Genomic DNA, 72,089 nt, shown 5'->3' on the forward strand with positions numbered 1-72,089 from the left:
ATAGGCTACTTGAAGTAAAAAATGAAGAAATTGTACGAATCATCATTCATATTTAATTCATCATCATTCATCAGTATTCATTAATAAATAAAAGTTCTCTTTCTCTCATAATGTGCCTTCAGTTGGCCATTGAAATGTAACGACCATCTGGACTTGGAAAATTGTTTCGGATTCGCCAAACAATGCATGACTGCAGCACAATCTGAATGTTGCTTCCGAGAGTATCACCTTGTTGTATCCAGTATCCACTCCAATACATGCCTGTAAGCGACTAATTATTACTGATATTGCCTGCAAGGAAATAAAATCACATCTTTTAGTGTGCATTCTTTAGTGTTTAGGGTATTTTTAGCCTAATGTAACATCCTTATTCTTTTGATGGGTCTCCGTTTTCTCCTTTCGGTTTATTGCTTTTTTTCCAGTTTTTCCTGCTCCTCATAAAAAAAAAGTACTTAGAACTGCAGGATGTAAGTGTGCCTCAAAATCGGTCAAATTGGTAACACAGCTAGATGCGTCTTTCTTCAAAAGTTCTTTAGTCTGTGGCACTTCATGGCAACATACACATGCATTGGACTCGCACTTGTGGCAAACGCACTACCTAGAGTTCCCAGCATGCCACTCATTGCTGGGAAGATCCAAATCGGGTTAGTCGTGTTAACAAAATCATCTCCAGTGAAGTGAAGAGAACATATATATACGACTAGTTTTGTATGGCCCATCCCACTTTCGTACACTTGAAGAAAACTTTGACTATTTTCTTCTCATCACCTTGTTTTGTTTGAAAGCGCGAAAAGATAGCACACGTCTTTGTCATGACACTGTCACATAAACAGCAATTTGCAGGCATTACCTCAACCATAAATTAAGGGTACTGTTTGTGAGATACTTCTGTTACACCGGAAATGGCTATAGCCAGAGTAGGACAAATAAAAAATTATCAAAATCGTAGCCTTACAAGAGTTTAGAAAAACTGCAATTTCAGTTGAATTGAGATGTTGTTTGATAAAAATAAACTCAACCTATTTGATCTAAACCTGATGGTAATAATAAGTTTACATTTTCATTTTAGTAATTCTCATTTTGCACATTCTTTAGACCAACACAGCCCCACATATTGATGTTTTGCAGTAGTTGTACCATACCTTACCAACTCACCACAGAGAAAGAAAGTATCCTTCCCACCCATGGTGACGTCACAGCGGTGTTGCCGTTTTTATTCTCGCAATTGAATAAGTGCCGGATTCGCCGAAAGTTTACAAGCGTGTAACTTAATAGCCTGTGGATATTTTTTACGATTTGCTGGTCAGGGAAGTTTGTTAGCGTCATCTCTTTGAAATCTTAGGTAAATTTAGCGAATTTATTTTCCTGTCAGAAACACTTTAAGGTTATGATTTCTACAAATTCTCTAAATATACAGATGCGGTTGCTAGATTTAAGAAATCACCGAATCGGTTTTCTCTGAAAAAGGTTGTTTCCGAATTGGGATTTTGAAAAAGCTTTGTGGCTAAAGCCATGTTAGTTTTTTTGTGCATACCAGGTGTGCCTTTGGAGCTTGATGTAAAACTTATGCTTGCTTTGTAGTTTGCTTGTTTTTTCTTATAAATCATTCAAAATGATTTTTGTTTTCTTGAAGCGTCAAACACATTGATTCAGGGAATCGCACACAACCAAACTACATATGGAGATAAAGCCATATTCATGTTTTTGATTCAATGTTTTTGTTAAACAACCTCATCAATAAATTTGAATAGCAAAAATATTCTCAATAATTATTTGATTAGATGCTGGTCAACTGTATTTTTCTGTTTCTACAGGTGTTGTAGCATTACATATATATACATACACATAGAATTTAATTAAAGATTGTTTGTTGAACAAGGTGTCAATATGCTTCAACTATGAAATTAAAAGTGTTGAAATTTTGAATTTATACGTCTTTTCATAAAATGATGGTTAAACATGTCTGATGAAAAATGGTTTCTTGGGAATGTAAGTCGAAAAAATGCCGAAGAGTTAGTAAACATTTCAGGCATTGATGGAAGTTTTGTCATCAGATCTAGTGAAAGTATTGCAGGAGCATACGCTTTGAGTGTCCTGTAAGTACATTATTGTGCCATCATCGTGTAGATACAAAAGTTATGTAAGATTTCAACAAGTTTAGAATAGCTACATTTTGATGTTTTATATTTTTGGCGTAGTCTTTATAACTTTTATTAGCTTTTTGGTAAAAGGTGATAATTTTAAATGAACTAATCTTTGCTGCACTGGTCATCAACTATCATATGATGTTGAGTTTTATTCATGTTTTCTACATCTAAATCTGTTTTATAAAATGTATATAACTAAAAATAAATGTTGCTTTACTTGAGTTTTCAAAATGTTTCATTTCACAGGCACAACAAAACAGTTCACACTTACAGGATACTTCCTACAGATAATGGCAGACTGGCTGTTCAGGTTTGCGAGTTTCCAAAGTTAATATATTTATTGCTACATACTTGTATGTAATGTACTGTAACTTAACAGTTCTTTTTTATCAGTACAATTATTGAAGTTAAATTTAGAAGACTCGATAAAAGAAGTTTTTGAAGTTTACTTGTATTTATTTTATGCTTTAGGATTTTGTTGCTGTAGATATTGCTTGAATTTTTATTTATTTTCAGGTTTGTGTCAGATCAAAATAGTTGGAGCATTGAAATAATAAAAAAATGTTTTGTCAGACACATAAAGGTGTTCAGCTGCGTAGCTTTGAGTCGTTGGGAGACTTGGTGAAAGATTATCGAAAACTTCAAAACGGTCTCGTCACTGGACTTACTACTCCTGTTGGACTGGATATCTTGACAGATAGAAGTAGTCCTTGTGAACGGGATCAACCTGTTTGTAAACGTTCAAGTGGAAAGATGCAATGTGAAAATGGTAATTTAATACAGAAATTTTTGCAGCACAAAAATTATGTCGACGTTTTGAAACTATGGAAAAAAATTAAATGAATGCTCTAATGTTGTTAATTGCGTTTACATTGTATTTTTTATGTTGAATTTTGTGCCTGATATGCAGTTTGCCAACTTTTGTTCTCACCATTTAACTTTTGCATTGAACAAGTGAAGAATTTGTTGCTTTAAGATATAAAGTTATGATGGGTGTTATAATCATTTTGCTTGCTGTGACACATTTATATGTTGAAACTGCCATGTATATTTAGAACCGACTTTGCCTGCTGCTCGTATTGAGGCTCTACCATTGCCTCTGATACCTGCTACTGCTGTAACATCATCTCCAAATCTCAGTACATCAATTGGGAATATAGCAATTAAGCCAACACCTCTAGAGATAGCTACAAGTGTGCCTACTCAGCTTTCTCGAGAAGGTGACACTCCTCCCCCATTACCCCCAGCAAGGTGATCATAGTTTTCAAAGTTGGTATATATCTATCGAATGGAATGAGTGATATTGCATTAGATGTGAAAGTCATACATAAAACACACGAAATAAACCAGACATTTATTGTCATGGTGGTATTAATAAACGTATTTGTGCATTTTTCATTTGACTTTGAGAAAAACCCATGGCGTATGATGACAAGACTTTATAACAAACACTACTCCTGAGCATATTACAGTTAACAATCTGCAGTCTGTTCTGTTGTTGCATTTTGTTTTCTTTTTACACGGAGACGGTGAGACTGATTTGTTTGTCTTGCACACCAAACACATGAAGAAACCCAACCAGTCTGTTTTACTTTCATTGATTTGACGTCTAGACGTATGGACTGGTTTGACTTGCTGTGAAATAGCATGGTGTTGAATTTTCAATTTAATTTTAGAAAATCTCCATCGTCAAGTACCACCGCTAAAAGGCAAGTTCTCTGCAGTGATGTCCCTAAGCCATCAACGAAAGAAGACAAAGTCAAAGCAAAGTTATTGTCACGGCTGAATGATATAAAGACCATATGGTAATTTTAATTTCCCTTTGGCTAATTAAAACGATTTACATTTAAAGCCGTTGAATGACTCATTTATAGTAATAATTTTTGCAAATTTTCTCCCTTTTAACAAATTTTGATTAAACCTGATACTGGGAAACACAAAGCTTTTGGTTTATGGGCTTTGCAACATTTTGGAGATGGCAATTTCTTGAACTTCTATATAAACTTAAACATTTTCAATGCCTTTCAGTTTACTAATATTCAAGTTTTTTTTGCTCATATTGCTCAGGTCAGGTGCAAACACCCCTTTCTTGGAATCAGTGCAGCAGTATACATCTGAGGGGGGTCTTGACGCAGACTGCACCTCGATTGGTCGTGGAGAGCAGCAGTGCTTTCAGCTTCAAACTTTGCTTGCCCAAGAAGCGGTTGCTTTTCAAAAGTAACAAATTTTTGAATCGTTATACAAGATTTGTCAATTGTCAAAAACCAGTCTAAAGTTTTTCAGTTTATGGAAGTTTGTGTATACATTATACTGTATAATGTGTAAATATGTAAAATGTAAAAAGATACTCCGTAGTATTTGTGTTCTTTTGTAACATTTCTACCACAGCTTAATTTTCAAGATATTAAAAAAGTTGTGAAACTTTAAAAAACGCAATTAGTGGACAAAGCTCACTTAGTGCACACTGCGGCAGCTAAGCACCCAATTCTTGTCGCAACATTAGGCTCAGCCTTCATGTATTCAGCAGCCAGCTTATTCCGTTTCGAAACTAACGTTTAGGTTGCGTAAGAGATGAGTTAATGACACGAAAAGTCGTCTCATCCTAACTGATCTAAAAATAAACCTCGTTTCGTTTCAACCGAAAAAATACAGATTTACGAAACTTTAATTTGGAATCCACCGGTCATCGTGATCATGTCACTGTATTAAAAACTTTATTTGAGTTTGGCAATCTCTGCGAGGAATAGGGCATACCTAATTTTACTTCCTTCACACTGCTACTTTGTTTCCGTTTGCTAATGCAGAGAGGCATTCCTTTCTTTTCGAGTGTGACAGTGAGGAATGGACCATTTCATCAACTATTACACCACCACGATTGGAGAAGTTTAACTATAAAATTTGCTTTCACAGTGAGTTGCAAAATTTTCTGGTGAAGATTGATATTCTGAGACAATTGTTTGATCAGAGTTCGCCGCCCTCTCTAACTCGTACTTCGTGCAACTCGGTAAGGAGATTCACTCAACTTTAGATTTCGAAAAGTTGTTAGACTCCGAAGTCCTGCTGTGTTACTACTGTATATAAACTCCATATGAGGATGGCGGAAACAGCATAAGTTGCTCCAGTTACCAATTAATCAATTCAACGGCCCCTTTTGAGACTATTTGAAATAAGCGGCAAAGAATGTCACTCTGGGTGTTTTTAAAGCGGTGAATGGAAGAAGAAAGATTGTTATGTTGTTTAAAAAGGTTAAAGTGTTCCACCTTCCTATATTGATCCCAACAGGCCTTAAAACGTGGCAAGTGATGAGAGATTGGCTGGCTGTGTCCACTGTCCACCTCATGTCGCATTGGCCATCCTTCCATCATTGATGACTGTTTAGATAACCAATCATAGAATGCTGACTAAGAAAAACAACCCAGACAGCAAATCAGTCGCGTTTTACATTGAATCAATGTAAAAACGACTGATTTGCTGTCTGGGAATGGCCATGTTAATCGTTAAATTGGCCTATAATGGCTTCATGTATTCTTCCAAGCTTATCTGGTTTAATGTTAGTGCGTTACAACCTTCAACTAATTCCTCATGTTTCTATTCGCAGACGCAAGATACGGATGTCGACTTTGACACGTTCCTAACCCGCCTGGGGAGTTGCCGAACAGTAGTCAAGCATATCAATAGAAGAGCGTGCATCAACTTACAGGTAAGCAGCAAGCGTTGTGAGGTTCTAATTGCTTGCTTCTTTTCTGCAAAGTAGAGGTTTCGTGCTTTGTTGACCCGGAAATAGCTTGGTGTGCGTTGACTTTCACATCTCTGCTGTTTAGTCACAAGAGCTGACAAACCAACGGTTCAGATTATTGCGTTTGAAGCAGTCTAATCTATTTGCGTGGTGCATTTTTGTTCATGGTTTTCTGTTTGGAAAAATTTACGGCTTTTGAGAGTAGGGATTCTTCGTCATACACAACTCATATTCTATACATTGCTTAATATAGCGTTTATTGACGAAACCATTGGCAACATGACTATTGTACGGCAGTTTGCTATAAATAGCTTCAAGCTGGCTGAGCCTGATACCGGGTAAATTTCTATTATCAATGTGCTGATGTGTATAAGCTGTATCATAATGACCACATTGTATATTATATTTATTCCTCAGCCCCGTGACAAACATCGATAACCGTTGAATTCGAAGCTTTCCTGTAAATTGTTTTGTTCCTCGTGCATATACTGTGTTTAGTATACACTCAAGTCACAGTCTTCTTTATTTTGACCTCCTCTGGCCTTCTGATGTGTCTCATCTAGCGACGATATGTGTGCTTTAACATCCACTTTTGGACACGTGTTTTAAATTGCTTTTTTTAACCTTGGACTTTTGTTAACACTTTCAGGAATTACTTGGTGTCAGCCAAACACCTGTGGAGCGTAGTTGTCTACCAAAAAAGCGGCAAAGAAAGACAGACAGCAATTCCGAGAGAACATTTGAGGTAGCACAAAGTTTTTTCGAAACTCGAAAACCTAATTTTGACTTTAGAGGTGTGATAGTTTTTTCATTGTTAGCAGAACCAATGCATTTTTTTACGCAAAACCTTGATTATTGTACATACTGTCATGTACCTACCATTCAACGGAACTTACAGCCTGTGTGTTGTAACGAGTGGGTTGCATTTTATCAAAACCCCTCACCAACTAAACTTAGATGAAGTTGATAAGAAAATCACGTTGGTTTTATTTCTTGCAATGTTTTTATTTTCCCCACTTCAACGCAGTAGTCATAGAATTTTTGCGCAAGGGAGTATAGACAATTTTGCTTGACAAATGCTCTTTTTATTTGGCATTGACATAAGGAATTGGGCATTTACGGAGTACGAATTTATTAGTATTTTAGAGAGATTTCACTTTGTCCACAGACATACCAGTCTACAGACATACCAAACAAACTAACTTCAATAGGTTTAAACCGTTTAACATAAATTATATTTATCACACAAAAGAGGCTTGTTGGTATTTTTAGAAGAGGTTACTTAAATACTTATACTTAGCTATAGTGATTGAAATTTCTATGTAAATTTAAACAAGAATTTTGCAAGGGTGATGTGCTACCTCTTGGGCTCATTGTATTGTCTCCATACTGGAAAGTCCGGTATGTAGGTGGTTCGCCCATTTATTACACTTCCTGTGATATGTTTGCTAGGCACATACTTACCTTGCAACAACTCGAAAAGACTGCAATTGCACGACGTAGTGGTGCTAACAATGTTTGGCCTGCGCTCAAAATGACGTCAGTTGTCCGTCGAGAGCGCATGGCTGTGTCCTGACCAAATGTTTGAAGATTGATTGTCTTCCTGGAAAATCCTCTAGCCTGACAGATACTTTTTCCAAACTATTACTCGATTTCTTGCCAACTCGATTTCTTGCCACTTTGTTGCAGAGTGTAAACATAACAACCTGAACTCACGTTACATTTTCGACGACTAAGCATGCATTGCATATTGTGACATTATTTTCAGGTCAAACCAGAAGGGGCCATGATGTTCACAAAACTTCGGCTAAAGATTAACGTTGAGAAAGGCACCCTGTCGATGTTGAAAACAGATGGCACAACGATCACGATCTATGATCATACTAAAGGTAAACTGGCATTTATCTATTGTGTTATTGAAGTTTCCATGGCGTAAAAATACGCTTTATGTCGGAAAATTTTGTGCTTTTAATCACTGGTTAACTTTAGTCTGGTCTTGAGTACTGGTATATGATACACTACGCTTTTGTATAGCTGCATGTCAAAGTTTATTTTGAATAGCGTTGCTCTCTGGCTGTTAGTTCAAGGTTTTCCCGTTACAATTTTACGTGATAATTTTCAGGAAAGTGAAACCACTTGTCTGTTTATGTTAAGTCTGGTTTCGTTTGCTTTTGTTTCCAGGAAACGTTGCTCAGTGCCCGATTGCTATGTCAATTAAACTTTAATTTTTAATGAAAACAGCGAATGGGCTTGATCTGAATTTTAAACGACTTTTTATTTGTGTACAAAGGCAACATCTAACCTTCATTCTTATTACTATCAATGGACATTAAAACATACCGTCAGTTATTAATTACAGTGATGATCGTTAAATGCTTTTTAAGACTTATCGTTTGTCCTTTTCTGAGAGCAACACATATGTCTAATTGTGTAATGGCTACAACGCTGTATAAAAACGCATTGTTATTCAGCTTAGGTCTAATACATGTGTTTAAAATAAACAGTATTTTGACGTTTGCAAACAGCAGTTTAACGTTATCTTTGCAATCGTGAACTCATAAATGTGTTTGTTTAGTTTTGCAGCTTGTCAAAAGCAACAAGTCAAAATACAAGTTGAGCATCTTATTTGAGGGAAGCAAAAAAAGGGATTACAGTTTCGAAAAAAGTGACCAGAGAGAAGCTTTTTGCCAGCTTATGCAATATGTTCGAAACAAACATAACGTTGTTACTGATCCTGATTGCGTCTCTGTGTTTTGTGGTTCCTGGAACATGGGTATGTTTTGTGTGAAGTTCTGTTTGTAATACATGCTTTTGGATACCTCGCCTGTGTGCCAAAAATACATTCTTCAACTGCAAAACTACGTCTGCAGACGTTGAATTAATGTAAAAAGCCACTAATTTGTTGTATGGGTAGCCATGCCACGTACATCATGCGTAAGTCACGTGATCGAACACCAGTTATGTCACGGAGGTCGGTGCGTACGTCACGTGACTCACTGTCATAGATCAGTGATTCTAACTTCTGGATCACCTTCTCAATACAATAATTCTACTGAAAAAGGTGTTAAAAATTTCCAATCAAAATTCGAGTCAAAAAATGATGTTGAGTTTTCTAGCCCTTCACATCATTTCTCATCTTGGATGGGAAACGGTCCCCAGTTTCAGTCGAAATGTGCTTAAGCTGTTACGACGTTCAGTGGTTTTGTTCAACACACAGTTGTACGAGATGATTATTTGTGTTTTAAGTTATCGATTGATTTTTGACTTGGCTTCAGACGTTCTCATGTTCCACATTAAAAACTCCAGTGTAAAATTACAACGAATGACTGTTTCGTGGTTTTATGAGTTCAAATTTTTGTCTATTTAACACTTAGCCACACAAAAACTTCTTTCTGACGTGACAACGCTGTCATTGAAGATTTTTCTGGAAGAGTTACTCTTTGTTTCATCTTATTCTTAGGAGACGCTATCCCTCCTTCTGATATCAGCTCCTGGTTCCTTTGCAAGGGATCAGGGAAGTGCCTGGATCCAAGTATGCAGGAGGTTCCTCATGACATCTATGTAGTTGGGACTCAAGAGACGGGTCTTCCGGAGAAGGAATGGTCAAATAAAGTAATGGACACCATCCAAGATATAACTGATACTCCATTTCATCTGGTTAGTTATATGTGTAAGCTAGTGCTCAATTTCTCCAACTTGTGCATTTTTGCTCCAAGTAATCAAATGTGCGTCATGTTTTGATTATTTTGATAACTGACACATTATATTGATTAACTTAATCAGCGATAGAAGTTTTGTGGATGTTTTTTTGTGCTGATTCCAAATCTGCGCTCGGTTTTTCTCTAGCACATCATGTTTTGAAAATATTTATTATCCAAGACTTTTCAATATAGTAAATAGAAGATTGCTCATAGCCTAGCTCAAAGCTGCAGTTTGTCGTCTATCTCTCGGCAGAAGATGACGACAGTTCCTGAAGGAAGTCAGACGAAAAACTGCAGCTTCGAACCATGAGCAATCTTCAACTCGCTATTTTCAAGTTCTGTACCACCAATCAACTCTTAAAGAGTTTCACTGTTGCAATATTCCAAACCTCGTGGATAAAGCACTCTGTTTGTTGACAGGTTGCTATGGACGCCCTTTGGCATATAAAGATCATGATCATTGTTAAAGAAGAGCATAAGAATCGTATCAGCCACGTTCAAACGTCGAGTGTGAAAACAGGTTTGTTCTTGTATATGTACTTATAGTCACGTCTAAAAAGCTCGTCTGAAACCCTCTGACGTTGAGCATGCAGTAAGCACAGGAAAGCTGATGATGATAACGGATATTTGAGGCTTCATTCAGTTTTAAATATTTTTTTTTTCCATTGCTCGAAGTTGCAGTACTTTTCGTCTGGTTCTATCCACAGAGAAAACTGTTGCAGCTTCGAGCAAAAACGAACCTCCTCCTCGCCATATTGAAAGTCTGTTCCAGAAACCAAGTCTTTAGATATTCGCACATCATAAACTGTTATCATATAGGATCTGACCCTTTTACTTACCCGTAATTGTTGATGTACAGTATATTGCATATTCTAATTTTGAACTTTCATTGCGGAAATCACTTGCTAGGCTCCAGCGTTAGTGCTTTGGCGTGTAATTGTGTTTAAATTTTTTTAATTGACCCAGCCGCTGGGCATAGTGGCAGAACTGGCAAAACAAAACTTATTTCCAAACGAAGTTGTTTCTTAATCAGTTTTGTTACCCGGCCGGCTACTACATTAATTTTGACATTTATTCGACGCATGCACACGTTTAATTAATGTAAAAAGACTGATTTTTTTCTGGTGCCGTAGTGTTGGAGCCGTGTCGTGATCAGCATAATTCACTTTCATTTTCAAGAATACAATGAGTGGATTGTCTCACATTTCTTTTGATCGGATTTACCCCATTTTCCTATCTTTAGACTCCTTTTTTATTGTCTTTGATGCAAGGCTTACAGGCCTTTCTTCCACTATATACTATTGCTTTGATGACTTAGGCGATCCTACTATTAAGAAGTCCATGACTTAGGTCATTGAATCTATGTAAAAAAGATCTGATTTGCGAGCTGGGTTTGCTTATAAAATCTCTTATTTTACAACAATTGATTTAGTTTACAGTAACCCTTGTCAAATATGCAACAGTCGTGTGGCATTGTAGCAGCGATGTTTTTATTTATTACTGAACCACTAGGTATCGCTAATGCGCTCGGCAACAAGGGAGCGGTCGCAGTTTCCTTTCAATTTGGTGGAACGTCGTTTTGCTTTGTAAATGCCCATCTCACATCCGGATCGGAGAAATGTGTAAGGTACGCATCATTTTTGTTTCTTTCCTGCAAATATTTCCGTTTAATGCTCTGCTTGGTTATATTCTTGAAGCATCATGTCTTCAGTTGTTTACTATATTTTTGTTTAGTTTTCAATTTCAATCAGGGTTGCCAGATGGCCTAAAATTTTGAAATTTTTTTTTTATATATTGGCCTAATTTTATATACTGTGTCCGACATCTAGCGAATCATTTGAACATTTGTTTGTGCAAACGTTTAATTTCCTGTGGTATCAGTAATGTGTTGGACCATCAATAAAACGTTTTGCCTGATTTGTCTTGAAATGTCCCAATTTCAAGCTAATACTGTCTGAGTTCCTTCAGGATTACTTGGCAACTCTGATCCCAACTCCAAAGACTTCAAAGTTCTTCCCCTTTCGTCGTAACAGCTTCGCGAGAAAGTTCTCATTTTGCCGAACAAATGATAGAGGCTAATAAGCCTTGATAGTTTTCAATGCGACACATGTTTTATTCTTTTCACACGCACAGGCGCAATCAGAATTACTACGACATCGTCCGTTCCCTGAACTTGGGTGAAGATAGATTCAAGAGCTTTGACCTCACCAACAGATTTGACCATCTTTATTTTCTCGGGGATCTCAACTACAGGTAACAGTCCGTCTGACCAACTTAAACATATTCTGCACAGCCTTGATTAAGCGTTGATGCAAAAATACGTTTATTTAACATTGAGATTGCGCCAGCACAATTCTAGAACTTTGTTGATACGTAACCAAACGCTCTAGCATTCATTTTAACGAAATAACATCAAAGCAAAATTCATAACCTTTCTTTTTCGTTTTCTCTTTGCTAACTTTCTAAAAATAAATTTACGAACCAGCTGTTCTCGAATGAGAATTCGGAAATTTATTTCCTTGTTTTGGTCTATTCTGTGTCACTGAGCCTCAAGGGGAGAAGGTTACTCATTCCCCCGATCGAAAAACTCGGCTTCAAAAGGTACCGAAAGTAGTTCACGAAATTATGAAGATTATTTTCCGTTCAGGGTGGAAATGGAGGTAAAGGACATTCTTGAACATATCAAGAGAAACGAAATCGAAGTTCTGTTCGAAGTTGATCAACTGAAAAGAGAGAAAGGACTGAGCAAAGTTTTTCTTGGGTTTGGTAAGACCTGCTTGTAATGGAATCTTTTGACACGCAAAATATCTTTTGACACGCAAAGTTAAAAAACAGCAATTCCTCGGTTCACTTCGACATAATTACCGGCCTACTGTATTAATTTTCTCCATGTGCAGATGAAGACGAAATCCGGTTTCCTCCAACTTACCGCTACGAGAGAGGAACTAGAGAGACGTATGCTTATCGCAAGGTGAAGAAGACTGGGATCAAGATTAACACTCCATCATGGTGCGACCGGGTTCTATGGAGGTCCTATCCCGAGACACATAACGTCTGCCATGCCTACGGTAACCAGGCTTGCTGTAATCTTGTAAATCTTCCTTATTGTTTGCTTTCTTTTGCAGCTTTGTGATTTACAGTATCTGTGGTAGTAAAAGAAGAAAACAGTGGATTAGCTCAAGTAAAGTTTTCTATTTTCCCAGTTATTGGTATTCTTTTGTTTTGTTGTGTCCATGGCGGGACGGTTATGGCCTTTTTTGTGCACATAGAGTGTTTTTCAGTTAGCTCGGCTTCCTTTTTGACATCATTTAAGTGCTCAGCGACGTTACAGCGATGTAAAAGGGCAACTTTTGACAGGTCAACTGGAGATAACATTGTCGTCATTACATGACATTGCATTGGTTCATTTATTTCAGTGTTTTAACATTGGCTAGACGACCTTCAGATTTTGCTGTTTTCTCGATATTCACTCAAACTTCTTTGCTGGCTATTACGTCTAAAAACCTTATTGTAATGTTTCCTATTCAATTACAATAACGCGACCTTACGTCATTGCTCAGGATGCACTGACGACATCATGACGAGCGACCATTCGCCATTGTTTTCGAACTTTCACGTTGGTGTTCGAAGCCAGTATGCTTCTAATCATGGTAAGTTATTGAATTGTCAGATGTTCTTGTACCTTTTGCGTTTGTAGAATTTGTTGCAATAGCGTAGGCTAGTTGGAATGTTAATTCTATCACACGTATTCTATTTGGAAAATAGCATGTTAAATTTCAGCCAGAAGTTTTGTTTTCTATGCTATGTCAGTGCCCAATCAGATCTTTTATATAGTCCGCCATTTTTAAACTTTCCCCCTTTTTGTGAACTGTAGACATCTCAAACGAATCTGACGGACGCGTCCAAGCGTCAATCAACTTCAATAAAGTCGAAGTTTGGTGTAAGTCCGCACTGAGGGGAAGCTTTTACCTCCAGATCCATTCTGTCTGTTTGACAAGTGAGTCACACACGTTTGATTTCTACCAATTTTATCACCTAACCATCACAACCGGACAAATAGTTCAGTTACTACTTCAAGACATCTTTCCAGTACTTCATAATGGCCCATTTTCTTAAAAAACAGTTTCAACCTTTTTTGAAGTTTACTTGACCTCGCTCACTGCATTAATGTTGTGGATACTAGCTGCGTCAATATCTGCAACACTTGATTCAGTGTTTGCCAATGATGAACGCTATTTTGCAGAGTTTGTGAAAAGCAGCAGAAACAGCGGATTGGAGAGCTTTGACTCTGGAACCAATCGAGTTAAAATCGTGTGGAACGCGGACAGCATTCCCCAGTTGACTCCGATCATATCCGACAAAGAGTACCTGATGGATCAACACATCCTCATCTCAGTGCGCTCCGAAGACGACAATGAGATACACGGTAGATGCTTGAGACTTTTTTGTTTATCTTTTTGTGAGCTCATTCAGTTTCAAATGCTGGCATTTTTGTTTTGATTGCGCGCAGTGTTTCCTGTTGCAAATTCCTGCTTTTGTCAAGGCCACAGTTCTCACAGGAAGTAGTCATGGAGTGATACGAGTCAAAGACTGATGAGAGTCATAATATGTTGCTGATGACATCAAGCCGACGTTGTGTAGTCAACTTCCTTCTGACTGGGCGCTATGTTAACAATGAAATTTAATACCACAGATACTTTTTACAAATTGTTCAAGGTTTTCCTTCTTAATGGGTTGAATGGTCTTATAGTAATCAATCATGGATTAAGCAAATCGTCCGATTAGAAAGTTTAATTTGCAGACCGTTTAATCTTTACCCACCAACCGTAATCCGCTTGTTAGAATCGCCAATTACTAATCTACAGGTAAACTTAGCCGAACTGATTTTCAGTTATTAATTAGACAGCAAGCGTAATCGGCCGCTCAAAATATCCGCTGTTTGTGTATTTAACCCTTATTTATGTTATATTTAAATCAAGCTATATTTAAGCGTTTAAAAATGTGAAAAATTTTTCTTCTAAAGGTCTTTGTCATTAGCTTTAGCTTGGCGAATCAACCTTTGATTTGGCATTCAACCTTGTATATCAGGTTCACGCTTAGACGTTGAATGAAAATGACTGAGACTAGTTTTGGTTTAAAGTGACAGATATGCTTTCATTGCAGGAGAATGTGTCGTATCACTGCGGCCTATGGTGGCAAGTTTCCCTCGTACATTCGAAGACAACTTGACCCGGAAAGGCGATGTCACTGGTCAAATACTGGCTTCCATGTTTGTTGTAACCAGGTACGACCCAGGCAGCAATGTCATTCTGCAGGCGTTGAATCAATCCTCTGGAAGTATACGAAACTGCCAAGAGTAAGCTTTTAAAGAGGTTTTCTCAGCAGCCAGTCCGAAGATAAGGATTTCCACAATTAATTATTATGCCAGGTCTTGGGCACCACTAGATTTATGTGGTCACTTCCTCTAGCTGCCTTTCTCTCAGCAGTTACGCCCACTTAATTTATTACACTCTCGGTAAATGTGGGCGGTGTTTTCCGCAACTCGCTTAAGTTGAAAGTGGAACCAGGATCACATGATTACAAAGCAGGTAGAAGTAATTTTTTAATTAAAATAACGTTCGTTTTTCATCTAACAAACGCAAATTTCTCGACAATGTCTGAAAAGTTACCAGTCTTTTTGTCGTTTTCATCCAGGGACTCCGTGGCTCCGAAGGAGAAGACTTATGACTTTATTCGGAGAGATGATGACCTAGCAAGATCAAACATGGTAGGATTTCCTCATACAACTTTGGCCTGATGCTGTTAAGTGGCAGACATTCGCTGAAGACGCATATTGGATAGAAAGTGTAGTTTAATGAATTAATAACATTTAAAAATTTTTTTCTAGATCAGAAAAAAAAGTTGCGCGCGATAACTTTGTTTCGAAATTGAATTTCATTTTGTATGTTTAGCTGTTTTACAGCAATATGGTTTTGTGATGTACTATGCTGGACAGGTAGTAGCTACCTAATCTAGCACCCCTGAAGAAGTCAGTCGTGTCTGATTGACGAAACATCTGAATAAAGACAGATTATCCACTGAAACATATGGTGATAGTTTAGTTTATTTGATGCTAGAAGACCGTATCATGTTATTGAGTGTAGTTTCTGTCAGGTATGAAAGTTATTGCCTATTCGTTTATCTTTTGGGATTTTTCGTTTATTTGTTGTTGTTGTTATGGTGGCATGTCGTGTGAATACGTGTCAGCTGCAACCCAGGCAGCAAATCATTCCCTTTTTACATTGATTCAACGTCTGTAGAGTGTAGACGTTTGGAAAATTTGGAAAATGGCCAGAATCTATGTTGCGCAACCAAACAACTTTTCACTTTACAGATCGAAGAAGTTGTTTATTCTGACCTGAATGACATCAAGAAAGTTGTTGATGCGCCTGCAAAGCGAAAGTCAGAGGCTAATATAAGGAAACCTGCTTCTTTGTACGTAACTTATGTATTCTGCGTTTCAATAGTCTACCGTAGTCCAGTTTGAAAAATTGGCTCATTTTACATTAAATCAGCGTCTGCCGACATTGATCAGATCAGAACGCTTTGGGTGCTGTACTTTCAAAACAACCAGTTCTTATATGTGATGACAAATGTGTTGCACAGTGGTATATAAATATCATAAAAGGCACTTTTCAAGGCACCTTGCTGGCTGACCCTGATGTTTCGAGATGAAGACCAGGCTTTTTGCAAGCAAAGAGGGGAGAGAGACTTTGTGTGATTAAGTCGTATTGTTAAACTTTTGTTGGACTTATTTCCCAGACAGCAAATCAGTCGTTCAACATCTGCAGACGTTGAATCAATGTAAAAAAACGACTGATTTGGTGTCTGGGTTGTTACATAGCACTTGAAAAGTACGGTTACATAAACTAATTTTCAACAATGCATTTTTCTGTGTGTAGACCATTCAACCAGTCTCAAGGTGCATTGCCTGTGAGAAGAACGGTGTCAGTTGAAGTTTCCCCTTGTAAAGAGCTCAACACCTACAACGGTAGGCGACTTTTTATAACACCGAAAATTAAAAATTGAAGGATCACCAACTTTTTAAAACTTTGAGATCCCCTCGCTCAATGCAAAAACACAATCGCTTTCGAGTCAATTTGAACAGATTATAATAATTGGATATATTCCAGACAGCAAAATCCGTAATTTTTACATTGATTCAATTCAACGTCCGCAAACGTTGAATCAATGTAAAAAATAGTTGCTTTTCTATCTGAGTAGGCGTTACAGAACATCACATGCATGCAGAAAGTTTTCAACCAAAAAGCTTCTGTCTTGATCTTTAAGTGTTTTGAGATGTTTTTGTCATTATCATTTGCATTGTCACCACATAGTCTTGGTATGGAACTTGAAACGTACTAATGTGACACGTACGTTAATGTTACATAACACTAATATAACCTGGTAGTGCGTCTGTAGGACATGCCAAGTTTTAACCGAAACTTTGATGACACATCGTATTTTCACTTTCATTGTTTGTCCCTTCATTTAAACGTTACTTGAAATCACGACAACGTGTTTTTGTTAGAAGCAACTGAAAGTGAGTACGCCGTTCCCGATGAAGTGAGATCCTGCCCCAAAACTCAACTGTCCTCACAGAAAAATATGCAAAACGCTCTGACAACAATTATTGGGGGGCAGAAACTGTCGCCTAGACTATCTCCGCGGCAAGGAAGGTAAGATATGTGTTCCATCCAACAAAATCCGTGCTTTTTTATTGATTTAACATATAATAGGTGTGTTTTTGGGATTTTGTCTGAAATTTTGCACGTAGAGCGGTACTTTATTTATATACACTGGAAAGCTTCCCCAAGGTTGCGTGGCGATGTCTTTGGTCGCTTCTCAACAACTTCATTCAAACTGTATAGCAATGACAGGAATTTTCCTCACCACCACCACCGTTCACAACGCTTTATTTGTTTCAGCCCTGTCAAGGGGAGCACCTTGCCTATTAGCAACGTCATCAATAAAGATACGCATCTCAAGATGATGACCGAGATGGAAATAACCGCCAAGAAACTCATTCAATGTAAGCTACAGCCTTTGAAGCTGCGGTCGAGCTTTCGCAGCTCTTACATTTCTACAAGTTCTTCGTATTTGGTGGTTTATTAGGATGCTATATTTTACGTATAGGCTAGCTCACCAGGAAGACTGCGAGTCATACGACGCCCAGCTTGTAACCTCTCAAACCTGGTTCAATCCCCGGCTAGCGAATTTTTTTCCCACAAACTTTTTGTCTCATTTGTATATTTCTGTAAGTGTAGCCTCTACTGGTTACCGCGCGGCGCGCGTAACTGTTTTTACCGATTTGCGCCCTCCAGGTCCAAATCTAAACATTGAACTTGAAAAAAACGTAGCCTGGAGACACACCTAGTCTAGTCAAGTTTAAAAAAGTTGAGAAAAGAAGTTGAATCTGGTCACTAGTCTAAAAGTAAGATTTTCCGAATTGATTAAGAATTAACCCTGACCTTACCTTTTTTGAAAAGCTTTTGTCCACAGCAAAAATTAATGGAAAGAAAAAAAATTGACTTCGATGAGCGTCGAACCGATGTCCTCACGAACATAAGGCAAAAGACGAAACCACTGAACCAAACACGCTAACGAAAAATGTTTGCATTCACACTGTATAAATACAAACTCTATGCGAAGTAACAAAAAGTTCGTGGGAAAAAAAATTCGCCCCCGGCTACGGTGCATCACAATTTTTCTTAATATCGTAATCACGTAATTGCTAATCGTAAAAAAGTTTGGAAAATTGAACTGCATCTTCCAGCTTAACTACCTTAATCTGTTACATCGAGAACCTTTCTTCTTAGCTCCCCTCTCCACGTGTTTGATGATCATGTATGAAGCCCACTGTGTACGAAAAGTCTTGTTAAAGGCATACTAAATGAAAATTTCAAACGGGAATTAAGCATTGAAATGAGTAAACTGAACATTCCAGAATACATTTCAAAAAAAATTACCGAAAAAAATTTGTTTTCAATGGCGCTGGCAAGGCCCATAGTCCAATGTTTCATTTATTTTCATTTTTTTCAAAATAACCAAAAAGTGCAAACACTGCTCGAGAATACGTAATAAAAGACAGCAATAACAAAAGCCACGTTACCACATTTGATGTTTTGAGCAAACCGTGTGATGTTTTGATGTTGAAATGTGTTGTTTTGATGTACACACATACATACATAGCCTACAGTCAAATCGCCCGCAGTAACAATTATTGCGCGATTAGCTGATTGCTATAGTCTTTAGTGACGTAACTGTAGTGTACAGTCGCACGCTTCGCTGCTCAGGGCCAATCTCGTTTTGAAGGCTCTGACAAAAGCACGCGCGCAATGGTGGTCAGACCGCAATGGGGCAAAATTTTATTGAAAATCGTTTTATGGTGGCATGTTAAACACAAAGAACGTGGAAAATCGCCAAGTCAGGTTTTTCCTTAAGTATCCCTTTAAATGTTTCCCTTAATTTAAAAATGACTTCTTTCCTGAAGTTGTACAATTGTACATTGCCTTTATTCCAAAAGTTCGTTTCAATGACTAACTTAACCAGCTCTCATTTCATTTTAGCCCGTTCGTTGCCTGTCTCCAGAAAAAACTCAAACGCTAGTGGTTCCCCCCCTCAAGCTCCCAAGCAGTCGCGATCATCGGCACTGATGCCACCTACCGGCAAGGGTAATACTAAGTCTCGCTTTCCAACACAAGCGCTAGAAGGCGCTCTACTCAAGTTCACTCAAGAGGAGACGGTTCAGCAAGGTCACCATAAGGTCAGCAGAACTTTCTGTTTTCATTTATAAATAAATCCGTTGATTTATTGCATCAACGTCTAGTAACGTATTATCAACGCTGGTGAAAAAGTCCTATGGCAATAAAACTAAAAGGATATGTTATGATTACCATAACCTGTACTCAATACAACAGTGCAATTTGTGTAGAGAGGTTACGTTTTTAACCATAAACAAACAGACATGACTGAGCAACATTTAACATTATGAAAACAAAATAGCAAACGTTTTCGGCTAGCATCTAGCCCTCATCAAACCTTTAAAAGAAAAACAATTTTACGTTGAATAGTGTATTAATATTCTCTAGTATTTTTTATTCAATGTGTTTTCTTTTAAGTCTTGATAAGGGCTAGATGCATAGCCGAAAACGTTTGCTATTTTGTGTTTATAGTGTTAAATGTTGTGGTGTTGCTCAATACAATAATTATGCATAAACAAAAATGACAGTAGAAAAGGTATAGTGTGTTAGGATATCTAATTGCCAATACATTCACTTTATATTTTCACCTGCCGGTTTGCATAAATCTAGAAAGCATTGTTGTGACTTTCTGTTCTCACCGGTTTTATTATGTCATTGAGTCATTAGAATTATTCATGTCTTCCTCGCGCCGAGGAAATAGTTGTTAAAACTGGCTTAAAGACAACGAGCTTCACGTGTGAAAATGCCATACAAAGCTACTACTACCACGTGGAGGATGGCATTGCGCCTTGTGTCCTTGTTAATTCAAGAATAGTAATTCACAACGCTTCATTTGTACAGGAGTCCCACCCGAGTAACCATGATCACTTATCCAGTCCAGTTCACCCCAATCTGCCACAACAACATTCACTTTATGACACCCCTACCAACAAGGCCGCTATAAACGTGAGAGAGCTACTGATCTTGTGTGCGCGATTTTTATTTGTTACTTTTCGACTCTATCGACCGTAACTCTTCTTGTGTGGCTTGTTCATTACTGACACTAACAATCTTTGTACCTTTGTACTACTAGTGAGACTCCAGCCTGGTATCGGTAGCATGGAAGAACTCCTTCTTCAAAGTAAAAACGACGAATATTTTTTCTTTCCTTGTTTTGTCTGAGTATCTGAACATTAGAATTCGAGTCAAGGATTGAACGGCTTATTCTAGCACAGCATTCTTTGATTTAAATTGAAAAAAAAAAAATTATCAGGTGAGAAATGCAAGCAGCGCGCTTGACAACTCTTCAGCCCAACTGGCGTTGAAATCTTTAAACTTTTCCCCATCGTCAGGTGAAGCTCAACAGCAGCAAAGTGACGGTAAGTGACATGAGAACTTGTGCAACAGACTTGTTTTTCTAGCACGACAAAAGGTGAAAAGTAGTTCTATTCTTTTGCATTATAGCACAAGTTGACTCGACGAGACTTACTTTGAGGGTTATTTTTTTCAACTTTTAAACTCCAGCAACTCTTTCAGAAAGAGCTTATCCTGAAACTGTGGAAGACTTTCTAGCCAGGATCAATCTTCCTCAATACAACGTAGTCTTGCAGGATAACGGATGGGATGACGTTGAGTTCTTGAGGTACATCACTTTAATAAAAAGAAGACCGCAATCGTTGTAATAAATCTTGAACATTACCCAGACAGCAATTCAGACGCTTTTTGCATTTATTCAACGTTTGCAGACGTTAAATCAAGGTAAAAATGACGGATTTTGCTCTCTGGGTGTGCAGTGAAATTTAGTAAAATTGACGTTATAGGGACGTGCACTCAGTGTGTTACGTTTCAAGCGCCACTGCGTTGACTCACAAATAGCAGTAGGCCAATACGATGAACTTGTCAGAATGAAACTCAACTCTCAAATTCAAAATCAACTCTTCAAAATCACCCTTTTTCTGCTAACTGTTTTTCCGTTGCTGCTTGATTCTTAAAACCGAGAGCTTCTCAATAACCAAGGCCATCTTAAAATAGAGAAGATGGGAGTTTGTTGTCGAAATAAACATTGTCCTGACTTGCGGCAGGAGTGTTCCACACCAGCCGCACCCAGATTGCAGATAATGTGGCCATCTGTTTAAGATCACATACTATTTAATCGATAAAACATTTTGGAAGTCGTTCATCGGGAAATTAAAGGTTGCTAATATAGGTTGCTTATTTTGTGAACTTTGAAAGTGTCATGCCAACCTTGTTTATCCCATCATGCATGCAATGTGCATGCACAACTTGGGTTACGTGAAGATGATCAGTTATTTCTCTTTAAATATAAGTTTACAAGAGATGTCTCCAATTCTAAGATGTTGTACTTTTAGATAAAGTTGCCTAAATTCTTTGTATAATTACACAGTCAATGCCAGCCAACCAAAGTTGTCTTTTTTACACCGTTTTTAACGTTTGACGACGTTCAAACTACGTAAAAAAGACAAGTTTTGCAAGCTGACGTGTGTATACAGAGTAAGGTCTGCACTTTGTGTATGTTATTTGTGTTGCTTCGGTTGTTAGAATGCATCACAATGAAACCATGACAATGACATCATCACTATCACAATGAAACCACGACAATGACGTCATCACAATCACAATGAAACCATGACAATGACGTCATCACAATCACAATGAAACCATGACAGTGACGCCATCACAATGAAGCAATGATACAATCACAACGAAACTTTATTTTGACTAGTGGAACTTTGTTGTGTATGGAAAACGAAAGTTGAAAGAAATCCACTTGTGTAAAATCACTATACCTTGTTGTTTTTAGCGCCATAACGAAAGAAGACCTGGTGATCTGCGGTATCAGCAACCCCCACCACTGCCGAACAATACTTGAAACTATACAATCTCTATACTTATGAAGCAAGTTCTCGTGAAAATTCAGTTTTTATCTTTTTTGCTTAGTCACGATGACGTTGCACCCCTTAGTCACTGACGTCGCGATCCACTGTCATTTCTAGAAGCGTCAAATTTTGCGATCACAAGATGTTGTTCGTGAACAATGCAGTGTCAGAGACTCAAGCCAGACAACAAAATCCCTCTTTTTTACATTGATTCAACGTCTGCAGTTCGGTAGTGACGTCTGCAGACGTTGAATCAATCTAAAAATGACTGATTTTGCTTTATGGGAAGCAGTGCCTTCTATCTACCAGCATTAGAAATGAAGAAAATATTTTGCAGACAACGCAACCGACAGTGGCGCTGTTGCTTCATACGAATTTTCTAACACCAGGCTCCACGTGTAGGCTTGATTTATGATTAATTAAAATTCGGTTTTTGTTTTTCCCGTATGATCTACGTTAATTAAGCGGATTATTTTTTAGCTAATTTTGTCAGAACATTTCTCCCATTTCCAGAAACATTTGCGTCTATTCAGGCGCGAAACGAATAAAGAGAAATAGATTCGAGCAATTTCTTACACAGAAAACGTTGTAAAAATATTTAATAATTTTTGCGTGTTTTTTTTTACAAGACTTTTATTGGGATCAGACTGCGGAATGGTGTTAAAAATCCTTTTAACTTGTTTGGAATTCTGTTGTGGTGAGATTACAGGATTTAAAAAGGTTTTTGATTTACTACACCTAAAAAATATGAAATTCTAAAAAAAAATCTAAATAAAAATTTCAGTTGTCAGTTTACAAATACTTCAAGCCTATGTCTGACGCTAATTTTTCACGAAAAAAAAAAGAATTGTTAAATTGCTAATTCAAGAAAAATATACAAGTCCAGTTGATGTCAAGTTATCTTGTTGTGTATTGCGATTTCGAATATTGAATTCTCTTCAGCACAACTTTATAACAGGTATAGTAAAAATTATATCATGTTAAATTGCAGTTTGCTTTTTTGATTTAGGTACCATAAGAAAATTTGGTCATGTCGAGCCCGTACAGGCAATCCTTGTCTTGACCTTCGGTGTTTTATGTACCTTGTTGTGAGGGTTGCGATGAATCAATTCAACTAATTTTATAGGAAAATTTTTGTAGTAATCACTGTCTCTGAACTTTTGTCACATTTTATCATTTTTAGATCAAACATTTCCCCGTCAAGTGCCATCGTGAAAACACTTATCAAATTTTGGGAAATTTTTCCTATTTATCATAAAGCATCTTAATTTGTTTAATGAACACAAATTAGATTTGATCGGTCCAGTTTATTTTTAGAATTGAAGTTCCACATTCAGCTAATCTTTCTCTTTATGCATCGTTTTAACGTCCAACAACATTGAAACGGTATAAAAAAGACAGTTTCTGATGACTGGGAGTTATCCCACTTCTTTCGACCTTTAATCTCTTGCCTGGTACCACCTCTGTCTGGTGTTTCGTGGCAGAAACTTGGCGGTCCACTTTGGCTCTCCAGCTTGCGAAGGTTTCTTTTTGGTTCGCTGCCATAGATGATTCAGCTCTTATCTCGCTCCAAAACGGAAATGCCGAACAGTCTGCAACGCAATATCCCTCAATTTGAAAAGTGTGTAAATTTCAGCTCAGAATACTTTGGCTCAGACCACCTACGCATACCCGCTGACCTTTGAAAGTCTTACAGCACAACTTTGAAATCATTTCATCAAAAGCAAAATTTTTCAAGTTCTAGTAACGTCAATTTAGCAGCTAATTCGCGGCAGCCTGACGACAAAGCTATGCGTGTTTTGATTGTATCGCATAAACAAACAAAGTGAACCTGTTATATTAATCAATATCAAAATTGAGCAATGATAACATCAGCTTGTGCTGTGATGGCTATGCAACCACCGATTATAATGTGACCATGTTTGTTAATCCTGCATTGGGCAAAGTAGGATTTCTGTCAGTAGATAGCATGCAATTTTATCGCCATCTGTTTTGAAATTGGTTGCAAGTGTTATTGAAAAGAGAAGTGAAATTGGTTGCAAGAGCATAGGCAAATGCCTGGCACTGATGATGCTGAGCGAAAGCTAAATTGTGCACCTGTCTATCTTTTTGAAGTGACTGGTTTAGTTTCATGTTTTCAATATTTTTGTGTTACTTTTGCCTTTGTGCATACAGTATGCATCTTTTTCTTGTTCTGTTTGCTGACAACCTTTTGACGTCAGACTTTACCACTGTCCAATCAAACGATTGACATATGAAAGTTCAGCATTTATGATTTTAAATACTGTAATTGCCGTTTGGTATTGTACTTACTGCCAGTTCTGTAGCCTTAACATCACAGTGCTCTTAAACCCTGCCAGGTTGCAGGATATTGAACATTGCACAGGTGTGCCTATCCAGATAGCAAATCGGGTAAAACATTTTGCATTATCGTGTTGTTCCAAACCGTACTACTCCTTAGAATTTTGGGACCATATTTACGTTGTTTTGACTTTAAAGAGGCTATTGTTGGATTTATTGTATTTTCATGCGTCTATGTTCTTTGTGAGCACTTTTTCTTTGCAAAAAGCCATTTCTGTTTTAAAATGCCTAAAGCGCGGAAATATAATTTTCCTAAAGCGCATTGATATTATTAAAAGTATATAGGTCCTTGTGAAGACCACTATTATCTATTCATAGCCCACTATTCCAAATGTTTCAAGTCTTTGTGCCGTGTGCAGAACTAGTGTCATGGGCGACTTTAAAGCATGTCCTTTGAAGCTTTTAATTTTCCAATCATGATTCGTCTCAAAATAGGCCAGTAATTTTTACCCTACTATAATAATAACAAACTGTCTTAGTGTCCACACCTTTTGAAGTTTATACTTGAAGAAGATATTCAGTTGATTATTGGCGTAGGGAAACAACTTTCTGAAATTTTATAATGCTATAATTTTGTTATTGAGTTTCTCCGGGGCTCTAAACATTGTCTTTTTTGGTCAGTTATGTCACAAGTTATTTTAGTGTCTTTATTTTTGTGCTTGTATTTTGACATGAATCATCACAAAGGGTAAGCAACGGAAGTCAACCGTCTCCTATCGCGTTTTTTTTATGAATGTGTAAAGATGCACGTATTCAAGATAAATGACAACATGGTCACTCCACCGGTACGTCCTATTAGTCGAAACGATACTTCTCCTTTTCGGAACTAGTTTTGTTTGTCATCGTTTTACGCACATGCCAATTGCCAATGTTATAGTGTTCAAAAAAACATTTTGAGGAACTTCAATTTAAGGAAGTCGGCTTACCAAGAACTCAGTTGACGACATGAAATCCTGACCAGTTGCACTGCTGTGTTGAGTGTTGACATGTTGTAGATACCGTAAGGGATTATTTATTTGTTTTCTCACGGCCTGGGGGAGATTATAATGATCGTCCAGAGGAAGGGGGATAAAGAATAAGATAAACATATTTTAACTGCCCTCAATTTCTATTTCATGCAGCACTTTAGATAGGTCATTTGCGTGAATGTTTGTTTAAAAATAACGAAATAGTTGCCACTCTGTCTCGAATGGAAAAATAAAATTCTTTTCTATAATTACAAGTTCCGTTGCGCTTAAACCTTTGTTATACCTTTGATGCGTTTCCAAATTTTAATCTTTTCAATCTCTCCCTGTGATTATTGCTTGCCATCGATCTATTAGATTTTAATTTATGGCCTTTTCTTCAAACGTTTCTATCAGTGTTTGTTGCATGCATGGCTACCGAGAATTGCGGCTTCATTTGTCTTATTTTGCTGACTGTCGTTGGTGGATTTGTTAAAATCTTTCATTGCCTTTTCTAAGTGTCATTACTGGTCATCACATCATCAGGGAGAGTAAGAAAAATTTGATCTTTAACTCATTCAGTTAAATTGTTTGCCTTTTGTTAATTGACTGATTTTTTAAAATCAAATCTTGTATTCTTTAATTACTTCCACCAGGCGACCATTTAACAGAAAGAGAAAATGATATGCTTAGAAAAATTTCGGTCACATTGTTAGCAAAATATGACAAATCTTGCCAATTTTCCAGGTAGCCGCGATTTTATCAATATGGTTGAGTGCAATATTTGTTTATCTTGAAGAGAAAAATTTAGGTATCACGTCACTGAACTGTGTATTCTTTTATCCTGTTTCTGCTTGTATCTGAGATTTGACCTTCAGACGGCTGCATATTTTGCAGGTGTCATTCAGAAGCTTGAGATTTTATTTAAATTAGAATTTTTGAAAGTTTTCAAAGGACTTATTGTTGCAAACTGAGAAGCCCAATAAAAACGGCTGTTTGTTGAACTATTTGATGTCGATATTAGCCTGACCTGCACTGTTAAGTTTACAGCGAATACGACAAGAGATCATGCCAGTGTTGTTATTTTGTGATCAGTCTATGGAAGCTTGAACCATTGAGGTTTTGATGTTGTTTTACGTTTCAACCGTTTCTGCCAATGCATTTCTATGAGATTAAACTTGTCTGATTATGTTGATCGTGACTTCTTTCTTTGTGAGACATCACCCTGAAAGCTTGGGTTGGAAATTTGCAAGTTTCTCTTAGTTACCATGTTATACAGTATCTCCATCTACAGAGGTGGGTGATAATAATTTTTTACTCTGCTTCGATGAAGAAAGGCCGTAGGGTAGCCTAATATTGCTTAGCCTAAGTGCTGCATAGCAATCTGCGAAACGAATATGCTTAAGGGGCCAGACATGGCAAATAAAGTTCAAATTACGAAGTTGCATTTCGACCGCTTTAACTTATGACAAAACAAGCCACAGCTGTCATTGGGATTATTAGAGAACAAAAGGGGGTAGCCTGTTGTCCTATCTGTAGGCGTAGGCTGCTTCATGGCAAGCTTATTTGTCTGGACAAGTTGGCGTGCGAACTGAAGGCCGATATAATTTTAATTTTGAAATAAATCTAATCTTTGTTTACTTAATATCTCGTTAAAAGGATAGTTTTGAGCGTTCAAATTGCCTAATTGTGATCACTGAAAGTCAAAACACTGCAAAACGTTTAATATTACGTTACAAAATGACAAAGTTTTTTCCATTTACCAGATGTTTGTTGGATTTCCAGCACACGTGCCAAATTTAGGCCTACTCCGTTATTTGAATGCTAACAATAGCACAGAAGTAACTTAAAATTACACAAAATATATATATACCAAGACTATTTATTAATTAATACTCAAATTATCAACTTATAATGGGGATTTTAGCTACTAACAGATCGGCTTTCAGTCAAATTTTAAGCTGGACGTTGTCATGGCCTGTGTATAAAGATCGCAATGGTCTAGTTTCTAAGTCTTGGTTGGTTTATATCTTGGAGAACAATCAGTAGAAACTCAGCCTAAAGTTTACATTTAATTTGTTTTACAAGAAACTAAACGTAGAACAACGCTTGTTTTTCGTATTGTGTACAAAAATTTTAACACTTTATTTTTTTGGGAACAAAAACATTTAATGAGAAGTTTCCTCTATCAGCTTTACATTTTTACATCTTCGGTTGGTCTATACCAGGGTTACTCAACTAATCTTAACAAAGGTCCAGTTTGACGAGTTGAATATTTTTAGTGATCCGGTAAATAAGTTATTTCACAAGCAACCGCGAAAGTTAAACTATCTGTACCAAACCACTTTTTTAGGTAACATGTAACTCGAATTGGATTTCTGAGAAAGTGTTAAGGAGTCTGGGAGTCGAAGCCCCTAGTAACTAGGATAATCACAGTAAAAATTGCTTCCAGTAGAAATCTGTTTAAAGAAGTCCTGAAACGTGGCAATGAGGTTGTTCTTCCAAAAGGTCAAGGTTCACCATCAACACCTAGAAGGTCCGGATTCGGACCTCGGTCCGCCAGTTGAGTAGCCCTGGTTTTTACTGTAGGCTATATTGACGTTTAGTGTTTTAGAATGACTTCACTTGTTTTTCTTATGCATGAAACCAAAAGCATAAGGCTTTCGGACAAAAGTTAGTTACTTGTTGATCTCTTGTTTCGTTGTGTAGCCTACTTCTTATCAATACAGCAATACTTTATTCAACTGCAAGAACTTGTCAAACATGTTTGACAGGTAAAACTTTAGGCTTAGACCTAGATTGTAGCCTTCCAAACTATTCGAAATCAACCAAGCCTAAACTGATTTCTAGGCTGGTTCGCCAACTGGCTTATTGTGCCAAGTCAGTCAATCCAGTAACTTCGGTATGGTGAGATATCTTTCAAGAAAGAACCGTTGCAAATAAGTTAGTTGGTTGGTTTTGAATCTTTATCCTCGCACTGACAAAGCCTTGATAATTATGTTATTCCTGGTAGTTTCGCATACTTGTAGACTGTAGAGGCTTTCGACGCAGGGCCGGTTACCGAGATTGACAAAGTGAAATTTCCGATTGTTGAAGTGTTGTTGCGGCCTTGCGGGGGAATTATTTCATGAGGTGCCGCTGAATGGAGAGCAGTCCTTAGAATGTGTTGCTTTAGCGCACACCTCGAGAGTCGAACCAGCGCAGCATGATCTTGGAGCTTCATCGTTCACGAAGTCGCGCGCTAACCAATTGAGCTATCAGGACGAACTTGGCTTTAACAATTTTTTTCATCTCATCAAACCTATCATTAGGCCTATAGCGTATTTTAGGGGTCACTTCTTACTTTTTTGACCCTCACCTTACATCACCAGAAATTATGTTTATCGTCAACCTATACGACACAAAATGAGTTGTAAAAAGATGATTTATTGTAATAAGTAGCCTTCCTGACGATTTGAGTGTAGTTCGATGTAATGAGACTCACAAAATTGACAGTAGCCTACTTTAGAAACACCTGCACTAGTTGTTGATTTCACATTGTCGTTAGATAGTGTCACAGAGTTATATATGCATTATTGTGCAAATTTTAAGAAGGGTCAACACAATGAATAATTTTGATATTTTATGAAAACTGTGCATTTGTTGAAGTAGGCTATCATTGCTTCTTTTATCTTACACAAATTTCATTTTACAACTCTTGAAGTTGTATCAAGTTAGAAAAGACTTGGCTGTTATTTTTACTCTTGATATAGGCTATATAACCTAGGCCAAGTCCAAATTATTTTGCAAAACATGTTAAAGCTTGTTTCTGACTTCTGGGTATTTGTGCAGCTATGTGATAGCCTACAATTACTTCAGAAGCTATTCTGTTGTATATTGTCCATTTTTGTGGTAGGCTATCTTATTTTTGTGGAAGAATATGGCCAAAATAGCTTTATAAATAACTTTAATACAATCATGGGCCTGTCTACTTTGCTGATAACTTATTATGACTTTTGTACAATTAACACGGTCGTTCTACCTTAAGCTAACCTGTAATGATTTGTATCCAGCGGCTAGATTAGGTGTCTTAAAAAACTCCAGACAAGATTTTGCACACATGTTTATCGGGTGTAGGCTTACACTCAGTATAACCTACTGAGCAAGTGGTTAGGTCGTAAAAGTTTTGAATAGTTTCAAAAAGCCGCTATGCTGTTGCTCAAAACATCGTCCATTTCCTTTTTTCACCGCATTCCTGCTCCAAGCCCATGAAGGAGCTAAATATAACCGTGTTTTCGCGGAGTTGCCAAACAGGATTTGCAATGCAGGTTTTGATATTTTTATGTAACAGTTTTATTTCAACACTGCAAGCGACAAAATACGGATGATAGAATATTAAATACATAACGTACAAGTACAAAATATGGCCTTTATCCTGATTTGCTGTAACAACGCAAACGATATACCTTGTCCTATCTAAAAAAAAACATTGTGTTCAAAGTTTTTAGGCTTGCATGTCTACTTGTTTTGCAGCAAAATCTTGTAAGCTTTTAAATCTATGAGATTAGCCTACTATTTTTGACCAACAGGCAATTTTCAGGAAAAAATTGTTGTGGTTAATTTCCTGATACGCATTCAGCTAAAGGTTATAAAGGTATTGCAATACGATGGATCTACAACGTAGGTAGTGATAATGAAATAATAAACATTTGAGGATAAAAATCATAATAGTATTTTACACTTCTTGAGTGAGGTCTTTAAGAGTCATTATAGGCATGACTAGAGCCTACTAAAAGCAACACACGGATTAGCACGGCAGACCTTTTCCCATCCATACCAGAAGAGTCAATTGTCATTTCGACTAAATGTTTGCATTTCATTACAATTCTTCCGTCAACAACAAACTTTTCCTTTTTTTAAATAAACTTTGCAAATCTGGTATAGCCTACATACTTAGGACACTCTATGAAAAGTAGGTTATGACATTTTACAAACCAATAAAGAAATGACCCTTTTAGTATGGCGGAAAAGATTGAAAGCGGATTAAACTTCGCATCCCTTATCAAAAATACTTAAAACAATGCGTATCTGTAGCCTAATTCATAGCTGCTAGGGTTTGCTAAAACAATTTGTGCAAACTAGCCACATTGGACTGGTCAAAGTGTTGTAGGTAGAGTAAGAAATAAGATGTCTATGAAATACGTCAACAGGAACGGTTTAAATTTTTTTGACATAAAGGATGCATTCGCATAGACGGAAGTGCATTAAACATCCCCTTGATGTCAGTAGATGTTGCCACAGCAACACCAATGCGATTGCGAGCAGGAGTGTTGATGGGGTGAAATGTGCTCCATAAAGAAAATCCTCTCACAGTGCTGTTGTCCAAAGTAATTTGTCCATTCTGAAAGTTGATTAGTTTTGGTTAAACACTTATATCGATAGCCTTATTGGCTTATGAAAAGAACTCGTGAAAACAATCATGTTACAATTTATTTAAAAGTTTCCGTAATTCACAAGATTTTTAAGTGATACTGTTAGCCTTGTTAGGCTATTATGATTCTCCATTTTATGACGTCGCTAACATCAATAAATATATTCTATTTGTAGAACAATTAACGGGAGCTGTTTAACTATTTCTATATTAAGTAGCCTATCTTCTGCAAGCTTAGACGATTTAGAATCTAAATGATCACCTCATAAGTAGCCCCAGTCCACAGTAAAGAAAATTCTCTTGCTTCATGAATAAAATCATTCCCAGTTCTTTTAACATAAGCAAACAAATGGTCATAAAGTTGTCTGCTGCTCATAAAAGCAAGGCTGCCACCTTTTTCTCTGCATTTTGCTTGAGCATTTTCAAAAGGAACCATGCTGGCAAAACCATTTTGGTCTAAAAGAAAGTAGCATTTCCTATCAAATATGGTACCCGCACAACCTAAAATAAAAAAAATTATATTTAAATTTTTGAAGTAAAATAATGTTTGTTCAAATCGGAGTTTTTCAATTTTGCAATAAATCACAATATTTTTATTATAATTTTCAAGCAAACATTGTTTTTAGACAAAAACAAAATAAGTTACAACGTAATTTAATGTGTAGGTCTGGCACACAAGCTTATTTACAACTGTCATTCTGTCAAGTTAAAATTCTTTTGTAAGTCAATATAAAGTAGGCTACTTATATTGTTATACTGTTATATTGCAGTGATATTATTTATCAGCCTAAATATACTGTATGCCCACACTTTAAAAATAAACTACCCTTTCAGCTCTAATCGGAAAGCTATAGTTCACAAGCTTTTTGTGAACGATAATTAATTAACATTAGGCCTAGTGGATATTTTTATAGTGCACTTTTTCATGCACATTAAATCACTACAAACCGTCAGGTTTTTATGAAATACAAGAACCGTTCTTGAATGTACGGTATGTTGCCAATGTACCAGTGAACAACCAACTAGTTGAAATTAATACTGTATTTGAATTTTTGTTTCTATATTATAAAAAAAAAAAAATGAATCTATCCATGTAACCAGGGTTGCATTCCTGGGGGGGCTCGGGGGGGCTCAGCCCCCCGAAATACGAAAAGGCTTGATGTAGGGGGGGCTCAGGGGGGGCTCGTTCAAGCTTCCATTTTTCAGCTTTTCTGGCTGAACAACAACTTCTCGACTGAACAAGTAACACTTTAACAGCTTTCTCACAACAGAACTGCAAAAAAACACGAACATAAGTTGATAGCAATCGCCAATTATCACTTTTGTCAGAAACTCTCCAGACTGGGAATATCAACTTCGTAGTAGCTAATCGTCATGTCAAATGGACTGTTAATTCTCTACTTCAAATAAACAAAAGCTATTCAAGAAGGAAAGTATTCGTTTGATGAAGTTGTTAACTTGATCCCCGGAAGTACAAAAAACTACTCCTTTAAAGGCACAACATTGGACCAGTTCAAAGCTCGACGTAGAGACTACCCTTCTTTTGATCGTAATCGGTTTATTCAAGCTTTGGTTGACAACATTGGAAGCAGAGGATGGTAGACACCAACAATGAAAATTCTGTGAAGAGCTTGGAAATTATTGTACCAGAGTTATGGCCTGCTGCAGTCGAAGTTCCATGGCAAGAAGGGGAGCAGAGATGACGAAAAATAGAGGAGAGATTTCATGTCATCACTCCTATTTCCGATTTTCGATTGTATGTTGACAATCCTTGTCATATACCAGATACGATAAAGTTGCTCAAGAACGTAGTACTAAACATGATTGCTATAAGTTCTGCTGAAGCCGAACATGGATTTTCACAAATGAACTTGGTCATTACACCGCTACGATCACGGCTGACCATATCACTTGTTTCAGCATTGTTGTTCATCAGTATCAATGGACCACCTCCTCATTTATGGAATGGCACTGCGGCAACTCAGAAGTGGTTGCAGACTCATCGGTCGGCTGTGGATATTCAAGCTAAGCATTCTAAGCTGCCCACATTGAATGAACTCAGATCTCTGCAAAAACTGTTTGCTGGGTAAAATCAACGACTGTCGTGGTGCTTTTAACTTAGCCCATAAAACCAAAGACCTGGCAGACAGGCTATTTGTTTTGTGTAATCTCGTTTGCACCAACTTGGAATATGTTTTTGCTATAATTGGAGTTTTTTAAACTGTTCGTTAATAACTAAATGAGATTTTAGTGTAACTGTCACATTGGCAGCTTATTGGTTCTTATATAGCAAATCTGCAACCACAAGCGCTCATTTCAAGAATTGCATTTCCTTACTTTCCTATTGCAGTCAATGTTTTTGCAAGTGTGCTTAGGATTGGCTCATACAAATAAGTTTACAATTGAGTTAAGAGATTGGAATTAGCTCATGCAAATCGAGTTTCAAGTGTAGGCCTACGCAGTAAAAAAAAGCAAAGGAGATTGCAGTGTAGCAACCAAGCCAAATTTCAAACTTATAATTTTATATCGGATTCAACCACGTTTTCACGTTTTGTTGCTTCTACCTTTTTCTGTACTTCAAGCTATGTTTTAGCATGGGTTGTTTTTCGACATGATGTTCAGAAGTAAAAACATTCTGAACAGTGTTTCCTTTTAAAAAAGGTGAACATTGTTGGCTAACCTACACTGATTACTTATACATACTTTGTCTATAACAACACAGCTAAGTGTTAGAGCCCCCCCATAAAAAACTTTAGGAATGCACCCCTGCATGTAACCAATCAGTAATCACATCGTAAAACATGTGAATGAGATAAAATTTTGAAGACTTTTAGAACTACAGTAGTTAATACACTTCATTTTAAATAAATCTTTCCGGAAGAGAACTATTGCAAGCAAATTAAATTAACCATCGATATCTTGTTACCTTGTCAAATTCTGTAAAGGTTTTGTTTTCCAGATTATTGTTGTTGCTACATTTTTAAACGGAACCTTACGTGGTTTTTTTATTGTAACATCATAATCCCAGAATAGCGATTCATTTCATGCCCAACTTCAATATAATGGCATTGTTGAAAATATACAGAAACTTACATTACGCTTCCTATACTATATCTTACTGTATTATTCATGCAAGTTATTAACAGTGGCAGGCTACAGCTAGTTATTGGTTAGTAGCCTATTAACCGAAACACTAATTTATTACTTTATCGTTTCATATCTCACTCTAGTTTCATAGTACAAAACTATAGATTCATTCATGCATGGCGTTATATTACATGTATCAAAACATTTTATTATTAAAGGTTTTTCAAAGATTTGATAGGTCAGTATAGGCTATAACAATTGGGCAAGTTTGTGATCCTGTCTGCTGGAGAATAATCGAACTCATAATTGAAACATTTTTAGTCAATAGGCCTACTTGAAAACTAATGTGGGTTGACTTACCACTTTCTAAATCACGTTCTCTCAACAATGCATCCAACGATACTGAAAAAAGAAGCAGGAACATGTTTTAAGAATAATCTATAGCTCATTTTCTTGATAAATTTTCGTTTTTTGCTCATGTTTGACATTAGGAAAACAAAATAGTAGGCTGCAATGTGGCCTACGGTAAATTAAATATATTCTATAAGGATCTTCTATGTTTTTAAATGTCAATGCCGTTTGTTTTTACATACATTGATGTAGAAGCTTGAAATTCAATATTTTGCTAGATTGTGTTGGAAGCCGGTTGGCATTTTATGATACACCTTTATAGTTTTAATGACAAATTGCAGCAATCCTGGTACATTGAAAATACGAAGTGTAGCCAATGCTTTTTGATGAGGACGTTTACCAAGATTTTTTATTTCACTTTCGGAAGATAGAAAGCAGAAATTAATACAAAAATTGTTTTGATATGCGAAAAATGTGGGCTCTTGTAAACTATAGACAGCCGATAAGTTACTCGTCAGTCGAGTGTAGCAAGAATTCACAGCGATAGACACGTGTTTTTTTTGGCAGCACTGTCTCCAATGCCATCAGAGCACTAAATCGTTCGAACTTCGAATAAGGGTCAGCTCAGAAACTTACCTTATTCAAATAGATTAGTAAACGCGGGTTGCTTTTAGATTAGCATCACAGCGATAGATAACGTGTTTTGCCCATGAAGCTGGGTTCATTAGTATTTCACCACTAATTCATGCCACATAGTTCTCAACCGCTGCTTTTGTCAGTCAATTGAATCCTTACCATTGTGGAAAAAAAACAACTAAACTAACTGTCGCCAAGGATATGCAATAGCGGCGCTGGTTCGACTCTCGGGGTGTGCGCTTGAGCAACGCACGTTAAGGACTGCTCTCCATTCAGCGGCGTCTAATGGATGGAATAATTCCCCGGCAACAAGACTTCAACAATCGGAAACTTCACTCTGTCAATCTCGGTGACCGGGCTTGCGTCAGTGATTCAAAGCCTCTACAAGTATGCGAAACTGCCAGGATTAAGCTCTACAAGAAGCTTTCCCAGTCCGAGGATAAAGATTCAATCAATCAATCAATGGTTGCAATGTTGGTTACGTGCACAAATTTTTTTTTTAAGTTAGAAAACCGAAAATAGGTTTAAAAACCGAAAGATCAAGCAGCGCTGGTTTAGCTCTCCTCGTGTGTGTTGAAATGAAACATTTTAAGAACTTTAAGAACTCTTCATTCAGCAGCACCTAGTGGATGCATTAATTCACAGACAATAGCCTGTCAACAATCGGAAACGATATTCTTTCAATCTCGGTGACCGATCCTGCGTCAGTGGTTCAAAGCTTTTACAAATGCAAAACTGCTATAATCAAGTTCTCAAAGAGGTTTTCTCGTCCGAGGATAACGATTCCCACAATTAATCAATATATCCTTTGATATTTCAATTTTTTTTTTTATAAAAAATTGCTTAGCCCATGTTGGTTTTACAAACAACTTCTGGTAATTACACTGTATGCTCTATTATCACACAAAAAAACATTTTATTTTTTCTATCTCTCTTCCAGGTTTGGTGGCTGTACAATTTTAAGATAGTGGTAATTTAGCTAGTACTGTTTTATCGATGTATATTTTAAACTTTTGGGTTTTGCCATCTTTCCCTTTTGTTGGTGTCAAATTCGTATGTTTACTTTGTCGTTCTGTACATATTTGCGCCAGCAGCAAAAAATAAAATTGAATTGAAAATTGAATTGAATACTTGAAATCCACTTTACTATAAAACAAATCAGCGTTCTTTAAGCTTTAACTTTTCATCGTCCTTTGTAGAAAAGATTTTTGTTTTGAAATATGGCGAGTCAAATTACGTTTGAGATCTGCGGTTTAGATTGAGTCAATTAAGACTTTCCTAAGTTCCAACACGTGACAAAGATTATTACATCATTTCTCAGCAAACCGATTATTATCATTTTGATTAAAAGTTTAAGTTATGCGCGTAGGTAAATATCGTGCATTCACCAGATGCACATCTGTATCAAAGTCAAAGAGGCGCTGACATTCCTATAAAAATAGACAGTGATCAGCACGTTTAATAAGTCAATAAGTCGACTTTGGGCTTTACCATCAACAGTCAAAAGAGTCATTTTGCGGGAGTAATACCAGTGATATGGGATAAGCCATAAACACGAGACACACTTGTGATGTGACCTGTGTAGGCTACCGTATTAAAAACAGGCTGGCATTTTTTGCAAAACAATTAATTGAGCTATTGTATTTTTTAAATTTTCAAAATTTCAAGCGTTGCATAACGTAAGAGCATCATCATACAAAATTGGGTTTGTCTGAAACACCGCTGCAGATAAATACGACAACCGAGTGCCTGATGAGTCCAGTGTTGAAAGTAAAAGCTTTATAAGCTACTCATTTTTTCCACATATTTTGTTATCAAAAAAACTCTGGGTAATAATAGCCTGAAGGCTCTTTTTAATTGTATCATACGTTTAACATATTAAATAGTTTGGTAGGCTATATACACGTTCGTATACAAAGTATTTCCTTTCTGTTGATATAATTTTGAAAAATCTGCTCTTTAATTTTCTAACAGCTGTTTAACTTCTAAAAGTTCAATTTAATAAATTTTATTAACACCATTTAATTACTGCCGCTTATTATCCGGTAACCATGTAACTTCAACACTAATCGATTTAATTCCAGGAAGTTGGCAAAGTTTTAGACACTTTTTTCTTCGAAAAAGAACAGTGTTACTAACTTAAAAATATCTTTGCCATTTGATCAAAAAATTCAAAGCGGTTGTTGGCCATTATTTGTTTTACCAAGATTTAAACCATCTACAGCAGCTATAGGGCTGAATTTTAGACGGAAAATATTTCAGTTTGATTAGAAACTTAAAGAGAAATTCTGAAAGGAATAATTTAAACATATTGACTACTGACTTAACCTGCTTTCAAAAAATTAGACCAAATGCTATCTGCATTAAAATCGGATCCATACGGTAGTTGAACGTAGTTTATGCGTAAAAATCAACAAAATAACTATATAATTTCGAAACGATCTTAAAGCAATATGATTCGTCGCTTTTGCCGGTATTTCATCGTTAAGATCCAAAACTGCTTGCATTGTTTAAGCTGACGTTTTAAGATGTAGATTAAGCGGATAGGAAGGCAAGAAAGCCTTCGTCTTCATTCTGAACCGTTTCATAACTTGTCTTGCTAAAACTAAACCCCGTGTTGTGATGGACCGAGATCCATTCGAGCGCCGTGTAAACGCTCTAACTACAGGGCTGCACTTCTCAAAAGTGGAATTGGTTTGAAAATTCAAACCAAGCTTGCTACAAAAACTACAGTATTATTTTATTTTAGGCAATCGCCATGAGGTGAGCTTAGGCTGGGCTTGGCCCCGGTTGTGTCAAATAAAAACCTTTGCACTCAACCCACTTGTTGTGCTTTGGTGTGGTAACTTATCAAATGACATTTTTTGAATCAAGCTACATTTTCTGTAAAATACAAATTAAAATTTGTTCTCGAAAGTACAATTTTATTTAAATAAAAATAAAAAAATACGAAAGAAACCACCATTGTATGGAAAAAAAGTTCCAACGAAATGAAACTTATCGATATTTTATTTTTGTTACAAAAAATAAAAAGCTTCGTTTTCTATTCATAACATCACGTGTTAAACAAATTAAACTAAAATTAATAAAACAATCCAAAAGTGTTTTCTGGAAGAGTGACTTACTGACATTATTTGATATATCAAAATAAACTGAAATCACCTTGAAGAGACTCAACCTGTTTCTTCAATCTAATCTCTTCTGACTTGTCGCATGGTTTTCTTTCAGCAGAGAAAGAAGCAATAGCAGAACATACTTGTCGACTGTACACTGGGTCAGTTCCACATCTGGCAATGGACGCCAATCCCGGTGAGAAGGTGGCAAAAGCAGTCAGCAGCAGGAAATACGTCGACGACATGGCAGCAATTCTGTGTTCTTTATAAATGGGTGTGTCTAGCTTTCTACAAGGACCTGACCTGTTGGTGAAATGGATTTTAGCTCTGTACTCGCATCACCTGCTTATGTACCATCACGCGTTTGTGGTTTTCGATTTCTTTTTTTCGTTTTTTTTCCGCTTGGTAATGAACCGCAACAATTTTTTCGTCAGGGAATGCTCAATTAAAAAAAAATTTGGTCGTTATCTCACACAGTTCAATAATTCTGGAAATGCTCTCAAAACTAACGTTAAAACTTTTGACCTTGGTCACTTATGTATTCTTTGTTTATAATTATGCTTGTTCGAACAGGTTTTTTTCATTGAAGTAAAAAAGTTTCATTCATGAAAACCAGTTGAAAACAAACCAAAACAATTTTTTTTAAAAGAAAAACAATTCGAAATGAAATCAAGACAAATTGAATTCGCGTTTTTCGAAAGAAACGCTCGCTTCGGCTCGAAAAAAATTGTCGAAAGATTTTTATTTTAATTTCGAGTAGTTGGCGGTTTGTTTTGTTTCCTCCCGATTAAAAGACTCTCTTGCTATTTGTTTCAAATCGAAAACGAATCGAAGTTGTTTTTATTTCAAAACGTATCAAAACAAAGTTTTATATAGAAGAATGTGACTCGAAATGAAACAAAATTAAAGCGACGTTTTTCCTCAAAACAAATTACTTCAAAATTTTGAAATATTTTCGAAACATTTTTATATGAAACAGTTCAACCCTTTTCAAGACTGTTGCTTTATAAGTGATGACGTAGACGTTGATGTCCATCAACCTCAGTTTTGGTTCTTCAATGCCATTGAAGACGATCATTTATAACTTACGAGAAACTTTCATTTACGAAGCAACCGAATAATTAAACATCATTTATTGGTAAAGCTTTGGCCGCCGTGAAAGCGGGTTCTTCAGTAGTTTATTCAAATAGTTTCCGAACATGGCTGATTTTATTTATTTGTCACATTACATTATTAAAATTTGCTAACAACTCTTTGTTAAAGGTCATTGAAGAAACTTTTTTTGTAAAGCTTTTTTTTTTTTCAAGATTCTTCTAGTTGAAATATGTTTCACAAAAGAAATGAAAGAGTCTTTGAACTTCGTTTTGTAGTAATGGCTTCATATATAATTTGTTTGAAATTGCTTTACGTCTGTAGAACTTCCCTTTCTTCAATCGACTTACGGTGCATTATGGGATGCAGTGTCATGACGTCACTGTCAAGCTTCAGCGCGAAAGGTTAATAAGCGCTAACAAGGTCACCATGAAGATATTGATGCCTATATTAATATTTTGCTGCCGGGGCAAAAATTTTATTCTTTAAATGCCAACATGGTGATTAATAGCAATGTTTGATCTGTGAGTAAACTCTCATTTTTCATCTGCTTTTGCTTTTCGGCGTCTTAGGATAGGTGCCAAATCAAAGGATTATAGATCCAACTCACTAGCTATACAGTGGTGTTATAAATACAGATTTAAGAGAGTTAATTTTTGCAATGTCAGTAACGTGGTACAAGCATCAGCCCGGGGATCGAAAGGAAGTGAGTTCAATCCCTTAGTGGGAGGCTTTGTTTTGAGAAGACGTTTAGTGATATGCAGAAAATGTTTTCCATATGCCTTCCGTTTATTTAATAGAAATCTTCATGTACCTGGAGAAATTCAGGATACAGGAAATATTTTTTGGGCCTTATAGTTTTAGTTGAGCTATGATCATTATGCAAAAGGTTTCATACGGAATTACAAAAAAAGAAGTGAAAAAAAACTGTCAAAAAGTTGATAAATTGATGTAGGCACGTTTGTTTTTGTTGATGAAGCAAATTATTGATTTTTGTTTTTAAATCGCAGATGGCCTAAAACGGCTCCATAACATATAACGAAGACTATATCAACAACACAAACAAGTGATAAAATAATAAACCATTCAACAGCAAAAAAGAATTTTTTTTAGTTGTTAAAACTGGTGGGCTTTTATTGAAAATAAGGAAAATACAAAGTGAAAATGCACTAACTTATAAACTTATAAAAAAAAAAAATAAAAAAAAACTTATAAACTGCGCACGTTAGAAATGTTCGCAGTTTATAGTTTATTTTCGCATTGCTGTACTATGTTAAATGGCGTTTCTAGGTTTTATCGCTTTACTGATTTTTAAAATAAGGTTGATTTTGTTTGAAAAGCTGATATAATAGGGCATCATTAATTTTGCATTTTTGTTTATAAACAAGTTATTGCAATACACCTCATTTACGGAAACATGATCCAAAAATTAATTAAGAAACCAAACCCTTTCCAAAACTACAGCATATACACAAGAAACCACAAACACACAAATTGCCGCCAAAGCTGACTGCTTTGCGGTGTGTTCTGCAATGCGGTCGGAACATAACGCAAGTGCAACTCTGCGCAGACAAACAGCAATGAAATAGAATGTGGTCATAGATTGCAAGTTACTGATAAGGATAAACGCCTTGAAAAATTTATAACGATCTGACCAGAGCTGCAAGTGGGGGAAAAATATACGATTTCGACTCTCTAACTGGCTGACTCCGGTTCAGTGTTGCCAGATTTGGGAAGGTTGACAGATTTTTTTATTTTTCCCTTTTTTATTTTTAAATATTTAATTCCACTTTAAGTTGTGTTTGAAATTGAAACACTTTCACAAAAATTAACAGGAACAAACACTTTTATTTTCTGGTAAAGTTTTAGAGTGCAATATGGAGCACAGGAAATATTATCGTGAAAAAAAACTGCAAACAAAAAATTTATTGTTCATCGTTTTGTATCAAGCTAGAGTCCTAAAAAACGGCCAACTCCGGACAGGCTAAATTTCTCCAACTCCACGACTCAACTCGTTACGGGACATTGCTATTCTTTGAAAGTTGCGCTTGTCCACAACAACGCAATTACAGATATATCACGTCATTACCATTAATCTTTTGCAAGGTACTTTCATGTTTTAGGCCTCAAGGAACTTTTAATAAAAACATTTTGGTCACAAAAACCACCGTTACGCCCAGGATTATGGCGAGAAGATTGTGTGGAAGATTTGACGTACTCTCTGCATGGAAGTGGCTTAGAGTAAAACACAACAAGTTTATCGTTCAGTTGACATTTCTTTTCTAAAAAAAAAGTTTTCGTCACATATGTTACGGTTGTTTAAAGAAGGGATGTTATGCTTTTCAATCCAATGTTTATTTTGGAAACACTATTTACATCAAAGCCAAATGACGTGTTGACTTATAGCAATATTCCTACTAACCAAAACTTTCTAAAAAAAGTAAAGTTGTTTGCAGATAAACGCACACAATTTCTTCTTGTAAACAAAATGCATCAACTGGGAGGCTCCTCCGCGTAACCTTTACATACAACAAGTTTTAAGTAGCCTAATTCTGTGACGCAACAACATTTTGGCATAAATACTAACTGTATGAGTACCAGTAACACACAATATTAATTACTCAAAGCTTTATCCGATTAATGTCATCAACAATACTGATAAAGATCATACTCTAAAGCTAAATTTTCAACCAGGTTAACCTTTGCATAAAAAAGTACATGGAAATTACCACAAATGTCAAATTTGCGTACTCAACTCGTAATAATCTCTTATTTACCAACTTGCTGAGGTAACTGTTTTGTCAGCAGAATGTCAACCGGTCTTGAGAGCGAGATTATTTGCGCTTTCTAAACACCACAATTTCTTACCGTTGCCTTGATTAGCAACAGATTACAGACTTCGTCGTATGATTACGCAGGATTTATGATACAATAAAGACCTTTTTGACATACAGCCCGCGGATGGGGAAAAGCGATCATAACCTTTGCAATTGCAGCTGAAAAGTGTGTACAAAACAAAGGATAATAAACACTATGACATTCGAAAGCGTTCATCTGGTGGTTGATGTGATAAAATTGATATGGTTCAAGTCCAGTTAACTTTACCAGTATATTTAACGCATACACACTGAGTCATGTGTATGCACCAAAGGTGCTGCAGCTTTTCAAAAATCTATATATATAAGTTCCACACATTGAAATGATTACAAAACATGGATTAAGTTACCATATCTCAAATCTTTCTAACGCGTCATTTCATAAGATTTGTTAAAAAACGTATTTTATAATATGGTTATTGAAAGCTTGTACAAGAAAAATGTGACATGTAGGCTACTGGGAAAAAGGGCTAGAAATTTGTTTGTGTTACAGTTGCAGTTGTACCTTTATTAGTGAAACATGTTCTGAGAGGGATAGGTCCATCCTGGAATGCATTGTCTTGATGTTTCTTGGAAGATTTTGACACAGTTGTTGTAACAACCTAGTGTTTGTAGGTTGTTTCAGCCAGTTAGATTTACATTCTTTTTAATATTGCACAATAATGTTGTCGCAAATACTTGCTGCCACAACAGACAGCGTTTTCTGCAACAGACATGTTCTTGTTCGTTATGGAGATCACAGTACCGTAATCGCTGTATGACTCAGAAGCCTACAGCTACTTTGCTCCTGTAAAGCAACGGCATTAACGCACAGGAAAGTTGTGGCCATGTTTCAAAGAAATGGCCCCAAACGTTTTTCTACCATAACCCTTTTTATCACTTGCAACTTTGTGAAAAATGGCAACTGGATTTTCAAAGGATTTTTTTTAATTTGTCACAGGAATTTCTCTTGGCTGCTTAAAAATAGCCTAACAAAAAATACAACATTAAACACTAATTATTGTAAGCTTATAATAGATGAGAAAACAATCCTTGTTTACTTAAGATTGTTTACATAATCGTTTCTACGTGTCAACCTCTGCTTGCTTTGGGAGTATCTTATAGAGATTTGAGCTATTTTCGGCTGTCTTGTACGATAATAATCTAAACAAGCTTTAACCACATAATATTACACATAAGGTGTGAAGGTTTGTAATCAATGACAAACTACTGTATTTCCATTGCGAATTTGTTTTGTTAAAACCCCGAGTTAAACATTAAAGATAATTTGAAAAAGTTAGGTGCAAGATACCACAGTAAAAACATTTCTGAACATTTATGTAAATGAATGAAAAAAAGAGGTTTTGTGATAATCGTATTCTGCAAACCCATTGTCTTGTAGCCTACAGCTTAACAATGAAACCAGTGTAGGCTATTCGAAAAAGAAATGTTTTACAGTTATTTTACATTTACGTACCGTAGATATATGCAAAAAGTATATATTACATGTTAAATGTCATTTAATACTTCAAACAATTGCTTTGAGGAGTTGAGTGGTGAAAACGTCTGCGTGACGTTCGAAAGGACGTTGGTTTGACACCGCTCCAGAACAAGTGGCAGTGTCCTCGGCAAGAAACTTCATGTTATGTCAAAATGATGAAAGCAGATAACTAGATGACTACATGTCCCTTTGCGGTGTCCAACGATCTATTGTGTCGCATCTTTGATCGAAATTTCCTGTAGGCTACGTTGTCGTATGTTTTCGCAATGGGCGCAAAATAAAACTGATTATTGTTACTATAAATCGAAGCAATTTCACTGCTTAAAGTCACCTGAAAACGGATGTTTGAAATATTTCTTTCATTCTGAATGCACTTCAAGCGTTGCCGATTGCCCAAGACACAAACCAGACGACAAAATTTAAACAAAGAAAGTGAGCAGCAAGACACAATTCAGGCTGCAAAAGTTAACAAAAAAGTAATCGACCAAAAACGGGGTATGTGACAACCAACATTGTATATTTGGCCTAAGCACAACAAATATATACATATAAAACTGAAAGAAAAAGATGCAACAAATCCACATCCACAGCTCCTGAGTCCACATGAAACTTTTGGTTTTGTGCCCGGACCTTCCGACATGGATTCGGAAGTTTTTCACAACTGTTGTGGTTGTTTTGCAACTTTTAAGCCAATGACTGTTTAACTTGATTGTGCTTTGAGTAGACAAAGTTGCGTGTCTGCCAGATCAAAGTTGGCTGCAATACGCAAGGAATGCGGCTGACAGGCGACTAAAACCTAAAAGACTTGTATCAAACAAGACGCTAGACGGCTAGACCATTGCGTTCATATACAGTTGAATTGAAATAATTGTCCGTAGTCTATTGCGTCGCGCTGGTTCTGAGAACAGCGTAATAGACTACGTTAAAATATACAACGCAATTTTAAAATAATTATTAATACATTTGAAACTCTTTTATAGCAATTTTGGATATTTTCCATGTCTTTTTATACTGTAGGCTAATTAGCGTATTTGTGCCACTATGTGCTTTCACATTAAGTCTCGAAAAACCACAATATCTTGCCAAATCTTGAATATAAACATCCATGAGAGTTACTGGATCATTATAAATTTAAATACTATCTTCTATTTTAAAAGCAGTGTGCCAACAAAAAAAGTTTACTGTCTTTTTATATATTTTAATGAGACTCATTAAACAAATTTTCTGAGATTGTTCAAGTATAATATGATGAAATTTCCTTGTTTTTTTTTATACCACCTCTCTTCCACGTAATAATAATACCAATACGACCAATTTCTCTCGGTTATCAATTTAGCACAATGGGATGGCACGAGTAACCCTTCCAAAAGTGTTGTGTCATATAACAAAAAAGAATGGATCAGCTACAATAGAACTTTGTCCAAATTGCCAAAAAGTTGGCAACCTGTTGATCAGTTGGGTTTAAACTGTCCGTGGACTGCGCTACCAGGTGGTTACAACTTACAACACAGTTCAAGAATGTTGAAACACTTTTTAAAAACGGGCTTGTAGACAACGAACTTCACGTGTGAAAGTGCCATAACAAACCACTATCCCGGTTAGCAAAATCCGTTATTTTTGCATTGATTTAACGTCTGCAGATGTTGAATCAATGTAAAAACAACGGATTTTGTTGGCTGACGACATTTAAACGATGTTTAAATGTCGTCATGCCAACAAAATCCGTTGGCCGCATGGTGAAGTAGTGAGAGCAATTGGAAGACGCTCAATGGGATATCGGTTCGACACCTGCCGGAAGCACGTACAAGCGTCATTGAAGTGATTTGCTTGAACGTGGACTCAAAGGTTGACTTTCTCGACTTTCCGGTTCGCTTAATAAGCTATCTTATCCCCAATAATCGGCATAAGTGTGGATATAACAACTGCTGGGTACATTCCTGACACAAACAAACAAGGAAACGAGAGCCGGAAACCAAGTCCAAATCATAAAAATTACTTCGTGAAGTGACTTCGATTGTTCATCAACAGCCCGAAATTAGAACTAGCAACAACTTTGCCAACGTTTTTCAATTACGAATTGGGTTTTCTTAATTATACTCAATGTTCTTTTTAATATAGTCAAATTTGACGTCACTGCTAACGGAAGTTACGCGAAGGGCAAGCATTTGCTGCACGATTTTAATCAAGCGAAACCTCACGCTTTTAAAAACCTGCTGATCACTATTTTAGTTTGCAGTTATGCATGCAAGTGAGACTTGTAGTTGAGAGTGAGAGCGAGTTTTAGCTCAGGGGTTGTTGAAATACTTATCACGGTTAGCAGTCCTTCAAAAATTACATTTTTTATTGCTAGCGTTTGTTTTGAGTAACGTTTATGCCTGATTCGTCAGATTACGCCTTTGTTGTAAAATGAGATCGGAACAGCACGTTGTGTAGCCTAAACAAAATAAAACAGCAGGATAAACCAAGCAGGTACAAACGTATTGGAATCTCTGCATCACAAATAGCCTCATGTTTTTCTATTGGCGAAAAATCACTGAGTAAAAGTGAATAGTTCTGTATATAAGGGTTTAACCCCATTGCTATTGCACAACGCAATTTGGGGCAGCAAACTTTATCCTGTAGTGCTAATAAAAGGTAGGATATTTCAAAATTGCTGAGAGAAGTTCTTCAGTCAGTTCTTATTCATGGTTATGCTACAAATTTGCAAAGCAAGTAATTAAATTAGTTTTTTATTCTTTTATGTCTGCTTGAGTGGTGGATATCATGAATGATGCAAATACAAAAAAGAGATGCAAATGCAGTTGTTAAAACTTTGTTAGTCTTTGCTGCTGAATTATTCTGATCAAATTGTTCTTGAGCAACGGCTTTTTACTTCAATAGGTTGAGTTTCGCTTCTTTTTTGGCAAGTATTTGTATCATAATCCAACGTCACATCAAAGATTTCTTAAAGGCAACGTCTTTTATTTTTTCTCGGCAGTCATTGAGGAGCACAATTTAGATTTAAAAAAAGTCACCTGACTACAACGCTTTCCACTTTACCCGTGTTCCTCAGCTCTCTGTTGTTAGAAGTGGCATAACTAAGCAGGATATGCCGTGAAATGGAACCAAACAGTTTTGTTATCCAAGCCATTTAAAATATTCCATTTCAGTTTAATACTCTTTTTAATCTTTTACTTAGACGTTACCCTCCCAAAATCTTCCGCTTTATTCTATTGGCTACCAACAATTGTCCATTTCATAACCCATACTCACAACTGTAAACGCTTAAACTAGGCTCTTGGATTTGTAAGTTGTTTTCTCTGCTAGTGGTGAAAAATCACGAAGTTAAAGTGACAATCCTGTTTAGTCAACAAAAAAGGTGTCACTGTCTATATGTTACAAGTGTCTCCAGCTTTTACTAAACACTGCATGTAGCCTACTATGAAAAGTTGACAACAATATCTGCTAAACTGCAGTAAGTATGAAAAATATGTGACAGTAATGGAATATTTCTTCCGTTCTACATTTATTTATTTGCATCAGACTCAAGATGGTCCGTATTACAACCAAGCATAAAAAGTAAAAAGAAAGCGGATACTCAACTCCGAAGAGCTGAGTCGTAATGTACCAAATACAAAGATTGATAGCATGCTGACATCTGGTTTGTGTAAAGGAGTAAACCTAGCTACCATAAATGGGCCTTTTAGTCACATGGTTACTTTTGATTTTGAATACCAACCGCAAAAAGGGGCATTTTTAAGGCGAGACGAGATAGCCTATACATGTATCTCTTTCCCCAGCCTCCCATCAGATTTTCTTCAAGCTATCAGATACTAATTTCTAGTTGCAGCAATGTTGTAGTAGTGATAACATTACTACTCAGTTGTAGTAATGATAAAACAAATACTAGGCTATATAATTAGTATCAGGTGTTAGCTTATTTGGTTTCATGATTTCTCAGTAATCCCAAGTAATCAACACTGCTGGGCAGAAAGCCCCAAAAAGAAATAATACAGAAAGCATCATCCGAATGTCTTTGCAAAGTAGTGTAGGAGTCAGTAGCGATGGCAGAAAAATGTCTAGGTGTGCTTATAGACCAATCCCTGTTATAAACCGAGTATGGAATGATTTTTGGAAGTCGGAACCTTTTAAGGGAGCGGGAACTTAAATGAAATAAAATTATTCTTGTGCTATTATAGTACGTTTACATCGAAACTATGTCGTTGAAGAATTTACTGGTATTTGTTCAATTTTCCTTTATCAAGAAGTGTTCTGCTTTTGTTGGACGTGTCTGGTTGTGCTGCTCTGAACGGCTCGGAGATCTCATTGGTACCGGCAGAGGTGGGCAATAGCGCGCTACTTTTGTAGCACCGCTACTTTTGTAGCGCCGCTACTTTTTTGGTGAAAGTAGCGGTAGTGGCGCTACTTTTTAGTTGGAGTAACGTCTGTAGTAGCGGCGCTACTTTTTTTTCCAAAGTAGCGGTAGCGGAAGATGCGCTACTTTTTGCCCACCTCTGGGTACCGGGCCCAAACATTCTCTTGATGAGCCTGGTTAAAATGTAGGTGGCTGTAATGCAATTATGAATTTTCAAATAAATGAAGGAAAACAGTTGCTAAGGCTACAGAATAGTTAAAGTTGTGTGTTTCTCTTTTTTACAGAGAAATTAATTTAACATTTTTAGGTCAAAGAAACATTGTTACTTGTTAATTCGTTATGTCACTTTACGAGAAGACATTTTTAGTCTTGCTCCCAACGCTGATGTTTGGCATGTTGCCATGCGTATTTAGCCAAAGTGAAATAATTTGCCCATGCGATGCTGATCGCAACGCTTTGGTTTCTCAATGGGGAAGTTGGACTTCAGCTCCAGTCTGCACTGGTGAATGTGGAAATAATGTGCTTGCAGGAATCAGCAACTGTCTTATCTACACCAACAACAGAACTGCTGTTGTACCCTATCCTTGTTTTAGGAGCCAAATAAATGGATGCGACCGTTGTGTCGGGCAATGGAGCGAATGGGGAAGCATTGAAGAGTGTGATGCAATTTGTGGGTTTGGAATGCAATTGGAATCCCGATCATGTTATCTGGTATGTTCCAAACCATTCTATGTCGGTCAAATGTTTTTGCACCAAAAAAGAAGTAGGCTTTGCAATTTGCATACTACCGCTATTGCCAAAAACAGTAACAACATTGTGTGGTCAAGCTTGTAGCCAAATTGTGTAGCCTTAGAAAAAGTTGCAAAACTGCTAGCTTCAATACATGTTATAAGCATCCAAACGCCCTACAAACTTACACCAAAGTTCAAACGTATATAAGCCAGTGTCGGATCTACAGTAGGTTGCAGATGAGTTGTTGAGGCAATCGCTCCTTTAAAATACAGAAAAGTAACTGTATTCGTAGTGTATTTTGCAAGGTCGGATTAATATAGACCTGCACATCATTGTGTTTTGTATACATCGCATCCCTAAGGCAGCTTTTTAAATCCGCCCCTAATGTACGCTAAATTATTGTGGAAATACACGTAAACGGATAGAATTGATAAAATTTACATGAAGATTCAACAAATGGATCACCTTTTCTGTCTTATGAAGGCTTGTTAATTGGTAGTTACGAATTAGATTAAGTAGGCGAAAAAATGAAGAAGATTGGCCTCGTGTTCACTGTTCATGTTCAAGCAAATTGTCAAATGTTTTGCTGAGTCATAGCTGCCCGCTTTCTTTGGTTTGTAGATTGGCAGGTGCCACTATCCGGCTATGCAGATGACATTCAAGTTTGAGTGTCATGCCCCCTGTAACGTGTCTTTTGTAATATGATTTAATTTTTATAATTGCAGCGAGATACTGTCGTCAGCATCCGATCTGACCGGTGTGCCGGTGACTTGGGAGTATTTTCTCAGTACAGAAACTCCAGTTGTTCTAGGCTTAACAACTGTGCAAATGAAGTTAAAAGGTTTGTTTTTAAAGCTAACTTGATTGTAGCAGATGAGCAAATTTAACAAAAATAGAGGAAACTTTTCTGAAAAAAATCACACGTAAAACAGGGTTCCCTTTTTGTTTATTTTTAGCCTAAAAATACCCACTTGCATCACATTTAACCCAAAAGGTTCTTTCAAGTAAATTTATGCTTATCCCAGAGACAAACCTTACGTCACTGGATAGGAGAATATAGTTTCATATAGGTGCAGTTCCTGGTGCAGTTAATGATATTTCCTGTGTTTATGGCTAATTTGTTATTAATTTTCGATCAAATAGTTCTATGAACTGGAAATGGACCGTTTCAACTGCCAAAAGGGTAGCCAATTGTCCGAGTTTAAAAATACTTAATTGATTGGTATAAGCAGGTAGTTGAGGATAAGTAGGATACTTAAACGAATGATTAACCTTTTCTGCCAACAAAATAATGATTTAATGATGAAATCTGACTAGTCAGCAGCATGTGACATAAATGAAAGCTATCATTCAGTGTACCGTTGTCGCTGAAACTTATTTAAAAGATTCACATGAAATGAAGAGCTTGCCATAAAGCCAGAATTTTGTAGAGTTTCCATTTGCGTTTTCTTAAACGATCTTTCTTTTTCGACAAACGCTGTGTTTGCTATTTTTACGATTTCTTAATCATTTCTATCGTGTTGTGGTTTTGTGACACTTTTTTGTCAGAAATAACTGTAAAGGACAAGGGGTGCTCCTCTTTATAAAAACAAACTTTTCTCACAAATTTTGTGAAGATTAAAGCATTTGCGACTTCATTGTGGCAAAAGATCAATAGATTCTGTTTGGTTTTGTCCAACTCTTGGTTACTCGGCTATTTTTGTGATTTATTTTATTGTTTTATATCAAAATACATTGCAGTTCAACTACTTCACCTCGGACTCGAACGGTAATTGTAAGTACAACCGCAACCCGTTCAACCCAATCAACAACAACCGAAATCCACTCAACAATACCTGCAAGAGCTTCAACAACAACTTCTCAAGTAGAGAAAGAAACGTTTTCTATGCCTTCTTTCAAGACCCCCAATGAAACTAGTAAGTAATTTTAAATATCAATAATTTCACTATTTAAATTTTGACTTTTTCTGCATGTTGTAAAATGTTATTGTACCTTCTAGGGAGTCAAAATGTAGCTTGTTGATTAGCTTTGTGAACACGATTATGCTACGAGTCACATCGCGTGTTTCTATTTTCTTTGCGTACAAAAACACTAATTAACTATTGCGTTGCAATTACGTTGTAAAAGTTTTTTTTGTCAAAAACGTTTACATATGGGAGGTAGTTTCCCCATGAAAGATGTGGGCATTGTAAAATAATGACGTAACAAGCTCAGCTCTCGGTACTGTGTATGTTGATCAGTACAATGACATGGTTTCTCTTTTGTTGATTTGCTAAAAATAAAAAATAAATAAAAAACAACTTTGTATGCCTCTTATGCTAATAAGCTGTACGCTTAACTACCAAACTATAATTGAGCGAAAGTTTTAACAGAATTATTGAACTGAAAACAGCAAATTTGCAAGCTTCTGTGGTTTTATTGTTGATCAGTAAAGCTTTAACCAGATGAAAAAACTGGTTTGGGGAACACCGGTTAGAAATTGTTGGAATACACCACACAAAAAAAATGTGAACATGTTTTTGCTTGCGTATGCATAATTGTATATGTTTGTAAGCGACATCAAAGAATTTACTGGTTGTCGTCGAAGGTTGCCTTATACAAGGTGCACAACTTCAAATGGTACAAGGAATACAACAAGATGTATTTCGTAGGCCCCATACAAACGTTGTCTCGTTTAAAGTGACTATCGGATAACAGATATTATTCAGATAGAAAAAAAAAATGAAACCCATTGTCCTAAAAGTGACCGCCGATAGAGCGTACAACACAAATTCGTTGCTTTATGCAAAAAATCAATCGGTACTTGTTTAAAATCGAATTAATAAGCCAAAGTTGTTATTACAGAATGTAATTGTAAAATATATTTGAATCATCTCATGGACCTCATCAAAAAAATTTTCTGGCCACCTGTGTCTCGAGGCCGTATGTTGTGCAGGCGTGGTTTAACATTTTCGTACGATTGCATCGTTTTACGTCTATGGCTTATCTGCTGTGCAAAAATACACAATAAAATAAAAAACATTACAAGTTAAAAAGAAGTTGTTTTTAGAAAATGCACCGGAAGACTCAAGTACATTTCTACCTCTTCCGTCAAATGACAATTCAAGCTCATCAACGTTAACTCCTGATCCTGTGCCGTCGACGCAAGAGTTTGACACCGTGATTCTTGCGGCAGTTCTGGGGTCTGTGGCTATTGTTTGCGTCACTATTGTTGCAGTTGCGTTTGTAATCGTCACATCTAAGAACAGCAAACATTTCAAGCGGTAAGTGATCGGTAATGCTATGAAGTATTCATTTTTGAGGCCAAGACAAATTTTAACAGTCATGACTCATGAGTTAAAATCGGCGCCAGGTTTACATTTATTTCAAGTAGGATCTTAGCTATCTCTAGACTATGGGCAAAACTTTTTTTCATTTTTGCCCCATCCTCATTACGAAAATCATTTTGATGACACTAAACGTGTATTTTTACTTAGTGCTTGTTACATTTTCTAAATTTTGCTGTTTCCCTTTCTATAAATCATTGACCCCCTGACATACCGGTCTGTTGACACCCCTGATTTCTACTGAAATTTACCTGATTTCTACTGAAATTTAATCTTAAACTTTCTCTTTTGCGGTCAAAGCTTGTGGTTTGAATTTTGTTGGATGTGCGAGTCATCACAAAACTGTAGTGATGACTCCGGTACTTGACCGATATTCAACTTAATAACATTTTCAAATAAAAATATAATATTGTAATTTAGTCATGCAATTAGACGACAAGCAATGGTTAATGCCACAGTGACGTGGTTGATTTCACGTGAAATGTCACATGATAAAAAGCGCAGTGTCACGCAAGGTTATGTTGAATGAACAACAGCGGTTAATATGAAGCGTGATGCTTTTTATTGTAGTTTGAACAAGCATAGCCTACAGGCTACCAAGCTATACAATTCGGAATAGGTCAACTCTAATACTCTGTTTTAAAGTTTGCAACGATATTTGGTCTGTCGTGTTGATGCAAATAAAACAGTTCAACTCGTCTGATAAACGAAAACATTGACAGAATCCTGCAAATCGGAGCTAAGAATATGGTTGTCATATAAATTGAAATCTTTTTCAGAACTGCAACCTACTCCACCAAAGGACATGGGGTGATAAACACTGTGTCCCGTGCTAGAGGGCAAGAGGTCAATTATGAACGCAGAGGTTCAGGAGAGTTACAAAACAAATCCTTCTCTATCCTCCCAGAAGTGCTTAAGCCAGCAGCCAACGGAATATACGAAACCTCTTTTGTAGAAGGTACACAGCTCAGGTTTTTATTTTCCATCTTTCGGAATTTTTTTTTGTAGCTATGATTGCTTCATTCCTTAAATGACCGTTTCTCTCTCAGGCAATTAAGTTTTTATTTATTAATAGTTTGATTTCGTTTGGTTTGCGTAAAAACAATTGGATTTCAATTTATCATATCTGACAGTTGACCAAATATGGTCGTGCACTCAATTCTGTGCCAGGAAGCATCTTTGGCATTTTGCAACCAAGCGTTCATTATTCAAATGGAAGATTAATTTTGCAAAATTTGAGTCGTTGTTTATTTTAAATCAGATTTAGGTTTCATAGTTTTATTTGATATTATTCTCCGAATAAGTTTCTTTCTTCCATGTTTCAGGTGGAACGACCCAGTCACCATCTACAACAATGGGGGCACAGTTGCAAAAAAGTTTTCCTGCTAAATTACAAGACTCCGTCTATTTGTCTGTAGAAGACAATTAGATCCGAGATGCAATATTTTTCAATTTCCTATTTTATTATTTCTTTTTTTCTGACACTGTTTAATTAGCAACCTACGACCTACGTGTGACATAGTTCGTAATTGCATTTACTAATTTATTTATTAAAGTTGCCAAACTGTTTAAAACTACCGTCTTAACTGCTTCAAATTATATAACGTTGTATCTCTCAGCAAAAGGGTTTGAAATTGCTGGAGTTTATACGCTTTGTGGCAGTATGACGTGACAATTTGTTGAACAATAACTCGTCAAAAAATACTTTTGTGTCACCAGTTGCAGAAGCAAAGTTGCATTAAACCGACTGCTCCGACGTTAAATCAACGTGCTTGAAAAATAAATATTACCTTCCAATGTCATTCTGATATCAATAAGGCATCAGTGTCACGTGACGCCCATTTAGGAATCTCTGCAAACATTAAAAAAGGGCTTCTGAAAATCTGAAAAGTTTTTTTTTGATATTGTTTTAACATGATGGTTACCGGTTGTTTCCATCGATGTTTTTGGTTTTGTTTATTGGATTTTCGTGCGTGATAGATTGGTAGCCTACATGGCCTACTGGTCCGTGACACCAGTCTGTAGTTGTTTTTCTTTTCACAATGGACAGCTCATGTACATGATATTGCCTGCATTACGTTTTAATGCTTGTAATCATCTTCCTACTCACAATAATCAGAAAATTTTAATCTTGTAAAGCCTAACCGTGATAAAAAAAGCTAGTTTTGACTTGCCACATAAATCGTTTAAATATAGGTACTTTAGTCATAAATTGTATCTGACAGCTAACTTCTTCGTTTGAGCTATTAGGGCCGATGGTCTATCCTTTTACCATCTCAGAATTACGATGTTCCCGGACAACCTTGGAAAGCTGCCAGAGAGTAGCCAGTCTTTTGTTTCATTATCCAAAACACTTCCGCTTGATTGAGTGGATTGAAGATGGTGCAATCGTTGATGATGTGGTCTGGGCTCTGTTCCTCAGTACCACATTCACAAAACAGTCAACTCTTCAACAGAAATTACTTGGCTTTCAACAAGTGAATCATATTTGATGCTTAATTTGTTGTTGTGAACTATTCAACTATTTATTTAAATTCTCATTTTTTTATGTTACTGTATACCTCTTATAGCTTTTATTTTGTATTGTTTTGTAGGCTACTGCAAGTACTGCAGTACATGTCATTGTAGTATTTTGTCGTAACTGAGTGTTTGCATTTTTATATTTAAATTTTAAACTAAAGTCTTCCTTCTTGTGGTATTGCCAGTACCTGAAGGTTTGCAAATCATCCGAGATCCGAGTACTTTTGTTATTTTGAAACATTTTGATGAATTCAATTGCTTTTGCAAACTTTGAAGGCACCGTTGATTGATCGATTGAATTCTTTGTTATGTACCATGTTTTGAAAACGTTGCTTTGAAACATTGAAACGTAATTTTGTTTCTTTTTATAAATATTTGAAAAACGTTGAATCATTTTACATTTCCTTAACATGTACTGCTTTTTTACTTAGCTTTCTATCTTCACGGAACTAAGTCATGACGTACTGTACATGTACCTTGTCAGCCGCGGCTATATTTACACTTTCAATCTCTTCGAAGAAGAAATGCTAATTTATAAAAGTATTCAATGCTAAAAGATACCAACTCCAAATAACGTTCACCGTAAATTACTTTAGATTACACCCGGCTAAGGTGAATGTCGAAAAACAAGCTACTACACGGTGTTGGCCCCACTGGTCACCTTCCTTATTATTAACCAACGTCTCGAGCAACAACAGGGTTATTTTTCAAGGTTCAAAAGTTACTTGGCTGAATCTCACATTATCGAAATCACGCCACCGTTTTATAAATGCTTGACGACGGCTAAATGTAGAGCCGAAAACGTTCGCATTTTTGCTTTTTGTGTGTAACGGCAAATAGGCAAAGGGTAGAAAGAAAACAGACTAGATGAATAAAAATATGACTGTAATTTGGATGATTGATTTTGAATTTTCATCCTCGGATTGACAAAGCCTTTGATAGCTTATTCCTGGTAATTTCGCATACTTGTAGAGTCTTTTGACGTAGGGCCGGTTATCAAGATTGGCAAAGTGAGAACTTTCGATTTTTGATGAAGTGTTGTTGCCGTGAAAGTATTGCATCCACTATGTGCCGCTGAATTGAAAGCAGTCCTGAAATGCGTTTCCAAGCGCACACCCCAAGAGCCGAAGCAGCGGCGCTGGTGAGTCGGGAGCTTAAGCAATAACCACTGAGCTAACTGGGCGGACGTAGATACAAGTACAAACATAACTGAGTGTCACGATTTCTTTCTATCTCTTACCAAGAAAAAGACTTGGAAAGATTCAATGACGTAGTTTAATGGGTTATAACCGAAAAGCAGTCAATTAAATTCACGGATAGTTCTACTGGTGAGATGATATATAAAAACGCTTGAAGGACTCCAACGAATGGTTCACCACTTCCAACAATTAATCAAAGTAACAGTAAACGGCAATAGATTCCAATGCTTGCGACTATTGATCAAGTTTAACGTAATCCACTCGCAGCTTCTCATACGATTCTAATTTCAATCAGAAATTATATTAGCATCAACTTGCTTTACTCGTATGCAATACTTCAACTTTTGATCAACAATAATCTTTGCTTCTATTACCAACTGCTACTATTACAGCAATGATCTCTCATAACCAACTCATCATAATACAACTCCCACAATAATAATCAACACAATAATAATTACGCAAATTTCACCACTATTTATAAAAGGTTTGTTCGGTCTAGTAACATCGAGAAGGTTACGTAATGTTGCATCACACGAACTGATCGTTCGGTCACGTAGCCTTGAGCGGCATAAACAAGCAAGTTTAAAGAAGACTCTAGAACTGCACGTAGCAATCGAAAGACCTAGAATACACGTTACATAATACAGATTTCTCATACAAAGGTTACTTCAGGTCATAACCGATAATAACACATCGCACCAGAATTCCATAATGAAAACAGCACATTTTGTCAAGACGCAAAGCAGCCCGACGCGAGGCCTTGCACATTGATTGTGACACTGAGGTTAAGTCCACTTAGTTGTTGCCAACAACCATCAAAAATATATTGTTTTCTTTCTCATCCAGTGAATTAGGTTACTGAGATTATTGGTTGTTTTATAAAAGTCTGTATGATGATGCGTCAAATTCTTGATGCTCATTATCTGCAGTAGAACAAGGGTGGGAAAAGTCTTTTACAAGTTTGACATGCGGGCTTGATTGGCGTCAAGGGCTGTACAGTGTACACTGTACAGTGTACATTTGCTGCTAATATCTCCAAGCCGTGGATGTCTGCTTATGTTGATTGAAATATGTTTAGAATTGTTTGGCAGGTCGTGTCGATCAGTGAACGGAATTGAATTAGGCTTACGGACCGTAGTTTACCTATCTCTAATCTTACAAAAACACCAGTTGAGCAACGGTAACCGCTGGTTATCACATTCATACCACCAGCAAAGCATTAATTGAGAGTAAAATAACCGTTAGTGTAGATTTAAAAAGTAGGGAAAGCTAGCTGAGTTAGATTGCAAAATGCATATTATTATTATTTATTTGCGTCAGACAAAGCTGTCCATATCCAAAACAAAACAACGAAATAATACACAAACTGCAAATGCACAAAGGTCACAGAGAGCCACTTTGAATGGCGTCAGTTTAAAAGCTCTCTAAATATAGGCTATCTACTGTTATAAATTTACATGCAGTAGGCTACAATGACGTGGGAAGAATTGAAAGTATCCAGAACGATAAACACAATCAGATGACATCAAGTCTGATATAAAGCGCTTTGAAGAACGAATGCAACGGTTGATAACCAAAAACATGTTTTTCCTCAATGAAGCATCAAACGTTGTATTTGCATTAAGCCTAATAATTTCATAATTAAAGAAATGTAGAAACTAGAAAGTCATTTTACAAAAGTGCTTAGGTATTTTCTAACTTTGCAGAACTTTGTTTCTTGCTATCAGTAATACATACGTAACATATCTGCGTCATACAATACTGAATTTCCTGATTTAGAAGTATGAGTAAAACGCATGAAAAGTTTAAAGGGAATATTTCTCCAAACGAAATCGTGCCATTGCTAATCTTGTTTTCACAAATACATCAATTTAATTCAAAGCTACTGTACAAGATCACGAGAAAAAACAACGTAAAAACAATAGATTTTGCTGGCCAGGAAAATTATAGACAACTTCGGATGGTAAAAGGATAGTTCCTTATTTGTAGGCGTGCATAATTTCATAATTATCTCGCAGGTAAAAGACTCACCTAATACAACTAGTAGCCTATAAACTTCAAAGTAGGTAGGCCATACATTTACAGTCACAAAGCTTTATATTTGCAAACACTAAATCAAATATAGGTGCAAACAAAAATTTAGCCCAACTAGCAATTCCAATTACTGTTGATCATGCAAATGGTATAGGTTTGCGTATCTTGAAAATGAGACCCAAGAATTGGCTGCATAGCATAGCATAGACACTTAGACATGACAATGACCTGTAAGACACCGCCAACCATTGCAATCAGAACATATCCTGTGACTACCGTCCAATTGTGAAAACTCTAGCATTCGGCCAGAGAGTTGATCCTACTTTAAACTTTGTTTGGTAATTATGACAGGAGTGGGAATCGAACCCACGTCATCGAAATGTATTTCCTAGCCTTAACTCACTAGATTACGCGGACTACGGCGGATCATTCACTGATTTTACTTTCTATCACAAATAGCCTAATTGCGTTTTTTCTCTATCTTATCTGTAACTTTCTAATTGGTTCAATGATTCATTTGTCTCACCAAATTTTTTTTATATTTAATTGCTTTCCTAGCAGAGTGGTGAGTGCCATGGTGCGGCACTCCACAGGGCTCCGGTTCGGCAACGTCCAAGAGTATGCGGTTGTATCTTTGACAGAGAACTTGATGGCATGCCTGAAGGAGGAAATGAAGATTGGATCCCTTGCCTTCCTGTTCACTTTTTGTAAATGTTCAACCACCGGGCGTAAACCTGGATACGATAAAAAAGAAAGACCATAAAACAGGACACTTTCTAGCACGGCCGACCTGAAGTGGTAGTTAACTCTCTGCCCCAACGGCAACGACCTACAATGACGACATCAATCCAACATATTACCCTTTGATTATTTTATTGATTCATTTCCTGTTTTCCAAAAAAATTGATATCAGGGTTTAAAAGTGTTGCTTGACTTTGCTCCCAGCTACCAAGACCCTTTTCATATCGATTATTATCTTGATACCACTTCGCTGAAACATAAGTGACTTATGGTTCAGAAATACAGGATGGCGTGGAACATTGACATCAGGTAGCTCATTAGCGACAGTTAGCGAAAAGTGTTATTGCATGGACAATAGAACCTTAAAAATGGGCTGAATGACAGTGTGTTGATAGCACCTGCGTGACGTCCAAAAGGGCGTTAGTTCGACACCCATTGAGGGCAGGTAAGATGTTTGAAGGGATTTATGGACATTTACTTCCTTATTATCTCATTCATCTGATCAAAATATTTAGTCACATGGCATAGGTGAAGCTTGAATAAGGCAAATTGGTCGAAGTACAGTACGAAGATCATGCATGGAAAGAGTAACTGTTGATCGGTTGGTTTGTCGTATCCAGGCTTACGCCCGGTGATTGAAGATTTAGATTAAGTAGACGGGAAAGCAAGGAAGCTAATCTTCGTGACCACCTTCAAGCATGACTTCAACTGTGCATGACGAAAAACGTTTCTTTGGTGTGAGTTACATAATTTACAGCAACGGTTGATGAAAAGTCAAAACTACAAGAGAGCAATAAATTGATCCCAACATTTTCTAGTGTTTGTCAATAGATTATATCGAGGGCTAAATGACAGAACGAGCTAAGTCCATTTTTGCATTTTTTGTGGTTAGATACTGGAAAGTGTTTCTCAAGCCCCGTATTTTTACTGACAGAAAGAGCTAAGTTCTAGCCTGAACAGGTTTCTCAGAACTGACTGCTCATTTTAAACTAAGTCCAGAGGGCTATACGACACAATGAGCTATTGCTACATAGCTCATTGTGCCGCTTCTGCTTCTATACCATCTCTATTGACAAAATGAGCTAATGTGACATAGCTCATTTTGTCATCATTGCCGACTTGCCGTCACAGGTCCAAAATATAGTCACACAGTAAAAAAGAGTGGTTTGACTTCAAATTTAAAATTAAAATTTTTAAATTTTTAAATGCCATTTTCTCAAAACTACTTTTGGATGACTTGGCTCGTTCTGTCATTTAACCCTCGATATGGTTCTACTTTTACAACTAACAGGTTGGTTGGTTTGGTTTTGGTTTTTGAATCTTTATCCTCGGACTGACAAAGCCTTGATTGGTTATTCCTGGTAGTTTTGCATACTTGTAGAGGCTCTTGACGCAGGGCCAGTCACCGAGATTGGCAGAGTGAAGTTTTCGATTGTTGAAGTGTTGTTGCCGGGGAATGATTCCATTCACCAGGTGCTGCTGAATGGAAACAGTACGGAAATGCTTTGCTCAAGCGCACACCCCGAGAGTCGAACCAGCGCCGCGTGATCTTGAGCCGGACGCGTAACCACTGAGTTAACGGGGCGGGACTAATTAGTCCATCCCGACATTTTCTAGTTTTTGTCAATAGATTCTAATTCTATAATTCTACTTCTATAACTAACAGATTTTATTTTAATTGTTCAGAATGCAAAAAGGAGGATATTAGGGCATTTTTTACATGTTTTCGTAGGACAAAGTATTTTTCATTAAAAATGAGAATATATCCTCCAAAGAGAAAACGTATCAACATCTACTCTCACCAGATTACTTTCTTTTCGGATATAACTTTTCCACTGTTGATTTTCTTTTAAAGTTTTTGCTTCGTTGAAACTCTGATGCACTCTAAAAAGATCCAGTTTCATCGCAAGAATGACGCTAAATAATTATTTTGTAATCAAGATGTTTTTATTACGTTGAAAGTAAGCTGTCTGTTTTAAACATTTGATAAATTTTTTTTTAGTGAGTTTATATTTTTGCCTGACTTTGTTTATCACGTTTAACAATTTAACAAAAGAAAATTTAGCGTGGATTTAGCGCTATCTAACGGCAGACACATTTTTACTTCGATATTTCGTTGATGTGCTGTCATTTCATAAACTAAATACTGAAACGTTTGGGTGTTCATCAGGACAATTATCGTTTCTAGTACTAGTTGCAACGTTCATCTGATGAAAGTGAAAGTAAAAGCAACAACAAACAGGTTGATGTATTACTTCATTGACGTTTCGCGCACCATGACAATGCGCATCCTCAGAGCGAATAACATACAAAATAAAATTTGCAAAGTTATATATTGCAGTGCGGTTGAAGGTAAGAGAAAATGAAACACGCATTATTTTAAAGGTTGACCGAAAGGTGTGTGAGCGATTACTTTCTACGTTAATTTACGTAAAAACTTCCAACATTAAACATAAAGTCGAAGCAGTGGAGACCAACGGAAATTCGAGACGTTATTAAATTGCAATAACGTTTCCAATTATGTTCAAGACGGCATGAAGCCTGTGTGTCAAAACAATGCAGATTTATACGCTTTCGGTAATAGCTTTCTGTCGTTCTAGTTGAGTACATTGCATTGTTTTGACATAATGTTGATGAAGCAACTTTTGCTTTTGATACGATGATAGTAATTAGTGACATTTTATTGTTGTTGTTGCAACTAGTGCCAGAAACCATTTCATATAAAATTTGCAAGTTTGATACAGCATGTCTGAGTAGCACAAGTTGGAAATCTTTTCAGGTAATTACTTTACAAAAACTTACCTTCTCGTATTCTTTGAATTCCTGTCCATTCGCCAACTAAAAGTAAATGGAATAATTTATAGACAGCACTAACTTCAACAACAAGCGAAAACTCCTCAAAGTTTATGAAAGAACAAACAGCGTTACTCATGCAGCCATCCTTTTCACTCAATCCAATCCAAAATAAATCCGAAACAAATAAAGCTTTCTTTGTCAAAATTTGATAATAATGCTGTGGTTTATTGTCGCTCTGAAAGCCTAAAACAACCGAGGTTTTTTAGTTTTTCTCAATATTGTATCAGATCTACCATGTCATCATATCATTAGACGACTTAGCTCGCTAGGTTATGCGATCATTTAAACTTTAAAGCGTTTGCTGCTACCCAACATGGAATCAAACCCAGACCCATTGAGCACTAAATCCGAAGGCGATAACCATTCGACAACAAATCTAGTGTAAAAATCTAAATGATTCCAGCTGGTTTTCTCATAAAAAGAAAACAAGAAAGTAAAAATTGCTTGGAAGAATTAGCGTACTCAGAAAAGCAGTGTCTTGACAAGAATTAAGTAAGTTATTGCAGCAAGTAATGAACGAACTGTCTATAAACTTATGTGTATCCAAAGTTGTAACATGCTACAATTACGCACCATCTATTGATGGAAGTTGGTTAAGGATGCGTCTGGTAGACCGAACAAAAATAACTGAATGACTTAAAGTTTGCGATTGCAATAGAATCAAGTGTCATACCAATCAAAGATACTTTCGCGGTCTGGAACGTGCGATTACACAAAGCAGTAAAGAATGAGACAGTGATCTAAGCCAATACGGAAAGACTTCAAAAGGGAGAACTCGTAGATGATCATTTAGGGCCAGGAGCGGTGACGTAGCTAGAAAAAAAATTTTAGGGGGGGCAAAAGCAACTCTTAGGGAAGGAAGTATTTTAACGTTTGAAATAAAGAATTTGTTTAAAAATATAGCTACTGAATGCAGCCAAACATTTGTGAAACGTCAATAAAACATTGTGATAGCATTGAAAATCCGTTCGCCCGTGGCTTGGTGGTTAGTGTGTCCGCCTCTGAATCTGTAGGCATCGGTTCGATACCTTGTCGGGTCACACCAAAGATCACTTTCTTTGGATCGAGCCAAAGATCGTTGGTGGTTGGATTGCTCATGAAAGTGGTCATCCAAGTAAAAACAAAACCGAAAGGTAGGCTAGATTTTCAAAATATTTTGAATTTGTTCTATAGCAATTAAGATTAACAACAAAATATTACTTCTTACACCCAACGACACACCTTGTTCCATTTATGGAGACCTACAAAAAAACGTCTTTGTTTCAGAGTGTTTTAATTAAGTTTAAGGACCGTTTAGATCAGTTACATCTCTTACATCTAAAGATTTAACCAAAGAAAATGCTTCAGAAAAATCCGCCATTTCTATGAATTTAATGTAATGTTATGGCTCATTGTTTTAATTATAAGCCAAGAGATGGTCCAGACAAAGTGCACATCAGTTTGTCTGGTTGCGTGATTGTGCGTCTTGATTCTAAGCACGTGGATTTTAATATGATAGTCGCCTGTACTACAGTAGAGAGCAGTTTGTTTGCTCGACTGCAATAAGCAGGTTTTTACTGGAGTTGATTCGGTTTGTATACATAGCAACAAAGTTTTGACGTCACTGAATATAAAAGCTGTCTACAAACATGCGAAAAAGTTGCATATGCTTTAATTGCTGATTAACTTGAATTGCGTTTTTTGTCACGACTTTTCGAATTTTTGACCAAGTGGAAATGGATGTTGCTTCAGCTATCAGCAATTTTCCGCGTAGTTGAAAAAGTTTTGAACATGTGGAATTTACGCTTTGTTTCCGGCGGAGAATAGGAATATCAGTGGCGTTCTTGAAAGAGATTGAGTAATCAGATCATGATTTAGCTAACAATGCTTCAAGAGCAAATACTGTAGATTTTCACCAATGAACAAAACTGCTCAAGCTGTTTCGGTTAGAATTGCAATATATGTAAATGTATACAACAAACTTAAATACGTAAAACGAAACAAGTTTATTTTGTTTATAGTTTTATTTTTGGTGAAGGATTTATTACATTGAGAACAAATTAGTTAAAAAATATCTGCTGACATATTTTTTCCAAATTTACTTGCTCACCCCCAGTAAACTTGCCACCTAATCATTTACAATATCCACAAACCTGAAAATGAATATCTTAACTTTACTTTCAAAAACCTGAATTTAAATTCTTGGCAACGAATCCTTTTTGAAGTTATTCCGAGGACTTGTGTTGTTTGACAAAGCATCGTCTGTTCAGCTAAAGTATAACGCTGGCACAACGTTCGAAAAGACGGCGGTTCGACACCAATCGAAAGCAAAGCACGTTTTTGCGTATTTTGTGTCTCAATCTTTGTCTGTGTCTTGCCAAAAAGCACTTGAAGATACGTTGAAGGCGGACACAAAAATTGGCTTTCTTGTTTTCCCGTCCACTTAAGCTAAACTTTCAACCACTCGAGCATTAGTTTAGAGATCACTGTCCAGTGTTTCGACCTGCAGAACTTGTGGATCTCATAGACCCTGGAATGAAGACTTTGCACAGGGTTGCAACAATTGGGAGATGTTGCCTGAATTGCTGCCTCATAAGCAAGAAGAGGATGTTTAGATGCAACAAAAATGTGGCCTACATTGGGCCAGATTCTATTTTAGATAAAAGCGTTCCAAGCATTTAAATAGCCTGTTTCATTCACGTCAGAAACACCAAAATAAAGTTCGATTCTAAAAGCTGTTTCATGTGATCTGAGCAGATCTCCTATGTTAAATTTAGGAGTTTTTTCAATACAAAGCTTGTTCAGTTTCTTGCATATTTTAAAAGCTCCTTTTTGTTTGAAAATAGTAATTAAAAAAATAACATAATTAGAATTTGTTGGCAGCACGAAAAAGAAACATAATACAGCCTACTTCGGAAATAAATGTCAAACGGAGTAAATATAGTCAACTTATGACGACATCCGAACGTCAGAGTAAGCAGAAATGAGCCTTCTTATCAAAACGAGAAAATTGTGCACGTTTGATGTATACAGACATCCGGTTTCTGCAGATGAGAAAACAACTGTTATGTTGAGCAGCAGAAAAATTGAAGCAACGAAGTTACACCTGATTGTAGAAATGTTTAGTTTGCAATAATACTTCGTTTTTTATGCAGTCTACTAAAAGTGTTGCCAGATATGTTAATACAAAGTAAACTTTCAAGCAGACAAGCACTTGATAGAGAATCCATAGGAATCTACGTAAAACGTCAAAACTTATTTTTCAAAATCTAATGAGCGGAAAATTTCTTTGCCTTTTAGATAATTTTTTTTGCTTAATTAAAATCTATTTGATAAACATTGTTTTTCATACACCTCATGTTTATGTAACTCATATACAGAAAAAAAACAGAATAATACTGTGCATCAGCGTGATACTGTGCAACAGAGTAATACAAATTTAATCAAATGTAACTGATGGATGTGGTAGTAGTTTCGTGGGGCACGTTCACATGTGAAATTCGTTGTCTATAAGCTAGTTTTTAAAAGTGTTTCTGCATTCCTGAAGTGTGTTATAACCACCTGGTAGTGCAGTTCATGGACAGTCTAAAATCCAATGATCTACAGTTAATTTGCTTTTTTGCAGTTTGGACAAATTGGTATGTTTTGATGGCCCCATCGATGCAAAGTGGTATCAGTTTGGGCATGACGAGACAGGATTTTATAATACTTCTTGGACCTCCCCCCCACTGCCAACGCTATTGCATACCAATTGCTGGTCTAAAAGTAGAAAACAATGATTTTATTTCAATCTTATACCTATGCTTTTTAAGTATATGACCAAAACGAATTGTAGTTCAGAGAAATTGCAGTTTATCAAGAGATTACTATCTATTTACTAATTCTATTTGAATAAAGACCTTCTGATGGTCCACCTTTTAGGGTAAAACAGGCCTGTAGAGGTTATAGAAAGTAATAACTATATTTGATGTAATTCGCTCGGCATTGAGTACTTTTGTAGTATTAATAGTATTTATTGTATATCTATTTACGGATGTTCTTTTTCTCACCAGCCAAAGTTAGCGAAAGTCATTGTGTCATTGAACCAATAACTGACCTCTTTAGACTACTTGCAATCGCATTTGAAATTCACAATACCACTCTTGAGCATTGCGACATTTCAATATGAAAATCGTTTGTTTTTCTTTGTTATTGTCATTTTTGATAACCTTCAAGCCCGCACATTCACAAAGCAATTGCCCGTGTGACGATCGTTCATCTGAGGCCTCTTGGGGAAGGTTTGTTCCTAATACTGGTTTCAGTGATAACTGCGAAGGAATTTGCGATAGAGCCACTCGAGCAGAAACCAGAATCTGTAACGTACAGTTTCCGAATGATGTAAGATTTTGTGAAGTCATCAGGTCATGTGTTCTTCCCTCATCTTGCGATGGCAGTTGGACCCGTTGGTCAAATGTTGAAACATGTAGCGCCTCGTGTGGTGGTGGTAGGAGGAGACAGACGAGGATTTGTTACAGAGTTAGGGTAAGATCCATTTATCCAAACCCGAATTTGGTGATGTTATAAGGTTATTGTGAAAACGTTGGTTTACCTCATGGAATATTGTCCACTGCACAAAGAGCAGTTCTTGGATTGTGAATGTAGTAGATTCCACGTATATACGCTAAATCAACTGTAGCCAAAAAACAGTCAGTTTTGTATTTCAAGTGTGTTATGCAAACTGCAAGATTGCAATTTAAGAATAGTGCTTAAATACTGAACTGATTGCTCAAGTTTTTGCGTAGGCCACTCAAGATCAATGTTGCAAAGCGTAAAGTGATAAAACTTGATTATTATCTTTAAAAGTTTAAAACTATAAAATGTTGAAGAAGTTAACTACGCACATTGCACATAAAGGTTAAGCAGCTCTACAACAAACTAGTTAACAAAAATTACCGGATAGAATTTCTATTGTGCTGATTTATTTCTAGAATGGGAGACAGACCAACAGACGTAGCCGCAATTGCCTTGGAGGAATGGGCAACACAGAAGAACAACGATTTGATCCATGCCGAACAAATCGATGCCCGTGAGTTGAAAATGATTCAAAACATAAAACATGTCTCATCCAAGTTGGATCACTCTCAATATTTTTAACAATCGTTTGTGTTGCCAAATGTACATCATAGTTTAAAATTTACTTCCTTTTTTACTACAGCCTACCATATGATTGATACAAACAACTTCTGGCTTGTTAACTAATTTTTATGGAGCCATGTTATGACAACATAAACCCATAGCAAAGACAATTCAAACTCAACTTAAAAAGGTGTTTTTGGTCTTACTTTACTTAAGTTACTGTTCTTGAACGTTACACCTTAGTTAAGATGGTGTGCTACCATACAACACATCACACAGTTTGTACAGAACCGGTACAGATAAACATCATAAGAAAAGTTAGTTGTAAGCACTACACCAGGGATCACCAAACTTTTTTCTCTGAAGGTCGGATTGCTCCGAGATTAACAACTGCGGCCGGATGCAAATTGCGAAAAGATATACAACTATTTAGAATCTCCATTGACTTGAATCGAGCACAATAAATAACAAAGTCAGCGGTGGACTAGCAAAGTTGTGATAAAAATCAAAAGGTTGCTGGAAAAGTTATCCCCTGCTGTGATACACTACAGGGCATCGTGCTCTTGAAAAAACATTACATCTTTCCCAATTTGGCCTATAGGCTGTCCCCATTTGTGGTGGCTTAATGATAAATAACAACGTCAGTCCTTTACAAAAAGTTTGGTAACTTTTTTTCTTTTTTTTCTTACAGTTGTAGCGCAGCTGTTATTTCCGCAGCACGTGGCGGGCCGGATGAAATGAGTTCGCGGGCCGGTTCCGGCTCGCGGGCCGTAGTTTGGTGACCCCTGCACTACACGATGGTTGTTGCCAGAAGCGTTGATAGGGTGGTCCAGGGGGTACTTTTGGACCCGGGCCCGCGATAGATTTAGGGGTCCGTAACGTTTCCAATAGGCCTCGAAACTTGAAGGAACTACCTCATTTTCGTTGGATATTGTGCGTTTTTTTAAAAGTGTTTTAATTTTAGGCCCAAGGATCTCATTGGTACCGGGCCCAAACTATCCTCTCAACGCCCTGGTTGTTGCATTACCTTATAACCTACAGTTCAGTGCTCTATAAATCAACCTTGTGATGTGATACTAGCATTTTTTTGTGATTTTCAAGCTTAGCTTTCAGTGAGCAAGTTAGATGTACTTTTTCAGTTCTTGCTAATTTTTTGTACTGCAGAACAACGTCTACAATCATACCACCACTAATAACAACTACAGAGAACGTTGTCATAACAACCACAACCGTACCTACTACCACAACCGTACCTACTACTACCACAACGACAGTTGAAGTTGACAGAAGTACATCTTTAACCGGTAAGTAGCCATTCTGTAACAGCCATCTAGTATTTTGGTTTCTTAACCACATCGTAAAAACTAGCTTTTACGTTGTTTGGTATATTTTCTCTTGACAACTTTACTCACATTCCAATTGCCAGTAGCCTACTTCAGTGGCGTAGCCAGGAATTTTGAAAGGGAGGGGGGTTGACGGCCGGCGAGGAAGCCCGACAGCGTGTTCGCCTAAGACGGCACCCAACGGCGGAAGATCTGGAGGGCTTCCCCCAGAAATTTTTGAAAAATTACTTTGAATTTAGTGCATTCTGAGAGCATTTTCAACAAAAATGTGGGCATGAATATTCTTGTAAAATGGTGCTGTCCGGTGGCATAGCAAAAGGACATCATGTTTTCTCCGGCATTTTTCGGAAATAAAGCTAAGTTTCAATGTTTTCTTGTTGCTAATTCCTGGCTGTGATATTTGAATGTTTGGTATTGTATTGGCAAAACTCGCTCTTTTAATGAAGTTTTGTTAAAAATTAGGCAAACTTTGTTTTAGAGACATAAAGAGACTGAAAGCATCATTCGAACCCCCCCCCCCCCCCCTTTGGCTAGGCCACTGGCCTACTTTATCCTGAGCTCACTGCTCAACAAACAAACTAACTTTCAAAAGAAATAGTTCGTATTGCAGTGTGATTGGTCTTTCTCGCACGACTTTTATCAGCAGAATTTTCCGTCAATCAAACATAGGTCCACATGTTATGTTTACATTTTGTTTCATTATTGAATTTGCAACAACAGTAAATGCCATTTTTTTCCTTTTAGACATTTCAGTTTCATTAAAGTTTTGTGAGCTTGAAAAGATATTGTCTAGGATTATTGTTTGTATTATCTTGATGAATGTATAAAGCAGTGGTTCTCAACCGAGGGTCCGCGGACCCCAGGGGGTCGAAGCGATTTCAGGGGGTCCATAAAAGTTTCCGAGTTTACAGCATGATTGATAAATTGCAATATTGGTTGGTTGTGCTTTATTTGTGTATTACCGTGATTTTCAAACTGTAATTCCCAACGAACTGGTGTGATGTCCATTGAACTTTCAAAGGACATTGCACAAAGGTTTGGATTCCTAACTAGAAAAATATCATATAAATGAAATAATTTTTAATAAGGCTGTGTTTAGCTTAATTCTTTTGAGACAGCAGTCTATTGATCAATGAAAAAAGGGATAAATTGTTTGTAATGGTCGCAAAATTTTATTAATATTTGAAAAAAATTGTAGAAAAACATCAAATCAATATATAGATTACTGATTTTTGATGCTCTGTGCCAACATAAAGCTCATAACATACCGTAATTTTGTCAATGTCATCAATCGTCATAAGTGCGTCGCGAGTTCAGCAAATTCTTCTAAGTGTGGTACTTCGAAACTTATGAAACATTTGATGCCATTATAAGAGAAGCAATATATCAAAGTTTCAATAAAAACTTTTTAAGGGTCTGAAAGTTCCAAAAAGGGTCCGCCAAAACAAAAGGTTGAGAACCACTGGTATAAAGTAATGTAATAATCGAATTTGTATTGAAGTTTTACTTTTCTGGTTTCACCTTCAAAACAAAGTCAACCGACACATAGAAAATACGTTATGTAATGTAGTTACTGGTTGGAATGGCTAGTGCATATCTGTTTAGCTGAAATAAATATGTGACGCAGACTTTGCGAAAGAAACAACCTTTAAATGTTAGAGCTTATTACCAGAGTAAGGGAACAGATAATTTTAGTTTTGTTACCGCATGCTTGCTAATTGTTGTATAACATATCCGTCATGAGACATCCACGATATTACTAACAACATGCTTTTGATCGGGCTCTGTCTATTGCTAATTCTTAAATTAAAAAGTAGTTGCTATGTGAGATTAGGCTACCAAAATGCAACTTGGTTTATTGTACGATTTCAGCTCATGCTTTGATATGTATCACCTACGCCTTTGTTTAGTTTTTCCTTGGATTGGCACTGGTGTCCTAAACACATGTGTGGTTGGTCGGTGAAAAAAGGGTTAAAGTAGGCTATTGATGATTACAAGGTGGTTTTAATGATAAATCATCGTGAAATGTCTCAATTTGACATATATGTCAAAATCATTAGTAGGGCATGCAAACCAAAACGCAAATTAAGGTAGCAAGTATTTGCTTTCTAACGTCCTGTCGTGGTAATGTTTTCACAACTTCTTCTTAGGTTTACTTTTGATAAACAAAACCACAGAAGCAACAGATGGAAGAGATGTATCTCGTCGTCCAAGACGCCCTGCTCCTCGAGTAAACGTACTTGTTCTCGCCACCGTGCTGGGGTCGGTGGCCATTGTTTGCATCGCGGTGATCATTATTGTTGTTATTTTTGTGAAAAGAAGGAAAAGCAGCCGAAGTGGGTGAGTTGTGCTAGCAATGGCGTACTGTATGCTCTACTGCTTGGTGCAATATTTTCACGGCCAGAAATTGTTGACTTTTTTACGTTTTCTACTTGAAGAATGTAATTGAAATTTCGTAAGTCATAAAAATGTTAGTTTAGAAAAAATGTCATTTAAGATTTGCTTTTATCAAATAAAATCGTGTTTTTGGGGCAAGGTAGCTGATGAAAAGTGGTCTTCGGCCCTTAAAAGTGTTTAATTGCATTTAATTTGCCATGAAAGCTCTCTTTTTACTGTCAGCATCACGCTGACCAACATGAGACTCGTCCATATTTCAGGGCCGGATTTACCTGATGGGGGGCCCGGAGCACTTTTAGATGGAGGGCCCCCGTGCAAAAAAATTTTTTGCGCCTAAGGCGCAAAAGACCACTTCTACGTCTGCAGTAGCATTAATCTAGCACTGCACTGCATAGCATTTTGCAGAAACTTCAAAGGCTGAAAGGAAAAATAATAATAACACAAAATCACATTTTTCCACGTAGGGGGGCCCTTCAAAAGTCGGGAGCCCCGGGGCACCTGCCCACTCTACCCCCCTCCTAAATCCGGGCCTGCCATGTTTACTGAATAGCTGTTGAATTGGTTAGTTTTGCTTGGATTGTACACTGGGTGTAGCCTACCGTGCTAACAATTTGTTCTCCAAGTTAACCAAACTAGTTGGCTTGTTTTCATCAGCGCTAGGCTACTGCATCTAGTATGTTAGATACAAGTTCTGAGGGTTGTGAAGACTTGATCGCATGCTTCCAGATGTTTGTTCTTCAAAGAATCGGAAACTTGTTTGCTAAAAGTAAACTGCAGCACCCTACTAGTTTGTTGCGTTAATGTCTTTCGGTGACCTCAGGGATATCTGAAGAAGGGGATACGAAGGCTCACAGTGATTGCTTCTTCTCACGACGCTAGAAGAGCGGTAGTTGGCCCCACGTTGAACATGCGGTTCTTTTCAAAATAATAGAAAGTTTTGTAGTACAGCTGGTGCAGTAAGCTACAGAAGACAGTCAGCAAATGTTATTGTAGAGCATATTTAAGAATATTTGTTTGGAAGCACAGTTGAAAGGTTATCAGTAGGCTAAGTTGTTTTTTTCTAACAAAACCTTTGCAGTAGGTTAGGTGTAAAGCAAGTATACGGGTATTAGTTGAATTAACAAGTAATTATGAGCATTCAATGAATATTCATTCCTAATGGTAATGGCGCAATGCGGGTTATCATAACATGGTTAAATTACTATCGGTGTCAATTGTCATTCTACGATAAACAGAAGCCTTTCTATTGTCAGACGTAATAAAAGCCTTCGTATCCTCTTTTTTAATATCCCTGGGACCATGCGCACTTAAGGCATCTTATTATGTTTCAGGTTATAACATATCGTAACTTATACAAGCAGTGTAGCCTTCAGATTAACAACGATGGTTAATCTATTGACAGAACAAACGGCAACTTGGCTCAAACCACTGGCCCAAGTGCTCCTCCACTGCCCTTGACAAGATTGGAAGATGAGAGCAATTATGAAACGATTGCACCAGCTCTTCCTCCAATGAGAAAAACATCTAAAAATCTTCCTGAATCTCCTCGTGCAATTCCCAATCTCTTGTATCAACCATCGCAGAATCAAGGTAAGACATTTTTTAGTATTTTAAGATAAAGCTCATATGTGAACAAATTTTCCAGAGCAAGATGTAGCTCCCTTGACAAGTGGAGACATGATGCTCACTTTAGTCAGTAAATTGTGGCTTTATAACCAATCAGACGATGCCATGCTGCTCCTGAGGAAATGCTGCTGAACACAATACTGTACGACTATTAATATTCTCTTGAGCGGTGTCAAACCGGCGCTTATATTGAATGTTGTATCAGGGATTGCACCAGTAGGCTATGTAACCTAACAACCAACAGTTTGGTGCAGCCCATCAAATCACAACGTTTCCTAAGAAATACTGATGACATAGTAAACAATATAGAA

The 72,089-nt window shown here is 36.8% G+C and overlaps 3 protein-coding genes across 3 annotated transcripts; 2 read left to right on the forward strand and 1 right to left on the reverse strand.

Annotated features, from left to right (window-relative positions):
- The first annotated feature begins 1,959 nt into the window (after positions 1–1,959).
- On the forward strand, positions 1,960–22,666 carry LOC145766144 (phosphatidylinositol 3,4,5-trisphosphate 5-phosphatase 1-like). The gene is made up of 31 exons (XM_082577801.1): positions 1,960–2,096; positions 2,394–2,457; positions 2,721–2,916; positions 3,203–3,398; positions 3,824–3,952; positions 4,215–4,364; positions 5,058–5,151; positions 5,746–5,847; positions 6,533–6,628; positions 7,652–7,772; positions 8,459–8,656; positions 9,344–9,540; positions 10,005–10,104; positions 11,097–11,211; positions 11,718–11,837; positions 12,232–12,350; positions 12,482–12,652; positions 13,145–13,234; positions 13,459–13,581; positions 13,828–14,010; positions 14,748–14,868; positions 15,279–15,351; positions 15,958–16,058; positions 16,526–16,614; positions 17,155–17,302; positions 17,552–17,655; positions 19,193–19,389; positions 20,168–20,272; positions 20,580–20,685; positions 20,843–20,948; positions 22,128–22,666. The coding sequence occupies exons 1-31, from the start codon at positions 1,960–1,962 to the stop codon at positions 22,219–22,221; spliced, it is 3,945 nt and encodes a 1,314-aa protein (XP_082433927.1). The 3' UTR covers positions 22,222–22,666.
- Positions 22,667–29,827: 7,161 nt separating this feature from the next.
- Positions 29,828–38,408, reverse strand: LOC145767437 (uncharacterized). Its single transcript, XM_082579256.1, has 4 exons — positions 38,155–38,408; positions 34,366–34,407; positions 31,181–31,419; positions 29,828–30,888 (listed from the first exon to the last, which is right to left on the reverse strand). Exons 1-4 carry the CDS (start codon positions 38,348–38,350, stop codon positions 30,691–30,693), a joined length of 675 nt encoding a protein of 224 aa, XP_082435382.1. The 5' UTR covers positions 38,351–38,408; the 3' UTR covers positions 29,828–30,690.
- A 9,341-nt stretch (positions 38,409–47,749) lies between these two features.
- Positions 47,750–54,916, forward strand: LOC145766145 (uncharacterized). The gene is made up of 7 exons (XM_082577802.1): positions 47,750–47,873; positions 48,437–48,618; positions 49,365–49,480; positions 50,380–50,555; positions 51,689–51,902; positions 52,745–52,923; positions 53,291–54,916. Exons 1-7 carry the CDS (start codon positions 47,750–47,752, stop codon positions 53,392–53,394), a joined length of 1,095 nt encoding a protein of 364 aa, XP_082433928.1. The 3' UTR covers positions 53,395–54,916.
- The last annotated feature ends 17,173 nt before the right edge of the window (positions 54,917–72,089 follow it).

This window comes from Aplidium turbinatum, chromosome 3 (genome assembly GCF_918807975.1).
Source record: "Aplidium turbinatum chromosome 3, kaAplTurb1.1, whole genome shotgun sequence".
In the NCBI taxonomy this organism is placed as follows: Eukaryota; Metazoa; Chordata; class Ascidiacea; order Aplousobranchia; family Polyclinidae; genus Aplidium; species Aplidium turbinatum.

Excerpts from the sequence above, each read along its gene's own strand:
- LOC145767437 (XM_082579256.1), bottom strand. The coding sequence starts at position 38,350 with ATGTCGTCGACGTATTTCCTGCTGCTGACTGCTTTTGCCACCTTCTCA. Across the intron at positions 34,408-38,154 it reads ACAGGTTGAGTCTCTTCAAG|TATCGTTGGATGCATTGTTG; the intron begins GTGATTTCAGTT and ends TTCTTTTTTCAG. Across the intron at positions 30,889-31,180 it reads GGACTGGGGCTACTTATGAG|AATGGACAAATTACTTTGGA; the intron begins GTGATCATTTAG and ends ATCAACTTTCAG.
- LOC145766145 (XM_082577802.1), top strand. The coding sequence starts at position 47,750 with ATGTCGTTGAAGAATTTACTGGTATTTGTTCAATTTTCCTTTATCAAG. Across the intron at positions 51,903-52,744 it reads AACAGCAAACATTTCAAGCG|AACTGCAACCTACTCCACCA; the intron begins GTAAGTGATCGG and ends AATCTTTTTCAG. Across the intron at positions 52,924-53,290 it reads CGAAACCTCTTTTGTAGAAG|GTGGAACGACCCAGTCACCA; the intron begins GTACACAGCTCA and ends TCCATGTTTCAG.
- LOC145766144 (XM_082577801.1), top strand. The coding sequence starts at position 1,960 with ATGTCTGATGAAAAATGGTTTCTTGGGAATGTAAGTCGAAAAAATGCC. Across the intron at positions 10,105-11,096 it reads AACGTCGAGTGTGAAAACAG|GTATCGCTAATGCGCTCGGC; the intron begins GTTTGTTCTTGT and ends CTGAACCACTAG. Across the intron at positions 13,582-13,827 it reads CCATTCTGTCTGTTTGACAA|AGTTTGTGAAAAGCAGCAGA; the intron begins GTGAGTCACACA and ends GCTATTTTGCAG.